General features: G+C 37.0%; 2 protein-coding genes across 2 annotated transcripts; one reads left to right on the top strand and one right to left on the bottom strand.

Moving 5' to 3' along the window:
• Positions 1-1,383: 1,383 nt before the first annotated feature.
• arl6ip6 (ADP-ribosylation factor-like 6 interacting protein 6) lies at positions 1,384-38,465 on the top strand. The gene is made up of 4 exons (XM_056459669.1): positions 1,384-1,757; positions 4,202-4,255; positions 4,333-4,465; positions 34,574-38,465. The coding sequence occupies exons 1-4, from the start codon at positions 1,472-1,474 to the stop codon at positions 34,665-34,667; spliced, it is 567 nt and encodes a 188-aa protein (XP_056315644.1). The 5' UTR covers positions 1,384-1,471; the 3' UTR covers positions 34,668-38,465.
• An 8,807-nt stretch (positions 38,466-47,272) lies between these two features.
• rprmb (reprimo, TP53 dependent G2 arrest mediator candidate b) lies at positions 47,273-48,441 on the bottom strand. The gene has a single exon (XM_056458995.1). The coding sequence runs from the start codon at positions 48,353-48,355 to the stop codon at positions 47,921-47,923; it is 435 nt and encodes a 144-aa protein (XP_056314970.1). The 5' UTR covers positions 48,356-48,441; the 3' UTR covers positions 47,273-47,920.
• Positions 48,442-60,948: the final 12,507 nt, after the last annotated feature.

Below are 60,948 nucleotides of genomic sequence, written 5' to 3'. Positions count from 1 at the left end.
CAATATTTACAAAGTCCTTAAAAATTTAAATTTTTTTTACACTTTTTGCTGTAAACATTTTGTAAAGTGGTAATTAAACAATTTAAGTCACAAAGAAAATTCTGCAAATTAGATAATGATGAAGAAAATTTACATTTGTGAATATAATATTTACCCAATAAAATAAATAAACGTAATTATTTAACTTTGTTGGGAACACAAAATTTGTAAGGTATGAGCCAAGCTTTTTTTCCAATCAATTTTATCTATTAGAGAATTCCAAATAAAATTTTCCCCTCAAAGTGATTCTTTTCTTTGACTGAAACACATTTCTTATATTTGTATTACTACATTTTAGATTGTAAATGCATTTTTCTTCAAACTAAAAACTTTGGTTCTTTTTTAAAAATCACTTAAAATGACAAGTGGTATTTCAATAAATGAGCAAGGCCATTTGGTATGACTAGGCCCACACGGAATCTGCGCGCACAGAAATCCGCAGATTTTTAGCCCATCATTGCGCCTATCTATTTACTTGTATAAATGTGTGCAAATATATTTATTCCGTTTTTAATTTGATTTCAGTAATATTATTGACTAATATGAAAGTGTTTATTTGATTTATTTACAATACAGTTTTTGTAGTTTAGTAGATATATTATATAAGTGACTTGCTTTTTTTACCAAATAAGTGGATCTAATTGGATTTGCATTGTAGACACTAAATAAAAGTTAAAAAGCTATTATTTTTTATTTAACATATTAAGTTTTTAGTTGCAAAACTCCCAAAACAATTCTGCAAAAATCCGCAGATTTTTCAAAAGTCTACACAGAATAATGTCCGCAGATTCTGTCTGGCCCTAGCTATGGCCTATAGTATGAAATTCTTTATGAATAACAGGGAAGTTATATTTAACCATACAATTACCATATGAATAGAAGTTACCTTGTGGATCAAGTAAGTCACGAAGATAATTAATATCCATTCCCTGCCATTCTAATAAAAAATCGATTTATTCTTTACTAAGATGCTTTCTTTGTTCCATACAGTCACTTTGTTCTAAGTAATAATGACAAGCGTTGTTTTTTGTTTAGTGACGTTCGTCACATCCAATTGTACGGTCGTATAGCATGGGTTGTCTATTATGATTGGGCAAGGCGATAATGAAGGCGGTGCTTCACAAACACGGAAGCTCAAACCGCGATGTTTTGAAACTCTTCAACATTCGACAGTTTTCAAATTAGCAAGTATTACGTTTAACAAAAAAACGTATAAAGCAAGTATATTTATCGCTTGACATTATAAAAACAGCTTTACATACACCCTAGAAGTCGAGTGTAATTAATACGAGAAGTGAGGTGAACTAACCAGCGTATTTACTTACAAGTCTGTTTTTCCGTGTTGTCTAGGAAACGGAAACGCGCAAGCTAAAGACGCAGGATGTGACTCGAGCCAACAGTTTCAACTTCAGAAAGTTTACTGCTGGCAAGCATGCAGCTGTCTGCTAGAGATAAAGATGCCCCGTCGTTGGACATTTATTCAGACGACGAGGAGACGATTGCGTTTGCGGAAAGAAGAACTGCGATGGAGGACACAAATGCAGGTTCAAATGTGAGAAGCGAAAACCGCGGGGCAACGCCTCGGCGGCCACCTGTCCGGCAGAGGTACTGGAGGAACACACACCTGTGGCCCGCTCGTATCGGCTCTGTGCTGTGCAGTATAATCTTTGTATCGTTTATCGCAGTGTTGATCGCATTTCTTTACATCATTTTAAAAGGTAAACACAAACATGACGTTATTTGTATAATGCTATGATTATCTTAGAGGAGCAGTTCACACAAACATGAAAGTTCTGTAATCATTTAGTTCACCTTTACTTATTTGGGGATATTCTAAAATGCTTAACATGAAAAAAGCTTAACGTAGCGTAATATACCTAAAAATCAACTAACAAACCCAAATTTCTGTCAAACTTTACTTGTAATAATCCTAACTAACTGAGTCTTAGTTTCATAGATAAAGTGAATAACATCACGTTAAGCGTTTTCTCCCCCTTTAAGTCTAGTAGGAAAAAGCTCAACGTGGCTTAATGCACCTTAACTAGTGGGGGAAATCAAATTTTACTTGTGACAAACACTTTCTGATGTCTAAAGAATAAGCTTTAATTTTAGTGGGTGAAAATGATCAGGTTACATGTCTCTCCATTGAGTCCATTATGAAAGGAAAACGCTTAACATGGCTTAATATACCTCAACAAGTGGGGCACACTAAAAATCTGTAACATTTTACTTGTGATTAACACTAACTACTATCAAAAGATCAAGCCCTGATTCTGTAGATGAAATGAACAATGTCACATTAAGCAGTTCATCCCCATTTAAGTCCATTAAAACAGCTTAATGTGGTTTAACTTAACATCTGGAGACAATGACATTTTTGTATAAATATACTCATAAACACTTTCTGCTGTTAAAACAGGCCCGTAGCCAGGTGGGTTTGGTGGTTTGGGTTTGGAAGACCCGCCCCACACTGACAAAAGTCCAGAATTTGGCCCATACATGAGGTCTTTTGTCTTATTTTGACTGCTATGCCATAAGAAATTGTAAAAAATAACTAATCAAAAAAGGCTTCAAGATGGAGCGGAAAGTTGGCTGTTGCTTCAGTATGTCTTCAGCTAATCAGTGTTATTCAATGCAAACAATTATTTTTCATGAGTCCAACATCTAGCTGTGCAAGAAAACATTCTGACCTCAGTCTTTTTTCGCTACTGGATTGTTTTTAAATAGAGAAAATATTTTACAAATAATTTTTATTCTAAATCTTGGACCTTGGGCCTTGAAACCTTCAATAGATTCTTAGGCCTTCTTTTACCTTCTTGAAACAAAAAATTACCAACATCAAGGTATGAAGCACCAAAAGCGGACATGTAAGAAATTGATTTGAATACTATTCTGGCGATTGTAGTTATCCATATATTTTCAAATGTACTTTTTAAAAAAGAAAAAAGTTCTGCTTTATTTTTATTATAGTTTACATTTTTTTATGCATAAACTGAGGAAAAGTCAAATGTGCTGGCCAGTTTGTTATTTGCCTAATAAATGACAATAGGTTACATTTTAACAAATTCCTATTTTTTTTCCTAATGATAAATGATGTAATAAATTTGTATTTTAAAAATAATAATAAAATTTTTTTTTTATTCCTAATCTTTAAGAAATATATTTGATACATCAAAAAGTGTAGTTATGATGACCGTCCAACGAGCCAATCCAGCTAAAAATAGTGCTTAAAATGTCTCTAAATTGCAGTATTTAAATCTCATAATTAAATAGAATATGAGGTGTATAACTGCAAACAAAAAAAAGTCAATTTTTGGAGAAAAAAACCCCACCCCTTTAACCAGGCTGGCTACGGGCCTGTAAAAGAACAAACTTCTGTTTTAGTGGATCAAGTGAACATTATCACTTAAAGCATTCTCCCTATAGAAGTCCATTATAAGGAAACAGCTTAACATACTTTACTGTCAAACTTGTGATTAACACTAAATATTGTCAAAAGAACAGGCCCTAATTCCACAGATAAGAGAGTTAGGGGGAAACGCTAAAAACAAAATTGTGCACTTTAGCTGGGGAAACAGGGCTCATTCTTTTGCTTGTAGTTAGTGCTAATTACAAGTAAAACTTAAAAGAAATTTGGTTCCCTCCGCCTGTTGTTAAGGTACATTGAGCCACAATAAGCTTTTTCCTTATAATAGACTTCAATGTGGGAGAACATACTTTAATGTGATGTTTTTCACTTAATCTTTGGAATTGGGGCTCGCTCTTTTTACAGTAATTAGGGTTAATTACAAGAAAAGTTTGGCAGAAATTTGGATTCCTCTGGTTGATGTTTAGGTACATTAAGCCATGTTAAGCGTTTTAGAATGTCCCCTTGTTTTTTTCTTCTGTTGAACAACAAAGGAAGATATACCAAATAACGTTTGGGGGGAAACAGCTGTATTGACTTCCATAGTATTTTTTTTGTTCCACCTATGGATGTCAGTGGCTACTTTTTTCCAACTTTCTTCAGAATATCTTGTTTTCTGATCAACAGAAGAAAAAATGTATTAAGGTTAATGGGAAGGACTTTTTGGGGGTATGCTGCTCCTTTAAATTTCCAGCCAGTGCAATGCTATATTTGTTAATGAATGCACAATTTGATTAATAACTCTCTTGTTTATAGATTTAAAAACAGAGAGGATAACCACTGAAGATGGATCAGAAGTGCGACTCCTAGGTTGGTCCAACATGAACCTAAAGTGTTGCTATGTACAATATTAGCTGGATGGTTTCAAACATGGCTTTTTATTGCAGGTTTCTGGAGTATTTTGGTCCTGTCTTCTGTGGCTGGTGTTTTGTGTTGCAGTTTCTCCTGGACTCTAACTTACTTTGACTCCTTTGAGCCAGGAATGTTTCCTCCAACTCCTCTTTCTTCATCCAGATACAAGTGAGCACGTGTTTTTTTTAATTTTTTTTATTTTTTTTATCTTTATGTAAAATTAAATCACCAAACCATATTATCTAAATCAGGTTAGACCATGTCAAATGCTGCCATTCACAATGTCCTTTCACATTTTCTAGATTAAAGGTCTAGATAAAATTTTTATAGGTGTACATTTACACCCACCTCACAATTAGATTCAGATTTCATTCTAAAATGATTCTTTTTTCCAGTTCTTGAATTTATTACTACATTAATAACCACATACAGTTCTTCATTTAATTAAAGAACAAGTTTGCAAATAACAAAAGTAACAAAAATACAGTATTTTAATTTATGTCATGTTACATACCTTTAACAGAATACAAAAATTAAATGATCAAGTATTACACTGAATGAATTTGTGTATTAATTATTAAAAAATGTATTATTTTCGAAGCTATACAAGTTATTAAGTCTGGATCAGCAAGTGATTCCATCATATTTTTTGATTAATATTATTTACTTTGGACTTTGTCTGTCAGTTAACTCGTAAAACACAATTAGAAATTTTTCATGGCTTGAAGAAATGTAACAGCATTGTAATTAATGTTCAGTTTCCTGCACAGATTGATCATTTTGGTTCAGGGAGGCATTGACTTGCATTTGATGAGTCATGAATATTAAAAGTTCTTTAATGTTTACTGTAGAAAAAAGTGCCAGACCTATTTAACTGCATTTAAAACATATATTATCTTGTCTTTATGCATCAATGCAAAATTGTTCAAGCACAGTAAACATTTCAATGCATTATAACATTATATTCCAAAGCTCTACAATTATTATGACATGTTTTAAGAGTGTATATATCATTTTAACATTTTTAGCTATAAGTTGTCACCGTTTCTTTTTTTTAATCTAGCATTTTAAATTAATATAAATGGCAAGTGCTAAAAAAAGATCTCACTCTAGCATCATGATTATAGTAAGTGCAAAAATAAAGAAGTAATATTTAAATTTGTAAAAGCCACTCTGAAAAAGTAAAGTGAGTTAGGAAGGAATTAAGACGCACAGTCTGATGGCAGCAATCTATCCCGTCTATGAGATACCTCAATGTGGTTGATGTTTGATGGCATAAATGTGTTCCATAGATGGCACCTGATGGGCCTGTAGTCATCATTAAATTATTTTCTTGGTTATCTCTCTTGAATTTCCTCTGAATCATTAGATGTGACATTATGGAGACTGAGAGGCTGTTCTGAAACCAAATAGGAGATACCTTTGTGTGTTTAGTCAACAGCTAACTTTACTTTCAAGATTTTTATTATTTACTTTTTCAAAATAATTCCAAATGGATTTTTATGTGAAATATTTTTTGGTGGTGTGTGTTTCCACTACAACGTCAAATCTGCGCTCAGTGCTGCTGGCCACGCTACAGTGCCACTTGCTCTGGGATTTCAAAAATTACAGTTGAGCTGTAGCTGTTATTTGCCTATTTTGGAAAACAGTGTGTTTACACGTTTATCACACGTGCATTGTCACGCGTGCATGAAGTGATCAATGCATAAACACACAGGCATACATTCAATATGTGTAAACTAAGCTTTTGAAGGAATACATTCTCATAGTAGCCTACACGTAAGTGATTTCACCTCAGTATTCCAGTTCCACAGGCACTTGGAAACATACATCAACATCTTGCCTTACCCACTTTTCACAGCTTTTCAAAACCAAAAACTTTTAGGTGGGCTGAGTAGAATTCTGAGTAGAATAAAGGCGTAGTGTATGTTTTGTTTGTTTAGTTTTTTGTCTTCTCTCTGTTGTGCGCCCTGTCCTTCTCCAGGTTCGGTTTCATTGGCTAATTAGGGTCTCATTCTTCATTTTCTTTCGTAATTTTTTTTTTCCAAGTAATTTTCTAGATTTTTTTTCATTATATTTTTTTCATTTTTTTCATTTTTTCAGTTGTTTAACTAACTGCCAACTTTGTTTACTTTTATCAATATTTCTAGAACCTAAATGACCTTTATGAAAGTTAGCTTTTGTTATTTAGATAATGTTAAAGTTCTTGATTTGCTAACTGCCATCATTGTGTTTTATATCTTCTTACTAGAATCTGATTAACTCTCATTAGAGTTGTGTTTGTTAGTTAGCTTATGGAGTGGGCGCCACCTCTGTAGTTTTGTTTTAGTTGCTGTAGTTTATTTAAAGTTATTTATTAGTTTATTTATAACTAAAGTTTTTGGTTTGATTTCTACATTTTTCTAACCACTAGTTAGTTAGTAGTTTGGGGTCTAGGTAGACTGTTTTGTTTTATTTATTTATTTGTCTTGGCAACACACTTGTTATTTGCTTAGGTTACTGATTAATTAAATTCCATTTTTTTCACTAATTGTTTAATGAATGAGGCGGCATGGTGGCTCAGTGATTATCACTGTTATCTCACAGCAAGAAGGTTGCTGGTTCGAGTCCCTGGCTGGGCCAGTTGGCATTTCTGTGTGAAGTTTGCATGTTCGCCTGGGTTCATCTAGGTGTTCGGGTTTCCCCCACAGTCCATAAGACATACAGTATAGGTGAACTGGATAAACTACAGTGTGTGTGTGTGTGTGTGTGCGTGTGTGCGAGCGAGCCTGCGAGAGTGTATGGTTGTTTCCCAGTACTGAGTTATAGCTGGAAGGGCATCTGTTGTGTAAAACATATGCTGGAATAGTTGGCGGTTTGTTCCAATGTGGTGACCCCTGATAAATAAGGAAAATGAATGAATGAATGTTTTATAAATTATTTCTTTTTGTTTTAAATTTCCATCTTTTTCACCATGCACTGGTATGATCTCACGTAAATGTTATGTCTCATTCTTTTTACATCAAGCTCGTAACACCTAAATTAAGGGAAACTCTGGAGGGTCAAACATGAAAAAGTTAGAAATGGGCTTGACTTACCCCATTTTCTCAGGTATGACATGCCTTCTATTCTATAACGAAAAACCTGGAGTTTCCCAGTTTTGACTTAGGGTGTACTCGACATGGCTCAGTTGGCCAGCCCTGGCCTGGTTGAAAGAGGTGTGCCAGAGTGCAGTTCGGTTGGGCTTTAGCACAGTACACTTGTAGTATGAGTGAAAAAAGCATGCCCGAGCGTGAAACTGAAGACCAGATGTCAATTTTAAGGGCCTTTTTCATATGGATTTATTAATCATTTTTACTTTTCAATAAACGTGAGCTGTCATAGTTTATTAAAGATACAAATCCTCTGCTGCCTGACAGCTGCCACCTTCAGCAAACCTCCTAATATGTGCAGCATGATGACATGAACATTTATGAGCGTCGAAAGTGGTGGATCTGTTCAGTAAAAGATTTGACTTTGTGTCACTGCATATCAAACGACTTAAAATAATATAAAACAATATAACTAAAGCAATCCTAATTGTACGGAGTAAGAGCATCGCATCTTCAATGATGTAAGCGTGCTGAAGCATCCTGAATTCTTTACACCTACATGTCTACTCTTTGCACTAAGTTTGTAATTGTTCAAAAGCAACTCCAAAGATTACATTTTTATGACTATTTTTTTTTTTCTTTCTTCAAATTCACACCAATGAATTTGGGAGATTCTTTTTAGAAATTGAATAGAAGTTAAAAAGAGAAACTCCAATTCCACATTAAGATGTGATCATCTGATGACTTCAGGCTAATAGTCTCTAGACTCGCCCATTATCAGGAATGTGAATTCATTTACTGCTGCAGCACCTGTGACATTAATTTCACTGATCATGTAAGAAACATAAATTTTTTTTTTCAATGCCTGATGACTGATTGTCTCTAAAAGAGGCTGTTATTCCCTCAGCTGCCAGTTCTGCTCTGGAGTGTAATACCCAGAGAGAGTAGAAGAGTTATAAGAACATGTTATCAAGGCTGTTACTCTGGCCTGAGGTTATTCACCCGTTTTTCCTATTTTGTTTTTTGCTGTCAGCTGCCTTAGAAGCTTGTCAGCTGGTAAAATAGAAAATTGTTCCCATCTCTTTGTGGTGGTTGGACTCACCCTGGCGAGAGCACAGACTCTGAGGAGAACAGAAAAGCAATTTTCCTGTAATTGCTTTTCATCTTCAGACCTGAATACTTGCACCAAGCGGAACATTCAAAAACTGTCCCAGAATTGGTCCACAGGGATTTTGTGGGGCTCCAGGCCCATCAAATACGTCTAAATGTCCTTTACACCAAATGCTAATGCTTTTGGAGGAGAAAGAGAGGAAGTGGAATTTGCTTGAACTTTTTTATTATTATTATCGCTCTTTCCGAACTCAGACTTTCTGAAATGAGAAATTCTTTATTTGATTTTTGAAGGGTTAGTTCGGACAAAAACGAAAGCTGTCACCATTTACTCAACCTCAAGTCATTATCAAAACCTGAGAGATATCTGACCTTTGAAGGTCAGAAGCAAAACTTTGGCACTTCACAAAGTTTATAAAGACACCATAAAAAATCCATACAAGTTAAATGGTTGTTAAAGGGATAGTTCACCCATAAATGAAAATTAGCTCACAATTTGCCCTCCCTCATTTGGTTTTAAACTTTTATGGCTTTCTTCTGCTGTTGGACACAAAAGAAGAACTTTTGAAAAATGCTGATTGATGGTACCCATTGACTTTCGTAGTAGAAAAAAATACTATGAAAGTCAATGGGAACCATCAACCAGCAGTTTTCAAAATATGAACAGAACAAAAAAGAAAAAAGAAACTCAAATAGGTTTTGAACAAATTAAGGGTTGTTCAACGATTTCATTTTAGGGTGAACTATCCCTTTAAGAAACATCATAACCTCATATAATGAACAGATTTGATTTAGGCTTTTATGCCTAAATAAATATTCTACATGCGTACTTAAAGCACATCTAATATGCTAAACAGTAATGTTTGTTTGGCCTCCTCAAAAAATCTGAGATTTGTTCTTTTGTGTGAAGCTTTCAAAGCGACTCTTGAGAAGAATATTAATTAATTGCCCTATTTCTTTACTAAGCTTTTTCTGACAACAAAGAATCAGTGTAAATATTCAATTTCTCCATTTTCTTTTTTTAAGATGAATGAAAAAGTATAAAGAGTTTGGAATGGCATGACTCCAAATGTTAATAGTAACTATCTGGTAATGGTAACTATGTCCCTGTTTGCTAAATATTTATGAGCTGCTAGCAGGAAGTGTTGAACCACAGAAAGAATGCCACCACCAACTCAGTTAGACCTATATACAGTGCTCAGCATAAATGAGTATACCCCCTTCTGAAATTGAACATTTGTATTTCTTTCTCAGTAAATATAGCTAATAATATTCAGTGCTTTTAGACAAAATTATTTTATTAAACAGTTATAGCCATTAAAATAAGAGTCTGGCCACCTAACATCTATATGACTGGAAAATTCAATTTAATACAAAATTTAAAATACATTTAAATTCATACAAGTTATTGAAAAAAAGGCTAATTGATAGTTTTTTTTTATTAATATCATCAATTTTCTTGTTTATTAAAGCACAGTCCAAATTCTATGTCTGTACTTCTACCCCTTCCCCTTGGCCCTTAAAAGAGTGTGAAGGGGAAGGGCTTCAAAATTCACCTCTAAGAAAGGGGACAGCACTACAACACCTGCACACGTCATCATATGTCATCACGATCTCTTGCTTCTTATGAAATCGATGGTCGCGACTGCTCTAGTTAATCCAGTTGCATTATGTTTTGGTATTTATCTTCAAGAAATCACTGAATGCAGCGATATCATGTTATCAGAACAATATAATGTGGAAATAAGATCTTAACTGTACTGTGTACTTACACAGTGGTCATATTCATCTATGTAAACACATAAAAAACAACATTAACATTATAGGAGACACTGTAAAAAGCTCATTCTCAGCCACTAGACTTTTCTGAGGGTATTTGAGTGTCATCGAGTGACAGAATGTTGTGGGACTACTATACAGCAGTTATTATTAGGGATTTTTCGAAATTTAGCGGCTTTTTTAAAAAAAAGCATGATGGTAAAACATAAACGCCATTATGAATGTATTAAAACATATGCTTATTTGTTGTAAAAATGACAAAAAAATACTAATTTGTGCATCTCCTTACTTCCGTGTGCAGCCATGCTGTCGTTGTAGATGGTTTCATTTCATTCATTTTCTTTTCGGCTTAGTCTTTTTATTAATCAGAGGTCGCTTGAACCACCAACTCATCCAGCACACTGTATGTTTTACGCAGTGGATGCCCTTCTAGCTGCAACCCATCACTGGGAAACACCCATACAAACATTCATTCACACATACACTACGGACAATTTAGTTTATTCAATTCACCTATAGCGCATGTCTTTGGACTTGTGGGGGAAACTGGAGCACCCGGAGGAAACCAACACGAACACTAGGAGAACATGCAAACTCCACACAGAAATGCCAACTGACCCAACTGACTCAAACCAGCAACCTTCTTGCTGTGAGGCAACAGTGCTAACCACTGAGCCATATTGTCGCCTCTTTCTCTCATATAAAACTTTTTTATAAGTTTGGACTCATCACATTAGAATTTTTTTCCATCTATCTTAATGTTCTGTAATTTTTATACATTTTAGGAATATTCTAGTAAAATGCATATTAACTTTTCATAATGTACAAGTTGTGATGCCTGAGTTCACTTCTAAAATTTAAAATGACCTATTTTTGTTGTTTCTTTTTTAAAATTGTCTGAATAAAAAATGGACCATTTATTAATTAGCAGCCATAACACAACACTAACTATCAACTTTTAATATAATAGATCATTTAACATCATTTGAGGTCTCTGAATGTGTTTTTCCATCAATTGCAGGTCATGCTGAACCATTGAAAATTTAAAGTTAGCTGAAATGCGCAAATTTGCACCTTGATTGAAATAGTTTAAATTAATTGTACAGCTGAAATTCTTACAAAGCGTTATCAAGGCAGTAAATATATATTGAGATATCTTTCAGATGAGACGTTAAACCGAGGTCTTGACTCACTGTGGTCATTAAAAATCCCATGGCCATACATGATAAATGTGCTATTTAAATGCACATAACTTGCTTACTAGATCATAGTTATTTAAAAGCTTATGTGACAGCAGGCTTATTCCTCGTGTTTTGTTCTAGTCATTTGACCCAGAAAGTTTTCCACCTAAGAAATATAATTGATATCATTGAAACATACTGACTGCTCACACATCTTTATTTTTTGTTGTATAATGTTTTTTTTTGTGGAAATTTTACACTTGCCACCATGTTACACTACTTGTGTTTCTTGTTATGTAAGTGTTGTTATGCTATATCATCGTCAAATATCAAAAGTCAATCTTTCTTTATTTGTTGTATGCATACCTGCCAACACTCCCGTTTTTCGCGGGGGTCTCCCGTATTTCAGACCCATCTACCACCCATCTTTCGTATTGTTCTGTCTGCCGGAAAACTCCTGGATTCCACCCACCCCCGCTCCTCAGCTTTTTGGTTCAGTCCCCATCTGCACCGAACCCAACGCGCAACCATCTTCATACCTGCTCCACAGTTCGCGCGCACCTTTAGCCCCGTTCTTTACTTCGCGCGCACCCCCGCATAAAATCTCCTGGATTTTATGATCCGAGTGGCAGGTATGATTGTATGAGTAAATTGGTCAATATTGAATAAAAGTGGAAAACATTTGAATGTTTATCACTATTAATGTTTACCCACAAATTTATTTAGTATGAAACTGATTTTATTTTTGACATAAATTCACGCATTGCTTTTGGATGCTGGATCTGTGATTAATAAGAAAATTAATAGACACTGAAGTAAAATAGCGAACATAGGTGCAGTGAGATACAGTACAGAGCATTAGTCAGACTTCCTCAGTGGTTTACTCGTTGCATAAATGATGAAGTGTTAGGAGGGTGTGAGGATATGCTGTTAGCCCATCAGACTGCATTCTCGTGTATTTCCAGTGACCTTAGTACTTCTGACATTTATTACCAAGAGCTTGGTGTACACAGCGTGGGAGGGGGAGACACGTGTATAGCGGGAATGCTGTGACAAGCTGTTGCTGTTTTCTAATTTAATATCCTTTGTAATTACCTCACTTTAGATTTAATTATCCAGTCTTGAGGAGACCAAAGCTTTGAATTTTCAGAGCAAACTGAAATGAACACATACACTCACCGGCCACTTTATAAGACCTTACTAGTACAGGGTTGGACCCCCTTTGCCTTCAGAACTGCCTTAATCCTTTGTGGCATAGATTCAACAAAGTACTGGAAATGTTCCTCAGAGATTTTAGTCAATATTGACATGATCGCATCACACATTTGCTGCAGATTTGTCAGCTGCACATCCTTGATGCAAATCTTCCGTTCCACCATATCCCAAAGGAGCTCTATTAGATTGAGATCTGATGACTGTGGAGGCCATTTGAGTACAATAGACTCATTGTCATGTTCAAGAAACCAGTCTGAGATGATTCGTGCTTTATGACATGGTGCGTTATCCTGCTGGAAGTCGCCAGCAGAAGATGGGTACACTGTGGTCATAAAGGGATGGACCGGTTGGCTGTGGCATTGACGCAATGCTCAGTTGGTTCTAATGGGCCCAAAGTGTGCCAAGAAAATATCCCCCACACCATTACACCACCACCAGCAGTGTGAATCTGTGATGCAAGGCTGGATGGATCCATGCTTTTATGGTGTTGACACCAAATTCTGACCCTACCATCCGAATGTCTCAGCAGAAATCGATACTCATCAGACCAGGCAACATTTTTCCAATCTTTTATTGTCCAAATTTAGCGAGTCTGTGCAAATTGTTTCTTGTTCTTAGCTGACAGAAGTGGCACCCGGTATGGTCTTCTGCTGCTGTAGCCCATCTGCCTCAAGGTTGGACGTGTTGTGCGTTCAGAGATGCTCTTCTGCATACCTTGGTTGAAATGTGTGGTTATTTGAGTTACTGTTGCCTTTCTATCAGCTTGAACCAGTCTGGCCATTCTCCTCTGACATCCGGCATCAACAAGGCATTTGTGCCCACAGAACTGCCGCTCACTGGATATTTTCTCTTTTTCAGACCATTCTCTGTAAACCCTAGAGATGGTTGTGCGTGAAAATCCCAGTAGATCAGCAGTTTCTAAAATACTCAGACCAGCCCATCTGGCACCAACAACCATGCCATGGTCAAAGTCACTTAAATCATCGTTTTTCCCCTTTCCGGTTTCTTGGTTTGAACTACAGCAGATCATCTTGACCATGTTGAAATGCCTAAATGGACTAAGTTGCTGCTATGTGGTTGGCTGATTAGACATTTGCGTTAACGAGCAGTTGGACAGGTGTACCTAATAAAGTGTCTGGTGAGTGTAGTGGAATGTATATTGAATGGTGACCAAAACTAAAATGATCACCAAAAAAATCTAACTTCAGTTATTGTTTATTTGGTTAGGAGTAGGCATGGGCCGGTATAAGATTCTGACGGTATGATAACCTTGGATATATCACATAGAATCACAGTATTGAAATATATTCTTTTTAAACGTCTGGGTAAAAAACAAAACCCTTTTCCCCTTTGTACACAATATGTTTTAATTTGAGTCAGGCTAAATAATTCAAATGAATTATTGACTTCTGCTGCCTTTATTTGTTTCAAAAATACACATTTTTTTTTTTTACAATTTAAAAAGGCATCTTTGGAGATCTTTTCTGCTGGAGATACTGTTGTCCTAAAAAATGCAAATAAAAAAATCTTACTCATACCTTTGAAAACCTTGACTTTTCCAAATCGTGATATACCTTGAACACTGTTATCGTCCCATGCCCAGTTAGGAGCATCTTTGTTTTGTCACGTCTGCTCGAACCAGAAATGATCTTTTATTTCATTATGTTGGCGTACTTCCAACTGAAATGGAATATTGAGTTAGGTGGTTGGGTTTTTGTTTTTGCACTTCATTTTCTAATAGGAAACTTATAGTAAGAGAGGCATGGCTAAGGCAAACAAAAACTAAGGCTGGTCGATATACAAAATGTTCAAATCGTCATATCTAACCCCTGTGAGATCGCCGATACATGATACTATCACATGGGAGCACAGCAGTGATATGTTTACGTACTTGCTCATTTATTTAATAGTTTCTAAATGTATTTAATATCCTTTCAGCTAATTTTATTTAATTTTTTACTTAATAATAATAATAATAATCAAATTGCATTACATTTTATCTGGGAAAATAGTTTAAATCAATGAAAATCGTCAGCGTGATAGCCCTGTGGTTAGTGTGCCGACATATGGTGCGGCAGCAGTCCAGGCATCCTGAGTCCCGGCTCCTGGACCTTTCCCGATCCTACCCCCTCTCTCTTCCACTTCACTTCCTGTCAGCCTACTGTCCTGTCTGATAAAGGCTAAAATGCCAAAAATAAATCTTTTAAAAAAATATTCAATGCAAATCACTGCTCTCTTTTAGCTAAATAGGCTATGAGACTTCAATTATTTCAAACATAAGACACCGTTGCAACAGTGTGGCGCAATCAACTATCTTTGCCTATCGCCAATACACAATACTATTGTCTATCGGCACAACTCTGCTGCCATAAACTCGCACTTTCTTTAATATGTGCAAAAAAAGAGAATGCAAGTCTCATACATTTTTCATTGCCACACAGCTTGTAAATATTCTTTCTAGCCAATTTGTTTGGTATTTGGCAGGAACTTTGGAGATTAAAGGCCAGCACTCATGTAGAATCCACATTTTTACTTTAGCAAATCACTTCGAGTGACAATGGAAGTAATTAATATTCAAAAGCCTGACAGATTATTAGCAGCAATAATTCTTTTTATCTTATATCGTCAGACTGTCAGTTTGATGTATTCATCAAATCAACATAAATAAATGTGTCCTTCCATTATTTTATTATAACAAAGTTTAGAAATTCATTCATTCATTCGTTAATTTATTAATTTGTTTGTTCATTCATTTTCCTTCATCTTAGTCCCTGATTTATCAGGGGTCACCACAGCAGAGAACGAACCACCAGCTACTCTGGCATATGTTTACACAGCAGATGCCCTTCCAGACACAACCCAGTACTGGGAAAAGAAATCTTTCATTTGAAAGAAAATAGATGTCACACCTTTATAGTCGAGTTAATTTAGGCCCCATCCCAATTCTATTTTTGTACTCTACCCCTTTCCCTTGGCCCTTGAAACAGAGTGTGAAGGGGAAGAGCTTCTAAATTTACCCCTAAGAAATGGGACAGCACCACAATACCTGCACATGTCATCATATGTTTTAGCAGTCTTTTACCTCATATGAGATTGATTATCATGACTGCTGTAGTTATTCCAGTCGCGTTATTTTTTGGTATTTATCTTTAGGAAATCACTGAAGGCATATATCGTGTTATCATAACGATGTAATGTGGCAATAAGATCGCAACTGTACTGTGCATTTACACCATGGCCATATTCATCTATGTAAACACACAAACGCAACATTAACATTATAGCAGACACTGTAAAAAAGTCATTCCCAGCCACTAGACTTTTCTGAGGGTATTCAAGAGTCGTCAAGTTACAGAATGTTGTGGAACTGCTGAATTATTATAAGAGATTATAGATCGTTTTTTTTTTTTTTTAGTTTTTTTTAACCATGACGGTAAAACACAAACGCCGTTATGAATGTATTAAAACATATGTTTGTTTGTTGTAAAAATGACAGAAATACAAATTTCTGCATTTCCTGACTTCTGTGTGCAGCCATGCTGCTGTTGTAGATGGTGTATTCTGGGAAATATTCGTTCCCCTTGGTTTTGAGTGTGGTCCTGAAAAATCTCTGTTTCAAGCGGTATCTAGCTCTTCCCCTTAGCCCTACGCCTTCAAGCTAAAAAGAATTGGGACACACCTACCCCTACTCGTGAACGCGCAAAACGAGGGTCAGGGGTAAGGGGAAGAGCTAAGGGGTAGAATTGGGATTGGGCCTTACAGTACTAATGATAACATTATGAATTATAAAAGGAGAAAAAAGGAATTAAATGATTACATTCAAAATAAAATAATCAAAATCAAGGGAAAGTGTTCAATTATTCAAGGTTTCAATTTTAGGTCGGATCATCCAGTCCTACGTCAAACTGACATCAACAGAAAAAGTATCACCACTCCAATCAGTGAAGCAAACGGTTCGACTTTGAACTTTAGAGATTTGTAATTTTTCACCTAAAGAATAACAATGATTTCTAGCAAAATAAACATTGTCAATTTTTATTTCACATGGACTTTAAACACAAAAGAATATATCTGGAAGAATGTTGGAACCCGGTAGCCACTGTCATCCATAGTTGGGGCGAAAAAGGTCAATAGCGCTGTTCACACAGGCGAGGACGTTATGGAATTTTTCCAGAAAAGGCAATTCACACATCCATTCCAAAATACCGGTAAATTCTGACATCATTAAGTGGAAATGACCTCTAAACGGCAGGGCTTGTATTTGTAAACATTTGACTACATTACAAACTCTGTGGATGGATCAGTGTTGTAAACAACTTTGATGAAAGCATAAAGAAAAATTTTCGCATGTTGAGATGTTCATAATATGTGTGTGTGCTGGCGCTCACCAGCTGCTTTACGTGCCAACGCGTCGGAGCTTGAAGGTAAACAAACAACGGCTTATCATAAGCATTTTAGCGACAATTATTTACACAGTTGGCATTAAGAAGGAACATAGAAATTTTATCCGAATAACATCTAGGAGCTAAATGTGTCTGGGTCTGGGAAATCATTTACAGGCTTTTATTCTCACCAACCGCGCGAACTTGAGTGTTCTGATTGGCTAAATTAGACGTCTTACGTCAGCGCGTTCTAGACTTGAACGCACTCTTTCCGGCAATCTTCCTTCTGCGTTCACACAGTGCAGAATTCCGGCAAATTACCAGTAATGTTACAACCTCTCTTTCCGGAAAATAGCCGGAATGAATTTACCGGTATTTTCAAAAAAGGCCGGTTCACACATACAGACTGGTCTGTATGTGTGAAAGGGGCTAATGGATACAAGTTTCCAACTTTCTTCAAAATATCTTTTGTATTCAACTAAAAGAAACCTCTTTGGAACCACTTGAGGCTGAGTAAATGGTGAGAATTTTCCCTTTTGGCTATACTATCCCATTAAAATTGTTTTCCAACTCCAGTGTCTTCATGCTAGATGGCACCCCTGTGCTTCTCATTCATCAGAGGTGGTTAAAGGACAGGGAGCCCCGTTTGAAGCCAACTCAAACGTGTCTTCACTGCTAACTTTGAGCTTGCAAATGAGTTTAAGGCTGTGTTCCAATTTATGAATCTATACGCCACTTTCTGATTGGCTGTTCAGGAGGAACATTATTGATTGTGTCTGGAGGCTTGGCGATAAAACCCAGGGTCACTCCATTGGCGAGCAAGTTGGTTATCTAATCACGCAGCGGTGCTCCGGTGTCTGTCCTAAACCCAACTTACACAGAACGCAAACAGGCTATCGACCAGCTAGCTGCCGAATGGGGGTGGTATTGACTGACCCCCACAGAAGTGTGACTGGGTCTGCTTGTTCCTTCACGCTTGCATAGCTCCAGTTCCCCACCACAACACAGCAGTGGTCGACACACACACCCTGTCCTATTGGCGTTCTCCATTTCGCTTCTCACAGTATGTCGCAGCGCTGCTCTAGCAATTAGCCTTTCGCATTATCCTCAAATGACTCTGATGCTTATAGAAGCTTTCCTTCTTTCTTTCCAGATATGCACACACACACACACACACACACACACACACACACACACACACACATTAGTGTAATGCACCCATTACTTTGTTTCCATAGAAACCCAACCTTTCAATCATCGAGTGCATATGGTCACAGTCGGTTCTTTGCGGCTCTGTCTTCAGCAGATAAGCTTAACATTATCTACTTCCGTCCTAGGTGAGGTTCAGGGAGCGAACGCCACAACAATTGATTTGCTGAATTAACTGGCTAATAGAAATTAGTTTAGTCTCTTTCGTTGCTTTGGGTTTTTTAGTCGTGCCATTCCCTGATTAGATCTCAAGTCTGTAAATTATCTGAACGGATGGCCTTAATTATAATCTATTCTCAAACGGTTTTGCTATAGATGTGGTGGGAAATGGCTGGCTCACTAATGTTCTGCATCAAGGCTGCTGTCTCACTGAAGTGTATCATTAAGTTGGTTGTGTCTTTGGGATAGATGAACCTTTAACAGACACAAACTGATACAGCTCTATCAGAGTGTGTGATATGCCTGGTTGAGACTTATCTGCTGCAATTGAATGAGCCTTCATGTGTCATGGCTATTTAGTTCTGTTATTTAGAAAAAAATTAGAGCATGGTGTTTTGGCGGATTTTTGTCCAATTTTTAAAAACTTCCAATTTAATAACATAATTTTGAAAACACACACATACAGAGCTCATAATTAAAAGGATAGTTTAATTAATCTTTATTTATATAGCGCTTTTACAATGTAGATGGTGTCAAAGCAGCTTAACATAGAAGATCTAATAATTTAAAACTGTGTCAGTCCAGTTTTCAGAGTTGAAGTTCATTTTAGTTCAGTTTAGTGTGGTTTAATTTTCACAGCTGAAAGTCCAAACACTGAAGAGCATCTATGCGCAGCTCAAGAAGTCCCAAACCATGCAACCAGCGGGTGTTCAGGCTGGGCCACGGGGTTCACCCAAACATGAAAATTGGCTGTGTGTGTGTGTGTGTGTGTGCGCGTGTGCGTCCGTGCGTATCACGATAGTCATGCACGATAATTTTTTTCATATCAGTCGATATCAATAATTATCACGATCAATGTTAAATCTTTATATCTATCAATTTTATAGGATTTTCAGCATGCCAATTAAGCTCTGGCGGTATCCAAATTTTGATACCATCAAACCACCTGCCTATTTTACCTCGGTATCTGGTATTACCGTGCATAATAAAAAAAATTATGATGTAAGGCGCAGACAGCGTTACCAAACTGTTGGCTTTTATCTAATGACGAGTTCAGACTGCATGATTTTCAAAGTAGTCGTGTCACAGATGTTTTCACACTGCATGACTATCTGGGCTAGCGTTTTGTTTACGCTGCAAGATGGATCGGCAACAGGGGCTTTCACATTGCATGACTTAACAATAGGAAGAATTGACGACAACTTTGTCCAAACTACGTCTCACAGTCAAAAACACGTAGTATATATTTTGTTATTAACTACATAACGAGAAAGAAGCCTTTAATGGGGTAGAAAATGTTCATATTTGCTCACCTGGGTTTGAAGGGAATTAGCAATTTCTCCTCAACTTTCTTTTTTAACTTTCTGTATGAAACGTTAAACAGACATGGGTGCTCCTGACAAATATCCCTCAACCTCCCGCTGGCCTGCAGATTTACACGCACAAGGGAATGCTGCTCTCTCATTGGCTGTAGGCGATCGCCGATGTTATTTTCAGTCAAAACTCATTTCACACGACATGATTTGAATCGCTGACAGCTCCAGATATTTAACATGCCAAATAACTCACGGGCATCGGCGACTCATCTGTGATTCTCTCAGATCCCGTCTTTGATAGTTCATAATGTGTGCTTGTCACTCACATGCATGAGCACCGATTTGCCTGTGATTTCAGGCATTTGTCGGCGATTTCTCAAAAGCTTTAGTCGAGTCAAAATCGGGGCTAAAATCATGCAGTCTGAGCTAGGCATAAACTATTCAGAAACTGAATACCGTATATGCGACCTTAGGTTCGGGGTCACCTGTTTGCCTTGTTCATATTAGAGATCTGTGCGGAACGCTCTCTCTCTTATTCATTCACACACACACACACACACACACACACACACACACACACACACACACACACATACACATACACATACACATACACATACACATACACATACACATACACATACACACACACACACACACACACACACACACACACACACACACACACACACACAGAGACAGCACCAGGCGACGTACAGCATATCTCTCTCTCTCTTTCTCTCTCTCTCTCTCTCTCTCTCTCTCTCTCTCTCTCTCTCATTCACAAACACGCGCACACACAAACACACATATAGAGCACCAAGCAACTCACAGCATCACGCTCTCTCTCATTCAGGAGCGATATTGTTAGACCGCGCGCCTGCTCCCATTCAAATTACACTAGAGTTAAGCCTGGTTTATACTTCTGCATCAAGCGCATGCGTATGCTACGACGGGGCCTACGCGTGGATGCATAGCCCTTGCCGTGGCTGTCGGCATCGCTGACGCGCACCTCTCAAAAAATTGTTTACAAGTGTGGAGTCCCAAGAATAAGCTCCGGATGGAAAGTTTTGTTTCGTGTTTACCTCATGGTTAAAGTTGTTGCACGTCCGCCGGTTCCTGCCTCTAAATGACTGAGATTGAATCACTTGTACATTAAGGAAGCGTTCAGAAAAACAAAAGACCAGCGAAAAAACTCGACACAGAGGAACATAAACACCGCACTGCCAACTTGCATTTCGGAAGTGTTATTGCAGAGCAACAAAAACAGCGTGCAGAAGTATAAGGGCATAGCTACGCGTATTGCATGCGCTGTGGGTCACGTCGATCACTTGATGCAGAAGTATAAACAAGCATTTACCGACGTATTTACAATGTCTCCCTTCTCGTTCGGTCGAAACCAGAAATACTGCCAAACTGCAGAGGTTGTGTTCTTTTTCAAGACCAGGGGCCTCAACGATGCGTACGCACAAAACTTTGCTTACGCCAGATTTGACGCTCACGTTTGGATTTACTAACGATTAAATGAACGTGAGAATGTGCGTTGGTTCACGCCAACTTCATGTCTGGCGTACGTGAATTTCTTGGGTGTGTTTGTTTTATTTCCATTGGCGACTCCTAGAGGCAATTGTTAATTTGCACAATACACAGTATCTTTGAGCCATGCAATGGCAGCTGTTTGGGACGGGATCATCCTCATGTCTAGCAGATTTATAAGGTTTCCATACCATGCAGTTGACCAGCCAAACATTAAAGCACAATTTGCAGCGATCGCCGGTTTTCCCAATGTAATCGGAGCGATCGACTGCACGCACATTGCAATAAAGGCGCCATCTGAAGACGAATTTGGATGAATAATATGAGACGCTCAAATGCGCTTAACATAATACATACACTTATTAATGATTCCTACTTGTCTTCCTCGTGATGAAGAGTAGGCAAAATCTAATATGTAGTGGGGGGAAAAAAGAAGAATGAGTTCATCAGACGCTGGGTTTGAACCGAGTCCATGATCGAACGTGTCAAAACATGTTGTCATGTGCTTTACGAGCTACGCCACTCACGCTGCTATAGATCCTGGAAAAATTGTACACCTTTACATCAGTCCATTTCTTTTTAAATTCACTCAGTGCGATGTTCAGACCCAACTGCATTAACCGCGTCAGCTAAACTGTCCCACTCTATTTTTTTCTTTTGTTATTAATTCCGGAGGACAAACTTGCAAATAACACAGTTTTTCTCCGGTCTATCTCCGATAGGAGCACTTCCAATTCACATTCTGTTCAAAGTTTCTCTTTTTGCTTGCTTTTGCCATTGCTTTTTCGTTTGGTTTTGCCAAAGTAGAGTCATTAGCGTATTCATACAGGGGAGGAGGCATGGAGGGGTTTTGCGTTCGTGCGTGTGCACTCAGTTTCACGTTAATTTGAATGTACAAAGTGAATATGCATGAGATTCCGCGTACGCAGTGTTTCATACATCTGAATTTTTTACTGCGTACGCACATTTACAGCTTTGTGCGTTCGCAATGTTTTAGTATGATTTCAATGCAAGTCTTTGTACATGAAGCCCTAGGTCACTTGGTGCGCGACTCGCCATCTTACCTCACCTCTCTCTCTCTCCTCCACACTGTCCTGTGATGACAATCACGCATACGGATATTTAGGCATTAAATAAATAATATTTATTATTTAATACTTGTCTCCTATTTATGTGCATTGTTTTTTATGACGGTATAACGATATTGAAACTGACACCGTTGCTATTTTTCGTCCACGCATTAAATCATCAAGTGTGTGCAGTTTACCTTACTTGTGGACCCACCCTCTTGACATCGCATCCTGCGGGATGCATAAAAAACCTGTTTTGCGCAGATCTCAGTTATATCTGGTTTTTTAATATTACCTCACAGACTGGCACGAATAGGCCTATGCAGACTCTCATTTTATAAATCACACATCATGGCGAGAGATGCGGGGAACCTCTCCATTCACTCAACAGGTTTTTAAGCTCTCTCATCCTTCAGACCGAGTTTATTCTTCCGAAGTACCTATAAAATATTATCAGTGCTGCAAATAGCTTGTAAAGACTGTCCAGCTCATGCTGTTCAAACCGCGCTTCGTTAATGAATTAAAATGAAACCGTGAAAACAGTTTGATGGATTGTTTTGACACTAAAGCATTTACTATAGCAGACTTGTTTTAAAGCGCTTCACCTCAGATTTTTCGTTCTTCTTGTACATTAGAATTAAGTTTATTATTATTTGATTATACAAAACAAAATTCGTTGCAAAAAGAAACATTTTCAAAGAATTATATATAAAGTGTTCGTGCCCGCATTAAACAACTGCGGGTGGATGATGCTTCTCTCTGTGGAAAATAAGGATTTAATTAATGATCCACTGCTGTAGTAATCATCTGTCTTATTGGCTGCATTTTTAATATGTCATTATTTTAAAGATTATGTCTTGAGCATCTGATTTCTCCTCTGTGATTTTGTCCTTCATAAAGGCTGGTTCTTTTACCATCGATGAGGGACAATATGTATTAAAAATTCCAAAAACATATCTTAATATTAAAAAGGATACATAAGCTTAACAACAAAATATCCTATCAATGTCGTTACAAATGCCCTTTAATAATGCAGCTTGTAGTTTACAGCAAGCATCAAGTGTTCATTGAGATTGGGTTGTCTGTCATATCTTTTGTCTGTCTTTTCGGGGGTTTTTCTCATAAGGCACGGCTTTTGAAAATAATGACATGAAACTCTGTGGGGTAGTTGCACTGGTTTACCAACACTTGTTTGGGTCTGTGATTTCTTAGCATCTTCATAAGGGTGGTATTATTTTAAATGATGAAACAGGTTTGTGGTGTTGCCTGCTTTTGATGAAATGAGTCGTCTGCGCAGTTTGCAGTGCACGTTGCTCTGTTTTGTGTCAGATTGCAAAAAACTAAGAAGCTCCAAACTACTGAAGTGTAGTGATTGTGACTGTCACATTTTTTACCTCATTTTTTCTTACTCCTCCAAGTGCAACTAACACTGTATGGCTGTACACTTGTACTGCGTGCGGCATCCGGAAGGGCAGGCTGCAAAATGCCTGCGCAGCGTTACAAAAATTATCAAATAATTATCGAACTGTCATTATCGTGTATAATTATTCTCAAAGGAGAATTTTGCTTTATTACTCCAAAATAAATAATCCAATATCAGTGCCCGAAAGGTCCGCCCCTTTCGCTACATGAGCAAAGCAGCGGCCGTTGAGTGCGTGAAGTGTCCAACATTCCACACTTTATTTTAACGGTTGAATAAGTGCACCATCCAGTTATTTAAAGTGCACTTATTCTTTTTAGAATTTCAGTGTGAAAGCACTACTTACACTATTTATACTACAAAATGGAATGCGATTTTTGATGCACCTTATGCAAAATATTCACTTGTCCCAGAAAAGCATTAAAGGCATGAGCAAGTAGAAAAAAATGTCTTTGTCCAATTGGACAAATAACTTAAAAATAGTGATGTTACATTTGTGATCAAATCGTTGTTTTTAATTGAGTCTTGGAGTTTGAGATGTTAAGGAGCATGTGATTTGTTGAATGTAGTGAAAGAAAACACCCTTTACTGACCGAGTCACTGTTTTGAGTCTGAACGAGACTAATCATTAACATTAATAACGTGAGATGTGTCTGCTTCAGTGGCACTTTGTCATTGACACTACAGGATGTGCAAATGACACTCAAAAAGAAAGCATCCTCGCCAAAGAGATGAATGTTTTACTGTAAATAAAAGGATTTGATTGTAAAATGAATCAATTATTGTTAATTTAATAGAATCATTTACTGATTAAATGCAATGCCTAATATAATGTAGTGTACATGCTGCCATTTGTGTGCATCCATGAGCAATAAATGAAAAATTGAAGGTCTAAGTAATTTTCAATGCAGCTTCAAATGTTTACAATCCCAGCCAAGGAATAAGGGTCTAATCTAGCTATAATATCTTTCATTTTATAACAACTCAATCATTTGTTGCCCCCTCTACTATCTCTCCTGCAAGTCCAGCACTGCATGACTGAGGTGCCGGTGCCACAATTTAGCTTTCTGCCAGATTTGCTTTTTGGCGTTTCAACTAGGTCCTGAACTAGACCTAAGAGAGGCGGGACAAGTATGCCAAATATGCTTTTACTAGCTACAACTTCTGTTCAAGCTTGACTAAATGTGACATGCACACAAAATTGTACACTAACTGACAAAAGTCTTGTCTTGTCGATCCCAGTTGTAAGAGCAACAAATAATAACTTGACATCTAGTTGATCATTTGGGAAAAGTGGCAGAAGGTAGATTTTTTTTTTTTTTTTTTTTTTGCAGTGGTAGAAGGGTTTTTTTTCACATCAAAGTTCACATCAAAGAAAGTCAAGGTGCTCCATGATTAGCCAGCCCTGTGACCGGATATGAACATTATTGAGCATGTCTGGTGTAAGATGGAGGAAGAGGCATTGAAGATGAATCCAAAGAATCTTGATGAACTCTGGGAGTTCTGTAAGAACTTTTTCTTTGCCATTCCAGATGACTTTATTAATAAGCTATTTGAGTCATTGCAGAGATGTTTGGATGCAGTCGCCCAAGCTCATGAGAGTCATACACAATGTTAATTCTTTTTCCACTGCACCATGACTTTATATTCTATACTGTACATTATTTATGTTAAGTGACAAGACTTTTGTCTACGCAAAGTCAGACCTTACTGTCCTAATTAAATAATTAAAAATCAAGGCATGATCTTTTGTCAGGTAGTGTATATACTGTTATACTCTACAGATAAACTACAGTAGTACAGCAGTAACATCTGAAGTGGATCAAAAAAGTATTTTCAAAATTGTTCCAAGACAAGAATGGGTGTTCTATATTTTTAGAACAACTTTGATGAAAGTGGATTCCACTTCAAATGTTGACTACTGCAGTATATATACTATATTTTGTGTTTCTGCAATAATTATTTTATAATTGTATTATTCTTAACTTGTTTGGTTTATTTATATATTCATTTTTATGTTTTATTAACTTTGGGCAAAAAAAATGACTAGTTTACGTTTCTGAAGGACACACACATACATACAGTTGATAAATGCAGAGTGTGAGTGACAATTAGTGGTTATTTTTACAACACTTGAATAGTTTACATCAGCTCAAATAATATTCATTCATTAATTTTCCTTTGGTTTAGTCCTTCTTTTTTTAATCAGGGGTTGCCACAGCAGAATGAACCTCCAACTTATCCAGCAAATGTTTTAATCCAGCTGCAACCCAGTACTGGAAAACCCCCATACACTCATATTCTCTCACACACACACACTCATAAACTACGGCTTATTTAGTTCAGCCAGTTTACCTATAGCGCATGTCTTTGGACTGTAGGGTAAACGGGAACCTACGCGAACACGGGGAGATGCAAACTCCACACAGAAACGCCAACTGACCCAGGCGTCAGTTTTTGAACCAGCGACCTTTTTGCTGTGAGGCGAGAGTGCTAACCACTGAGCCACAGTGCCACCTCTCAGATAATATACATTTAATTATTACTGAATCTATTTAAAGACAGTGGCATACAGAAGTAGGGTTGCACGGTTTACCGTTACTTCGGTAGCACCAAGATACTATGGCTCCAAAGATACTGGCGTTGTCACCGTAGTTTGTAAACAGTAGTATTGCCATTAACGGTTCTACAATATGTTGCATGTGGAAAAGTCAGTAAAATGCTTAAACGTTTGTGTCAGCAAATAATCAAGACCACTTTATTTTACTTTCATTTTAACTATTTGCACACGAGTTGTAGTTTGCTACAGTCATGACAGATCATATGGCTTGACCTATTATTATTTATTTATTTATTTTATTAATATTATTGCAATAACAACAAAAGAGTCACAGTATACACAAAAAAGCAGAGAACTTCTGTACAAATAATACATTTTTAATAAAAAGGGAATTAAATTGAAATATTATGAAATATAAAATATTGTATATCTGACAATTTGCTTTATTTCGTAGATTTGAGTTATGAATTAATAGTATTGCGATACTACTTGGTATCGTGATATTTTAGCTGGTATAGTATTGTAGCCTGAAATCATTGTATCGTGACAACCCTATACTGAAGTATGTATTCAAAAAGCAAAATATACCAAAGTATACCAAACCATTTTTTTTGTGTACTGCTACATCCCAACTTAAACGGTTTTATTTTATCATGAATCATTTAATCATAAAATGATTACATATTTATGGATTCTTTGACATTATGCAGCCTGAACTAACATTGCCTCATCATGAAATTTTTAAAAGGCACACTGCAGGGGTCCTTGTTGTTCTCAAAAGTTTTTCAAATATTAATACACAGTGAAGCAATTTCGTTAGAGTAACTATAATAATAAAAATATGATGTCATTGTCTAGCTTTTCGCAGTAGTGGTGCACGACTGTACTTCTGATCCTGCCACTTTAAAAGCATCTTCAGATCGGCCATTAAAGAGGACTCATGGGAGTGGTTGACATGGGACATCTGGATGCCTCATAATGGGTCTTTTATGGGCCTCTGCACTTACTAAAACAGAGTAATGGCCAGCTGATATAATCAATATGCTTGTCCATATTCTATACATGGTCTTTTGTTTGTTCCGTGTGCTTTTCAACTTCCTGCATTAGCGTCACACACCTCTCTTGGGAGCAACAGATTGATTGAGAACGAAAGAAAGTGGAAGTACATCATGTAGCTGTGCACTTAATCAGATAAATAATTGAGATTATTATCACAGCTGCCAGGCTTACAAGTGTTTAGATTACAGCATCTCGTTTAGGCCTGTCATTTTGCATCAGACTTTTCTGTTTACATTGTGTTTTTTTGTATTTTACACTCACTAGCCACTTTATTAGGTACACCTTACTTGTACTGGTTTGGAGCCACTTTCGCCTTCAGAACTACCTTAATCCTTCATGGCATAGATTCAACAAGGTACTGGAAATATTCCTCAGCGGTTTTGGTCCATATTGACATGATAGCATTACACATTTGCTGCAGATTTGTCAGCTGCACATACATGATGCGAATCTCCTGTTCCACCACATCTCAAAGGTGCTCTATTGGATTGAGTTCTAGTGACTGTGGAGGCCATTTGAGTTCAGTGAACTAAATGTCATGTTCAAGAAACCAGTCTGAGATGATGTGCGCTTTGACATGGCGTATTATCCTGCTGGAACTAGCCTCTGGTCATAAAGGGATGGACATGGTCAGCAACAGTACTTGGGTACCACAGCGTTGACATGATGCTCAATTGGTACAAATGGACCCAAAGTGTGCCAAGAAAATATCCCCCACACCATTACACCACCACCACCAGCCTGAACTGTTCATACAAGGCAGGATGGATCCATGCCTTCATGTTGTTGACGCCAAATTCTGACCCTACCATCCAATATGTAGCAGCAGAAATCGAGACTCATCAGACCAAGCAACGTTTTTCCAAACTTTTATTTTCCAATTTTGGTGAGCCCGTGCGAATTGTAGCCTCAGTTTCCACCTTAAGCTTGGACATGTTGTGCATTCAGAGATGCTCTTCTGCATACCTCCGTTTTAACGAGTGGTTATTTGAGTTACTGTTGCCTTTGTATCAGCTCGAACCAGTCTGGCCATTGTCATCTGACCTCTGGCATTAACAAGGAATTTGCGCCCACAGAACTGCCGCTCACTGGATACTTTCTCTTTTTCGGACCATTCTCTGTAAAACCTAGAGACGGTTGTGCGTGAAAATCCCAGTAGATCAGCAGTTTCAGAAATACTCAGACCAGCCCATCTGGCACCAACATGCCATGTTCAAAGTCACTTAAATCACCTTTCTTCCCCATTCTGATGCTCAGTTTGAACTGCAGCAGATCGTCTTGACCATGTCTATATGCATAAATGCATTGAGTTCCTGCCGTGCGATTGGCTGATTAGGAATTTGCGTTGAAGAGCAGTTGGGCAGATTTACCTAATAAAGTGAATGAGTGTAACTATTCACACATTCGTTATGAGCATGGATGCAGCGTTTTCAAAATTAATTGCTTTAGAGCTAAAATGGAAGCCATTTATTTGTGCATGGCAGCAACCATTAACACTCCCATTATGATCAACGAGGCATAGACGCAGTGTAAATAAAAGATTCCTCACAGTGTAAACTGCTGATTATAATGAAGTAATTATATTGAAGGTTTTGTGGGAATCCAGACCTCGATAATGGCTCTGAACTAAAGACTTGGAATAGATTTATGCCCTGATTTGCAGGCTGGTTTATTCAGCCCTGCAGTAAGTCAGAGTTATAGTCTGCAGAGTTTGACAGATTTTACACACAATCTTGGAGTGTATGATGAGATTCTATCCAGTCTAATGATATCAATGGTTTTTGATTATATTGTTTGGTTTTTATATTAATTTGTTGTCTTTGGAATCTTTGGTAATTTTTGGTCGTTATAAAAAAAAAAAAAAATTTGCTGCCTTTTTTTAGTTGAATCAAATGAGCTTTTCTAGCAGGGCTGCACAAAATATCGATTCAACATCAATATCACAATGTGCGAATCTGCAAAAGTCACATTGCAAGATCTGCAATGTCAAGTTGGGGTTATAATAACCAGCCACCACAGTGATTTGTGTAGTTTTCTGAATTTCTGTGCCTCGATAGTGTTAGATTTCACAGAAAACAATAAAAACGATTCATTTAATTTGCGTCTTCATTGTAATTTGCTTTGTTGTAATGTGCTTCTAATTTGTTTATTATATTTAATGCAGATAGTCACATACAAATTAATCTCAATCAATCTAAATTTAAGATTTTTGAAATTATATCGCAAAATAAATCGCAGACAAAAAAAACATACTGCAATGTCAGTTTTTTCCAATATCGTGCAGTCCTATTTTCTAGTAATCTCAAATTTCGTCAAGCAAACAGACTCATGATATTAAGGTAAACTTTGTATAACTTTAAAAAAATTTGTTAAAGTTAAAGCAACATAAAAATATTTGTTGACTTGACATTTTGTCATTACATTTTTTAGTGTAGGTGCAGACTCAGCAATATTTTGCATGCAAAAAAAAGTGCATTGTCCAATATTGTTGACTTGTATGAAGCTTACACAGTATATACTTTGGACACATTTACTGTACATGTACTGCTTCAATTTCAACTTTTTTACCTTAAATGTAGCACAAAGTGGATAATGACACTCAAGTGTGTAAATAGGAACACAAACATGGATTGCAATATTCTCAGATCTGTTTCAGGCTTCATTCATATGTGGAAATAACCAGTATGGTGGTGGTTGTTTGTGTTTTGTTTTTTCAAACGTCCATGTTAACAGATTAGATCACTCACACTACCGTGATCATGTCCACCACAGAATCTATTTTTGCTGCACTGCTCACACTAAATATAAGTCACACTGCATCTAATGATCACATGAATTCACTTTAAAAAGATACAGTAATTTAGGTGAAGAATACAGTCGCAATATGACATATATTACTGAGAAAATGAAATTAATAAAAATACACAGAAATACATTATTCTGAGGATTTCCTTTTTGTCTAAATTTCAAAGGACTGTTTAAATGATTGAAACTTGAGGTATATCTTAATATACATTTATTCTGTGATCTACATGATTCCAGAATTGCTTCTATTAGTATTCAAAAACAAAAACTTCAATGAAACTAACAAATTACATCAAGTTAACTGTGAAGCATTTGACTGAAATGGCACACTAACCATATGGTACTGTAAAATCAGAGACAACAGCCTACTGTAATAACTTCATTAAAATGTCTCTGATACTATTGGAGATTTTTTTTTAGAAAAGTAATACATTTTACTGTAAATACATGACTTATTAATGACAGGGGTTTATAATGATCTGAAAACGACATAAAACTATTAAGATACGTCAGTGAATCATAGGCTATATTTAATAAATCTAATCTTTAAAACTTTCTAACATGTTGGGGGCGTTCACATATCGCCTCTTTTGCACACACAAATTATTCCAAATGGAGGCGCAGAGTGACGTGCTCGCGAATTCCAGGCAATTCAATTCAACATTATTTGTATAGCGCTTTTACAATGTAGATTGTGTCAAAGCAGCTTCACATAAAAGATCATAGGAAATTGAAACAGTGTAGTTCACTTTTCAAAGTTTAAGTTCGGTTCAGTTTAGCTGAGTTCAGTGTGGTTTAATAATCACTACTGAGGGTTCAAACACTGAAGAGCAAATCCATCGATGCGCAGCTCTACAGATCCCGAATCATGCCACTAGCTTGAGACTCGTCTGTCCCTGGAGCGTCACAGGAATCAGTCTCATGCTCTCCACTCCTCCATGACCACCACAGTAGCTGCTCAGGATACGGCCTGGTTCAGGATATGGAAACCTTGGGATCATCTCGTCGCTGGTCTTGGATCGAATCAGTGGCGCTGCATGGTCTAAGGGTCTTGGGATGAGTGTCCCCAGGTGGAAATAGAGAATAAAGAGAATAATTAGCGTAGCTGCTGTTCATAATGAATATAAACGAGATGAAGAAACCTGTGTGGAGCACATTCATGTATCATACCGCTAAGTGATGCACTGAGTGTATGCTTTACTAAAGAGATAGGTCGTTAGTTTAGAACTGCGAGAGTGTGTCTGGGCCTCGGGCGTTATCAGGAAGGCTATTCCAGAGTTTAGGAGCCATAAATGAGAAGGCTCGATCTCCTTTGCTCAACTTTGCTAGACTCCTTTGCTCGACTTTTGCTAAGGCAGACACCTTTAGAATGTTTATTGAAAGTGTAGAAGAAAGGGTTGCGCCTCGCACTTTCCACATGCTTTTAGACACGATAAGTGAATGGCCTTCCTATAGTCTGTTTTTTGTTACTGTTAAGGTGAATAGCTATAGACATTTGCTTTAAAGCAAACCTCGGCGGCTGACACAAAATAAGCTAATTCACGGGGCGTGTAAACATTTAAGAGAATAAAGTGATGAAACTACTGTGACAACTTGAAATGTTTTTTGTTTTTAACCGAGAACCATAACAAAATATGAAAATTAAATATGAAACCTTACCCATGCAAGGGTGTCTTCTGTCACCAAACAGTCAACAGCTGGTCAACCGTTGAAATTTAAATTTTAACCCAAGTTGTTATGGAAGCAATCCAATAAACCCTCGGTTTAACCCAACATAGCGGCTCAATATTTTTAACCTTTCTATTGTTTAAAATTATTAACCTAATGTTTTTTTTGTGTGTGTGTGTGTGTGTGTGTGTAAATATCTGTGTATTTTAGGGACATTTTGTCTTGAAAATATTAACTTAAAGGCTCCCACTATACCTATTTTTTACTTGAATCTTACCTAAAATGTCTTAAAACATTTAGGGCTGATCTAATTTTTTTTGTAGGATTACTCTTCTAATTAAACAAACATTTGCATGGAACATCAATTTTCTTTGTTGTTTTGTAATTTCAATTATTAAAAAAAATTGTTTCTGTCTCTACATTCTGGCCAACTTACATCAGTTATTAAAAGGCATAACAATCTTTAAAGCACTGATAGAAAATCATGTCACTTTCTTCAAGTGATTTTATTTCCATTGGTTGGAAACTCTGGAGGACATTGAGGCTTGTCATTATTCTTATAATAATAATTTGTACAAAAATGTGTAGAATAAAACACCAATAGTTCATTATTCATTATTCGCAGCATACCCATCACTGGGAAACATCCATACACACTCATTCACACACACACTTATACACTACGGTAAATTTTTGCATATCCAATTCACCTGTACCACATCTTTGGACTTGTGGGGGAAACCGGAGCACCCAGAGGAAACCCATGCAAACACAGGGAGAACATGCAAACTCCACACAGAAATGCCAACTGACCCAACCGAGGCTCGAACCAGTGACCTTCTTGCTGTGATGCGAACGTGCTACCCACTGTGATTTGATTTAGCATCTTGAGCTAAAGTACAATGTAGTGGAAAATGTCAACTCTGTTATTGTGGTCTCTGTTGTGCTTTAAAAATAAGTTAAACAACAATTAGTAAAATAATTAAATTTTCCCTATCACATTTTCCATTATTTTACATTAATAAGGGATTCAGTTTACTGAAATGTATGCATTTGCTGTATATCATTCCAATTTACGGGAAAAATGAATGGAATATGCTTGAAATGCACCCGGAGGAATGAGTGTTATGTTATATACATATATGGTATGTATGGGGCAGTGGAATCATCATAGCATAGCAGAGCACTCTGTCCGGAATAAATCAAAGCACTTGACATACAGTTCCCCGGGCAAGAACACCTTTAAAGGTGACATAATGAGCGCAAATCGTCTGTATTTGTAGTACACAAACCATGGTTCAGCTGTACGTGACGAATGTGTGAAAGCACAAAAATCATGCTGCTGCTTCTCTGTATACACAAAGCTTCTGCGCTGCTTACGCTCTGCTTGTGCACCAGTGTTAAACAGAAGTAAGTGAACATATATTCCCTTGCCAATACAAAGTCATACCTCACTGAAAAAGCAATGGTGGCTAATGTCTCCAACTCTATTGGACATCAGCCACAATAAATATCTCTTTAATGGCAACCCTTGCTACATTTGGGGTGTCATATTTTGTTACACATTAGGGATAGTTCACCCCAAAATTGAAATGTTGTTATTATTTCTCAACTTCATTTTGTTCCAAACCCCTGAGACATTCATTCCTTCATTCATTCATCTTCGGAACACATCTTAAAATATTTTGGATGAAATCCGAGAGCTCTCTGACCCTCCATAGACAACAAGAGATTTTCAAAGTCCAGAAAAAGTCCAGGTCTTTATATCTACCTTGAGTTGTTTTGCCAAGTGTATAAAGTGCATAAGTTAGATATGGATCAGCTTTTTAAAAAGATGTAAAAATCTGATCTAGTCAACATGTTGGAATATAATAGCATCAGAAACTTTCAATGTCAAGAAAGGAACCAAAAACATCCTCAAAACAGTCCATGTCCCTTCAGTGGTTCAATCGGAATGCTATAGTATGAAGCTACTGTTATAGTATGAAGCTAATTGCAAAGAAGGCAATGCAAATGTGAAAACAGAGGCGGATTACTGTCCCACGGTCGAACGATTCAAAATACGCAATACGTTTGCTTAGAACGTACAGATTTGTCTCATTCGCGTCTTCTGCATTTGAGGATCGGATATCAGAGCGCTTCAATAATAACGCACATGTTATAAATATGAGCTCAAAAGTTTCGTTATTTCAAATATAGATGCACGGCGAGCTCTCTGGAGAAAGTGAAATTGTTTGCACTTTTAAACGGGCTTGTAAAACAACAGGACACAGCAGATTTTGTTCTTCTTGGCTTTGTGGCTGTTCATCGTTTTTTTGAGCTCGGGTCGATCATGGCTTGTTATTATATGTATATATTATTACAGTGTAATGTCTCAGCTCTGTATTTAAAAATGGCGCTCCCTTTCTTTTTATTCTCCTGCTTCTGCTAGTGACGTATCTCTGTCAACCAATTGTGTTCAGCTGTGCGTCTTGCTCCACCTTTTGGTACCCTTTTTTGTGCTAGGTACCCTTTGACATTGGAAACAAACATAAAAGCGTACCGTACCACTCAGTGAAAACGGGCCAAAAGTGGTACGGTACTTTTTCACAGTGGAAACGAACATAAAAGCTTACCGAACTGTGCCAAAATTTACTGTGCTACTCAGTGGAAATGGGCTAAAATTTTACTAAGTTACAAATACAGCAAGGACGATAATTAACAGCAGTGGACTAACGTCATGTTTGTGTTTTGCAGAAAAATGACCGGACACTCTTTCCACATGGGCTACAGTATGGCTATACTCAACGGCATAGTGGCTGGACTCACTCTTATATGGTATCTCATCTGATGCACATCCTCCGACACCTCGACTGCCATTCAACACGCAGTCATAAGAAGATGATTTAATGGCAGAAGGAAGTGTCAAATAGTTTTACGAATAAAACTACAGATAAAACTGAAAAAAAAAATCAACACAAAGTATGGAATACTAGCTTAAACATTTATTACATTTAAATTTTGTGGTTGTTTAGATACAGAATAAAACTACATAATGTTTTGTTTTTTGAGATAATTTATAATATTTTTTTTATATATATGCTTATTTGACAAAATCAGTAAACGCACAGTGACTTTCTTAATGGACTACATTTCGGAGAAAAAACATTAGCGATGTCAGGGTCTCTTTATTAGCCACTTATTTTCTCTTCTAAAAGGCTTTTATTGCAGAATCCTCTTTTTACCATCACAAAAGCAGTGTGTTAAATCTGCTTTCTGCCCTTTTGAATGCTATTCATTGTCAGTCTGACAGCATACGAATGATGTTTAAGTCTTTCTAAAAAAAAATTGGATTAGCATTGTAGAAGCTACTCTTAGCAAAAGACTAAAGTCCCCTTGCATTCGTGCTTTATTAAAACTCAACGTCGCTGCTCTATTGATCGTTTTAATGGGGGAAATCATTAATACAATAGCTGTTTTGGGCTTGATGAAGAGTGACCGTGTTTAAGAGCTTTGTTGAGAGCCTGAGAGAAGGTCAGAGAGTGTAGAAGTGTGGATTTAATTTATGACTTTAATTATTTGATGCAGACTCTGCCAGGCCATGATTATTATTTTTTTTTCTTCATTAGATTAGCAGGCCCTGTAGCGACTCATTTCAGCTAGCTCTAATGCACTGGGCCTTCTAGTGTATATGGATTATTAATGTACTGCCACTTCTCTATGTGTTTGTGGTGTTTATTTGTATCTGTGGCAACAAGGTCCGATTATTTGTTTTCTTTTACAAGACATTTCCATCTCCATTATTAGCACCTTTTAAAAACAAAATAGAGAAATTGATTTCTTTGTGGAGATTTTAGCATTTTCAGAATTTGTTCAACTCAAACCTGTCAACATTGTAGGGTATTTTAACCCTTGTGCATCCTTAAGGAGATTTTTGTCTTTTTCGTTTTATTTTTTGCTGTTAAAGGGATAGTGCAGCTAAAATTGACAATTCTGACATCATTTGTAGAGGCCATGGTCTTTAGCCTCCTTGTTAGAGCAACCGACTCCCATGCGGAAAGTCGCCGGGTTCGATCCCAGCTCGGAGTGGGTTGGGTGGTATAGAATCAGAAAGAGCTTTATTGCCAGGTATGTTCACACATACGAGGAATTTGTTTTCGTGACAGAGCTTCTACAGTGCAACAGAATTACAGAGACAGGACAAAAACAGATAATAAATATATTTTAAAAATAGAAGTAAGTATTCAATGCAAATATACAAATTGACAAGAGTATGTACAGGTATATTACTATATACAACGTTATATGTGCAGCTGTTATGTGCAAATTGGCATGTAAAGTGTGTTGTTAAATAAGTGTATATGTCTATAAAAGTGTATAGCAAGTAGTGATGTTGGTTCCACAATTAATATCATCTAGTGTTCATGAGATGGATTGCCTGAGGAAAGAAACTGTTTCTGTGTCGGGCTGTTCTGGTGCACAGTGCTCTGTAGTGTCAGCCAGAAGGTAAAAGTTCAAAGAGGCAGTGTACTGGGTGTGAGGGGTCCAGAGTGATTTTGGCAGCCCTTTTGCTCGCTCTGGATAAGTACAGTTCTTGGGGAGTAGGGAGGGTTGTACTGTGCTGTACTGTAGCTGAGCTAAACCATACATTTATTGATGTGCAGATGACTGATTCAATGACGGAGGTGTAGAACTGTTTTAGCAGCTCCTTTGGGACATTGAACTTCCTCAACTGATGAAGAAAGTACTGCCTTTGTTGAGCTTTTTTGATAATGGAATCGATGTGAGTGTCCCACTTCAGGTCCTGAGACCCCACTGCTACCACTATCCTGTCCATGATGCTCAGTGGGGGGAGAGCAGGGGGGTTCTCCTGAAGTCTACTATCATCTCCACTGTTTTGAGCATGTTGAGCTCCAGGTTTTTGTGACTGCACCAGACAACCAACTCCTCAACCTCCTGTCTGTAAGCAGACTCGTCACCGTCCTGAATGAGGCCAATAAATGTGGTGTCGTCTGCAAACTTCAAGAACTTCAAGAGTCTTTTGAACTGCAGTCAATCGTGTACAAAGAGAAGAGCAGTGGGGAGAGGACACACCCCTGGGGGGCGCCAGTCCTGATTGTGCGGGTACTGGATGAGTATTTTCCCAGCTTCACCAGCTGCTGCCTGTCCGTTAGGAAGCTGTTGATCCACTAACAGACAGAGGTGGGCACAGAGAGCTGAGTGAATTTGGGCAGGAGAATTTTTGGGATGATAGTGTTAAAAGCCAAGCTGAAGCCAACAAACAAGATCCTGACATAGGTCCCTGGTCTGTCTAGGTGTTGACTGCATCATCCACAGACCTGTTTGCTCTGTAGGTAAATTGAAGAGGACTGGCGGTGTTACATTAGTGCCATGACCCGAATAGGAGTGAGGTTTGGGGGGGGTGACCTCACTCCTCTGACCTCTAAAGATGCTCTAGCTACAGCCGCTAGAGGCCATGGCCTTTAGCATCCCCCCCTCCCCCACCCCTTGGTAAAGCAACCGACTACCATGTGGAAAGTCACCGTTTCGATCCCAGCTGTGGTTTAGGACTGGCGGGGTTACATTGGTGTCGTGACGTTTAGGGGGGCAGGTAAACCTCACTCCTCTGACCTCTAAAGATGCTCTTGCGACAGTCGCTAGTGACCATGATCTTTAGCTTCCTTATTAGAGCAACCGACTCCCATGCGTAAATCCGCCGGTTCGATCCCAGCTTGGAGCGGGTTGGGTGGGAAAGGACTGGTGAAGTTACATTGGTGCCGTGACCCCGGATGGGAGTGAGGTTTAGCGGGGTGAGTGTAATGGGGGCCAGTTAGTGAAGTGCTGTGCTGGTAAACCTCACTCCTCTGACCTCTAAAGTTGCTTTAGTAACAGTTGCAAGAGGCCATTGTCTTTAGACTCCTTGTTAGAGCAACTGACTTCCATGCGGAAGGTCGCTGGTTCGATCCCAGCTCGGAGCGGGTTGAGTGGAATAGGACCGGGGGATTACATTGGTGCCGTGACCCAGATGGGAGTGAGGTTTAGCAAAGTGAGTGTAGCGGAGACCAGTTAGTGAAGTGCTGTGCAGATAAACCTCACTCCTCTGACCTCTAATGATGCTCTCGTGACAGACGCTAGAAGCCATGGTCTTTAGCCTCCTTGTTAGAGCAACTGACTCCCACAAAGTAAGTCGCCAGTTTGATCCTCAGCACTTTTTTGACATTTTTAGTGCTCCTATGTAACTTTTTAAATTGACACAAAATGGAGATATCTGCGTGCGGGATCACACTCTGCATGTGTTTGTGTTCTTCAGCCTTGCTTTTTTAGTTTTTGCTTTGACTTTGTGAAAGTGTCTCTCTTAATGCTGTTTCTGTTGAGGTGAAGGTCTGTCTGAGATAAACTCTCATGTGCTTTCATTTGTGCAGTGCAACTGTCAGACAATATTCAGTGCTGCCTGAAAACATCTGATTTAGAGGTTGAATGGTTTGCTTGCTTGCTTTTCCTTTCCATTTAAATAATCAGGGATGAAAAAACAACACTGGATTATTCATCTTCTACTCAAGATGTGTAATGTTGCATTAATACCACAAGTAATGTTTTCAGAATGTATTTACTTGTTTTTTTAATAAAAAGTTTCTGTATTAATGCATTATTTTCATTGTTTCATTCTAGCATTCTTTTACTCCTGCATTATTTTATATAAAATGAAAAAAAAAGCCTCCACATGTGGTTGCGCGTGTTTTGCAGTTTGAGCGTGTTTTAAAGATCTCAGTTGAAGCCTCAGGGCTGCGGTTCAGAATGCAGAGAGCAGACGTGAGTGTGAGTGCCAGTCGATATGAAAGCATTTGCTATGATGCCTTTTTACTTGTCACCCTCAAGGCCAGTTTTATGAAAGGGCAGCGAGACATGTAATCATTCAGCAGAATAAAATATTAAGCCCACGCCTTTCTATGTGTCTGACAAATTGACATCTTATCTGTCAAAGGCTTGTGTTGTGTGTGTGTATAGAAGAATGAAACGCTGAAAATACACAATAGACTTGCAGTTCACAAAATAAGTGTATGAAACTGAATCTCTGGGTTTCAACTCATGGAACTGCATGTCATCGCAAATTATATCTGTCGTTACTGATTCACGCATAAATGATGTCAAATGAGTCAAATGGATGAATTTGTGTACACTTTAAAAGGGAAAGTTCACCCAAAAAGCTAACCCAGGCCAAAAGTACTGACTTTGTTCCTGTAATTTTAAAAACACAAATTTTACGCTATAAAGGGACTAAGCCGAAAAGAAAATTAATTAATGAATGAATTTTACGCTAACGTTTAAGCATGTTTTTAAAAGGCCAATTTACACCACACCGATGAATGCCAACAAACAAGTCTGTAGGATCAGTGTGTTACCTCTGACACCATCTGTTGTCATTGGTTAGAGCTTATTTTTACATTCAATTGACATTTGTTGGATCATGGAATGTCTGTAGCTATGTTTCCTTTCAAAAATGCGAATTAACTTAATGTGCAAAAATCACAAGAAAGTGTCAGTTTAGTGGCTAATTCGTACTAGTTCAGTCGTACGAAATTGTATGATTTTAAAAAGGAGGCATGGCAACAAACCCCACCCCTAAACCTAACCGCCATTGGGTGATGAGCAAATCGTACTAAATTATACAAATTAGGTCAAACGAATTCATACGAATGAGCGACCAAATCAAAAATTTACAAACTGCTGTGAGATTGTGTTGGAATATTTCATAAAAGACATGCGAATAAAGCAGCGATTCCATCCAACGAGTCAAAGAGAACAAAATTGTCACTTCCTAATTAACGAGCGCCAAATATCAACAGTAAAAATGGAATTTGCTGCAGTAGGAGAACCTGCGTGAATCTTTTACTTATTTAATAAATACACGCACATTTTTATCAACACATGATCTCGCATAAAATCACGTAACTTTTTTCTTAATGCGCATACTGCAATTTGTTTGGTGTTTCCATCATAGTTTATGCGCATCTTTCCCCATATAAAAAGATTATCCTACTCAGTTATGCGCATACATTTTTTAATGCGCATTTTCAGAATTTATGCACATCTTGGCGTTTCCATCAAGTGTGCCACACGCCTGCTTTTGAGTGATATTCCCGGCCGTTAGATCGCCCCCTGGGGGCTGGCTGCAGTACAAGTCATAGAGCCCACCTCCTCCATGTTAATGAACGAGACTTGAGCTGAAATAAAAAAATTTTTTTACACTTGCAGTATAATTTCCCGAAAGATGGTTTTGGTCAATTAAGGCATTGGTTATGCTGATATAGGTGCAGATCTTCATTTTTGTAAAGAGTATGTTTTTAGCCAGTAATATAATGCTATAAAAACTGGGCGTGTCATCGTTGTTGACAGTTGTGATTGGCAGTTTCTCTACACAGACCGTTGGAGCTTCGGGGGGTGATTGAAGTTTTATTATTCAATTTCTGTGTTATTTTACAATGATAAAGTGAAGTTTCAAAAACTAATTTCGAGAGGAGCATGTGATATGATTGAGCATGACTGGCTGCTCATCTGTGTTCAGTAATTATCCAATGAGAGTGTTCCAAGCTTACTATAAATGGATCATTTTCTCCCTACTGCTCTATCTTCATTTTGGATGAATCCCCCATTCCACCCCATCTCCTCCTTTTCTAAGGGGGAGCTCTCGAGACCTACATGATCTTGCATCCCCTTATATGCTTATATATATATATATATATATATATATATATATATATATATATATATATATATATATATATATATATATATATATATATATATATACATATATATATATATATATATATATATATATATATATATATATATATATATATATATATATATATACATACATATATACATATATACATATATACAATTATATATATACATATATACATTTATTTTCATCACCAATTATCATAGTAGAACAGTTTCTCAAGTGGTTTGTGATGCATTTTGAAAACAGGAGATGAGCCCCTGGTCTAATGCGCCACCTGGCTTGAGAAACCCGTTCTTTTAGACTTACTTTTAGTCATTATTTGGGTAGGACACATATTCTAAATGCCTACGGCAGAATTCAAATGAGCCATTTTAATCTAGATTAATTCCAAGATTACAGTGAGATTAAGATAGATTAAAAAAATTAATCTATGCCCACCACTAATATATATATATATATATATGTATATATGTATATATGTATATATGTATATATGTATATATATATATGTATATATATATATATGTGTATATATATATATATATATATATATATATATATATATATATATATATATATATATATTAATATATTAATATATATTTTAAGTATAATGCTGGTCACATTCATTGGCTATTCTATATCGAAAAGAAAGTATAAATTATTAATTACTATTTTTTAATTTTACCTTTTAGAAATTACAAAATAACAAAAATGTTCTTTGTAAACCCCATTTTTGTTTTCATTCCTGTAGCAAAATCCCCAAAATGCCTTTTATGAATATTTTCCAAAACATTTTATTTATTTAAGAGATAAAATTCATATTTTTCTTTCTTGCATAATTATCAATGTTATTAATATTAATATAATCTATGAGGAAAAATAAAACCATTTTCTTGATGATATTTCAAATGATGCAATGTATCATGTTGTCTTTTAATTTCCCATCATTCATCTTGCTTTGCATAGGTGACAAATCCATGCCACATATTAAACCAGCAGATGCTCCTGCAAGTTTGAGTTTGCGAATCCATCAAGGCAGTTAATGGGCCAGCTCCGTGTTTGGCCTTTTCCCCTTCACTTGCTGCTTTCCATCTGTCTTTCTTTACCCACTGATCTGGCGACGGCATTAGACCTGACTTTTGAATGTTTTCGTCTTAGTCGTCTCTTGCTTTGCGTCATGAACTCCCCCATCATCACAAAACCAAACCAAACAGAGAAAGAGAGAGAGAGAGAGAGAGAGAGAGAGAGAGAGCATGTTTTTACAGTCAACAATAGCCTAGATTTGGGCCTGCTTTTGGCTTTGTGTTGGATGGGGTTGGACAAGCTGAATGAAAACAGAGATAATGTGTTGTTGCTTGGATACTGGCTAGAATGAGATAAAAATATCTGATGTTAGCATTAGTCTGATTCCACATGAGAAAGAGCTCTGTGGAATCGATTTTTGGAATCTGTTTTAGGCTGTATTTATTACTTTGCTTTATGAAGAATCAAACTTTTATTTACAGAACATTTATGCCTGCAATAGCACACAATTTAAAAATAAAGGCTCTTTTTTGTAAGTCTGAAATTCCATGGAGGTCCTCGTTTTGGTTATTATAAGAAATGTTCTCTAAAATGGTATTTTTAGGAAACTCAATATTGCTTTATATGAAGCTTCTTTCTGCTTCCTTCTCAAAAATAAAAGGATAATTCCAATTTTTATCTTCAATTTTTTTTCTTGTAATTTCAAGGGTTTGAGTTTACATTTCAAGAAATACTTTGTGTGTACAATTGTGAACTTATGTCTCACAGCTTTTTTTTTCACATGTTTGAGTTGAAAAATGTAAATATATCCCACAATTCAAAGAAATTAAGTTTGCGAGATGTGTATTTATTTATTTCACAAATATCAAGTTTACAGCATTCAAAAAAAGTGATTTTTGCTGCTCTTTCAAACTACTTATTTAAAATGAGCCGAAACATACAATTTTTGACATTTGTTTTGGGACAACATAATTGTTTTATGTTCAATCCACTTAAATTTGTTAGCTTAAAATAGTTAATTTAATTGATTTGTGTTGGGACAACATGAATGAATTGTGTGGAACTCAAATGCTCAGTTTTGGTGAGCCTGTGCAAATTGTAGCCTCAGTTTCCTGTTCTTAGCTGACAGGAGTGGCACCTGGTGTGGTCTTCTGCTGCTGTAGCCCATCCGCCTCAAGGTTGGACGTGTTGTGCGTTCAGAGAAGCTCTTCTGCATGTGCTGCTCTTCTAACAATAAATATTTGAGTTACTTTTGCCTTTCTATCAGCTTGAACCAGTCTGGCCATTCTCTGACCTCTGGCATCAACAAGGCATTTGCGCCCACAGAACTGCCGCTCACTGATAGTTTCTCTTTTTCGGACCAAACTCTGAGATGGTTGTGCGTGAAAATCCCAGTAGATCAGCAATTTCTGAAATACTCAGACCAGCCCATCAACCACATTCAAAGTCACTTATCAGCTTTCTTCCCCATTCTGATGCTCGGTTTGAACTGCAGCAGTTCATCTTGACCATGTCTACATGCCTAAATGCATTGAGTTGCTGCCATATGATTGGCTGATTAGAAATTTGCATTAATGAGCAGTTGGACAGGTGTACCTAATAAAGTGGCCGGTGAGTGTATGTAAACCTGCAATTCTAACTTTTTCATACAGTTGTGATTTTGTATGTCTCAATTTTGAGGTACAAAGTAACTGAGAAATAAACTCAAAATTGTGTAAACGGTTGTATTTACAAGGTATGGGCTCAAACTTTTAATTGTGAGAATTAAACTAATGAATGAGGGGCAAAGGGGGGAGAGTCTTTTCCACTGAATTGGGTTAAGTCTTATTTAACCTTGTTTATTTATTTATTCTATCGTGTGGTGGAAAACAGCTTCAGTAAGCATTCAATGAAAATGAGGTCAAAACCCCTTAATTTTTAGGAGTATATTTAGAAGACGTTGAGCACACATTTTTCTACTGTTCTGCAAATGTCTTTCTGTTCCCACATATGGACACTCTTTAAATACACTGCACAAACTCAGACAGGAAGAGTTTGTCAACTGAAGACACTTTTGAGTGTAGTTGATGTGATCTCTGAGTTCTGTAAAAGCTCAGGAAAGTCAAATGCTGGCCCATTTCATTTTTCACGTTCTGCTGTTTATCGTTTGCGCAGCTGTTTTGCTGCACCGATGTGTGTAGTGGGGTGAAAAAAATGTCTAAGGTATACAAACACTGCTCTGGACGCACAAGGTTAAGGTAATGGGGGTGATCTGTACCACTTAACAGAAGTATGCCACGGAGGTCAACCGAACGTCATCTTAGTTTTAGTTGAGTCAATTATTACCTATTTTTTTATAGATATGAAGTTTTAAAATGAGGAAAAAATGTCAAGAATATTACAGTGTAAAGGGTGACCCAGCCTTGGCTTGGTCTGTTGGCATTTCTGTGTGGAGTTTGCATGTTCTTCCAGTGTCTGCGTGGGTTTCCTCCGGGTGCTCTGGTTTCACCCACAGTACAAATGCATGCGCTAATTGAATAAAGTAAATTGGCCGGAGTAAATGAGTGTGTATGGATGTTTCCCAGTACTGGGTTGCAGCTGGAAGGGCACCCGCTGTGTAAAACATATACTGAATAAGTTGGCGGTTCATTCCAATGTGGCAACCCTTGATGAATAAAAAGACTAAGCCAAAGGAAAATGAATGAATTGCAGTGTAAAGCAGAATTAATATTTAAGATTCCTAATCTGTTTTTATCATTAATAAATGTACTGTCGTGTATAGTTTGTAAACCTAAAGTATTACGTTTGCTGTTTGTTCAAACTCTTTATCTAAAATAAGCTGAAACGACACAGTTCTTGAGTTTTTTTGCGGAGGAACTTGATTGTTTTATGTTTAATTCATTTACATTTTTTTTAAATTGCTTTTTCAAATTGATTTTGGTACTGTGGACCACTCAGTCCTCCTGTCTCGCTTGGCCCATCAGGTTGGCCTATAGGGGCCTGTGTTAGATTGGTTCACATCTTATTTAACTGGTCGTAGTTCCTCAGTTATGGTTGGTAACATCACTTCTCCTTCTGCTCCATTGACTTCTGGTGTTCCACAAGGTTTAATTTTAAGCCCTGTTTTATTTACATTATACATGCTGCCGTTAGGGTCAATCCTGATAAATCATAATGTCTGCTTTTCATCTGTCTGCTGACGATGTTCAAATCTATCTCCCTGTTGCTTCAGAGTCTTCAGGTACACTAAAATCTCTGCACGGATGTTTAGTTGACATCAAACTTTGGCTGTCACAGAACTTTCTTTCTCTGAAAAGACAAAACAAAACAGAATGTATTGTGTTTTGCAACTTTAACCTGCCTAATGAGTTACCCTCAATTTATATTAGCTTTTCCCCACATTTAACCATGTATTAAAAAATTTGGGAGTGAATTTGGACAGTAGTTTAAAATTTGATAGACAGGTAAATTCCGTGATCAAGGCTTGCTTATGATTGAACACAGCTGGTAACGCATTACCTCCACATATTGCATCAGATGAACACTGACACACTATAAATTACCAGAGCTTTGTGCTCCAGTCATCTCCGTTTTGAAGAATCCCCCCTTCCACCCCTACTCCTCCCCTTCTCCAATAGGGTGGCACGGTGGCCCAGTGGGTAGCACTGTTGCCTCACAGCAAGAACGCTGCTGGTTTGGCCCTCTCCGGACCGGTTGGCGTTCTATGCAGAGTTTGCATGTCCTCCCCGTGTTCCATGTGGGTTTTCCCCGGGTTCTCCGGTTTCCTCACCGTTCAAAGACATGCACCATAGGTAAATTGACTACTTCAAATAGCATCCTAAGGCAACTATTAGTCAGATATATCTCCAGGAGTTCACTGCAGGGGAGTTCTCAAGACCCACCTGAGCTCAAACTCTCCTCTCGCCCTCCAAATGGGAGGGAGCCCCTGGCTCAAGGATGTTCTGAGCTCAGGGCTCTCTCCCGGGAAAGCATGCCAAACACGGTTTATTATCAATCATTAGCTAAGTGTGAACTCTTGAATTTCAGCTCTTATCTGGATTATTGCAATGCACTTTATGTTGGAATTAACCAAACCTTACCTCATTGGTTACAACTGGTGCAAAATGCTGCTGCTCGCATGCTGACGAATAGTCGCAAACGTGAGCACATCACACCTGTTCTTTACTCTCTTCATTGGCTCCCGGTTAAGTTCAGAATTGATTTTAAACTACACAATCAGAAAAAAAAGGTTACCACCCCTGTGACAGGTTTTGTACCTTTATTTCTGGGTGTACTTTTGTTTGTTTTTAATGCAGTTAATGGTCTTGCACCTTCATATTTATGTGAGATTTTAAAGGTTCATAAACTGAACAGGGTCCTATGATCAGCAGGTCAGTTGTTGCTGGAGGTCCCCAGATCCAGGTATCAACAATGGGGTAGGGGTGTCAAAATTATTTGTTTCTTCGGTGCACCGCGATGCAGACGCGGACAATTCTGTATCGGTTCAGTAATAATCACAACCGGTTATAGTTTACTATGGCGAGGGAGGCAAGCGCGAGTATTTACAAAGCTCCAACTAGTAAAAACGCAGAAACTGTGCACAATTTCACTGTGTGTGTGTTTGCTGGACAGTCTTTCACTGACACTTACAGTAAAAGCCCCTATTTCACTGCGATTGAGAGAATGAAAGTAAACTCTATTTCTCTCTCTCACTGTGGCTCATTTGACCGGCTGCGTGACTTTTTCTCTCCCCTCGGCTGTTACAGTGATACTTCTGGATGCAGACACGAGTGCGTGAGTTTTCTCCACCGCGTCTATCATGGATCAGCTGTGATCGCCGCTGCAGTGTTGCCAGATGTAGCTGACTGATTCCAGCCCAAAAACCATTCAAAACCCGCCAAAATGCCTATCCAAAACCGCCCAACACTGCGCCGCTGCAGTTTATCAGTGTCACTCATTGGTGAACCGCACCTGTGAAGTAAAATATAAAATTGTGTATGGAAAGCATCATCAATGCACCTTGATGCACCGAGATATCGAATTGAACCGAATCGATGGCATGATAATTGTAACCGAACCGAACCGTGAGACCAGTATAGGTTCACACCTCTACAATGGGGTGATCGTTCATTTTCAGTGGCAGGTCTAAAACTGTGGAATACCCTCCCTTTAGATCTTCGCATCATCACAGATGTGGCACTGTTTAAAGCAAAACTTAAAAAACCTATTTATTTAGACTTGCTTTTGATATTCGTTAGTACAAAATGCTGTTTTATTGACACTTGTGTTCTTACCATTTTATGTGTTTTAATGTTTAATTTAGATTTTAATACTGTAAAGCACTTTGGGCAGCCTCCTGGTTGTAAAAAGGTGCTGTATAAAAAAGTTTCATTGATTGATTGATTAAAATTTGTAAAAACTAAGAGCTAGCTAAATTCCTTCATGTTGTCCCAACACAAATCGATTGTGTGGAATCCGTTATTTTACAGTGTAGTTAATAAAAGAAAGTAATTGAAAACATGTTCAGTCGTGGACTTTGAACCCTGTGGTATGTTATTTCATATATGTGTGATGAACTGCTGTTGATTTAATTCTGATTTCTGCAAACAGTTTGCCAAAGGCTAAAAACATAACTATATTACTTCATATTCCCATTTCAGTCTGATAATGACATTTACATGAAAGAAATGATGTAACAATGCTTTAGATATTTTATACTGGCCTTTTATATAATTAGAAGACAAAAAAAACAGTTTTGAAGTCACAGTGACATGAAAATCTATTACATTTTTTCAATTTCAAATGACATCACTGTAATAAAGTTCAACAGGGCATCTATCATTCAACATGATACAGAATTTCCGCATAACATGCTATCAAATTACTATTAAACATTTGCAAAGTACAAGTCGGACAGTATACTTGTATATAAAGCTTTCCAAATGTAATGTATCACAAAATAGACTTTAATGGCCTATTTTAAATATCAATTGCTTTTGTATACAGTATAAAAGTATGTCTTGATTTATTTCAACTTTAAATGCATGACTCATAATGCATGCAACGTTTACCCACATAAATCTTAACAGTTTGTTCCACTAGCATTAATCATGTACGATAATTAGTCATGGTCCACAGAGTGCGCGAAACAGTCCATGAAACATTTTCCTCTTCTATATTTCATATTAATTATCAGTCAACAGGTCTCTCGCAGCGCACTCCAAACTGTACTTTTCTCATCAGCTGCCCTTTTACAAACAAACAAACAAACACTAAGTCATAAAGGTAACGTGCGAGTTTCTTCGTTTGTGGAGGACGGAGTTTTCACACATCACCAACACTTTTACGCACTAATACGATCCCACGATGACCGCTTCCACGTCCTTTGACGGTCTTCTGTCTGTAACCAGAAAGTTGATCATTCCTTCGGACTTAATGAGCAAGTTGCAACCTAAAAAGAAGATGCCGAAGACGACGGTGAGCGCCAGGACGCACATGACCGCGATCTGCACCGTGCGCATGATGAAGACGCTGCGCTCGTCCAGCGCCGCGGACACAAACCCGCTGTCCGTCACCACCGATGACACGTTACAGCACGACAAAAAGCTCGTGTTGGAGAAAAGAGCGCTGTCTGTGTCGTTGAAAGCCGTTGAATTCATGCTGAACTGCTGCTCTCCGGTGTCCTCTGGAAGAGAGGAGCAGGTGCGTGTAGTTTTCCAAGTTTCTCTCAGATCATGGAAGTCCCGAGAGCGAAGAATATCCTGACAGAATGAATGGTTGAACATGCAGTGGTTGGACTCACAGCTGTGGTGGAGGTGACTAGGGGCTCTAGTCTGCAGAGGACAGGGGGGTTTGACTCCTCAGAGTTCAGCCGCGGCCGCTGGGCTTTGCGTTCACGTTGCGCCCCCTTTGACGCAAACCGAAAACGATGCAGGCCGGGAACAGCGACAAGATACAAACTAATTACAAAGTTAACCATTATTTTTAAAGTACTTTAAATTAGATTTTAAAAAATATTTAAACTTCGATTGTAATGTAAAAAGGAGTATTTAAAGTGTGTATTCTGCAGAGAAACACGTTCAAATATTAATTTTAAAGGGTAAGTTCACCAATAAATGAAAATTTACTCTATTTTCTCACCCTCAAGTGCTTTCATGATAGGTTTCAATGGGACTTTTTTTATCCAGAAATTTCTGAGTGTAATTTTTTTGTACCTCTAGTGTGAAACAGATTTATGAATTGACTGTGAAGTATAAAACATTCAATACATAATTGGATTAAAGGGATAGTAAAAATTAAAATGTACTCACTATTTACTCTCCCTCAAATGGTTCCAAACCTTTCTGAGTTTCTTTATTCTGCTAAACATTAATGAAGATATTTTGAATAAAGCTAAAAAAAACATCTGACTTTCATAGTAGGAAACACAAATATTATGGAAGTCAATGGTTACAGGTTTCCAACATTTTTCAAAACATATTCTTTTGTGTTTAACAGAATAAAGAAAGAGTTTTGAACTAAAGGTAAGTAAATGATGACAGAATTTTCATTTTGGTGAACTATCCCTTTAATGTCAAATGACGTGACACAAGTGAATAGTCAAGAAATAATTAAGTGTTTTTAGCAACTTTTTCAACAAATGATGCTAAATAGCACCTAAAGTGGTTCACTGGCTCGTAATCATAAAGGAATCACTTTAAATTTCTTTAAAGGTACCTTTTAGACCCATATAACACTCAAAGCTGCTTTTTAAAAATAATTAAAATGAGTTAAAACAAAACAGTTCTTAAGTTGTTTTTGGGACAACCTGATTGTATTATGTTGAATCCACTTAAAATTGTAAAAACAATTAAGTTAATTTCATCGATTTGTGTGGGGACAACATAAAGGAATTGTGTGGAACCCAGCATTTTTTACAGTAAAGGTTTTAGATCTGTTTTGAATCCCTGTTATGCTTTCATGAGTTCAAAATGTTTTGTGTGGCCCTGGAATATTGTCCTATAGGAAATAAACTGTTTTATAATCCTTTTCCCAGCTAATCTATAGAGACTATGAGATAGTAAGATAACCTTTAAAAAACTATACAGAGGCTTAACTGCTTCTTTGTGTGCAAGGCAGTGGTGCTATACAAATAGCACATTGACTACCCCAAAATAACTGCTAAAGAACTATACTGGGAATAACAGGTTATTTATATGGTATTTGTGCTATCTTAAAGTATTAAAATATTTGAGATGAAATCAGAGAGTACTTTCATCCTTCAAAGACAGTACTGGTCAGATGTTAAAAGTCAAAAGAAACCAATAACACTGTCCAAACATTTAATGTGACTTCAGGGGTTCAAATATAATCATACAAAGCATCAATGTCTTCCACGTCTTCCAAGTCAGAATTATTAGCCCCCCTAAATTATTATCCCCCCTGTTTATTTTTTTCCCCAATTTTTGTTAAACGGAGAGATGATGTTCTCAGCACCTTTCTAAACATAATAGTTTTAATAACTCATCTCTAATAACTGATTTCTTTTATCTTTGCCATGATGACAGTGAATAATATTTTACTAGATATTTTCAAGACACTTCTATACAGCCTAAAGTGACATCTAAAGGCTTAACTAGGTTAATTAGGTTAACTAGGCAGGTTAGGGTAATTAGGCAGGTTATTGTATAATGATGGTTTGTTCTGTTGACTATCGAAAAAATATAGCTTAAAGGGACTAATAATTTTGACCTTAAAATGGGTTTTAAAAAATTAAAAACTGCTTTTATTCTTGCCAAAATAAAATAAATAAGACTTTCTCCAGAAGAAAAAATATTATCAGACATACTGTGAAAATTTCCTTGCTCTGTTGAACATCATTTGTGAAATATTTAAAAAAGAAACAAATATTCAAAGGGGGCTAATAATTCTGACTTCAACAGTATATTTATTACTGAAATTAAGACCCTTGTGTGTTGCACTGCTGACTTTAATAGCAATATATCGTACTGCCAAGTCATATTTACAGTTTCATATGATTACAGTTGAGCCACTGAAGTCACATGGAATGTTTGGACAATGTTTTTGGTTCCTTTTGTGGACCATTGCTGTCAACAGAGGATAAAAGAGCTCTCAGATTTCATCTAAAATATCTTAATTTGCTTTCTGAAGATGAACGGAGGTCCCAGAGGATTGGAATGACATGAGGGTGAGTAATTAATAACAGAATTTTTATTTTTTGGATTAATTGCAGTTATTTAATATAAGTGTAGGGCGTCACAGTGGCGCAGTGGGTAGCACAATCACCTCACAGTAAAAAGGTCACTGGTTCGAGCTTCGGCTGGGCCAGTTGGCATTTCTGTGTGGAGTTTGCATGTTCTCCCTGTGTTCGTGTGGGTTTCCTCCGGGTGCTCCAAAGACATGTGGCATAGGTGAATTGGGTAAGCTAAATTGTCCGTATAGTGTGTGTGTGTGAATGAGTGTGTGTGGATGTTTCCCAGTGGTGGGTTGCGGCTGGAAGGGCATCCGCTGCGTAAAACATATGCTGGATAACTTGGCAGTTCATTGTGTTGTGGCAACCCCTGATTAATAAAGGGATTAAGCCGAAAAGAAAATGAATTAATAAATAATATAAGTGTGGTTGCTGCAATTCCTTATATAGCCACAAGGGGAGACAAACCAAAATACAGAGGCACCGTTCACTTTCAGATTTGCAAAAGTAAGAGACTGCATTTCTAAATTGTGTTTGTAGGGTCTCTCTACTAATAACTACAGTTTGAAAACTTTACCATAAATGCCAACAACTTGTTGAATTAAAAAGCATGGCAAAGCCCCATTTAAAAATGTGATATATGGCAATATATGCAAATGACATATTTATAACTGCATTTTTAATCAGCATTACAAATAGTCAAATATGCATTGAAACACATTAACTGTAATTTAATATAGAGAAAATGTTTTATATTGGGCCATATATTAGACTTCTGTATGGGCCCCAAAAATACTTCAAAATGTATTTCTTAGACAATTAATAACCAGCCAAATTTCATAATTATGACTGCCCTAGGTGTAATTAGTACACTATTAGTATAGTACTGTAGTATTTTATTCACCATTTTTAACTATTCAAAAGAACTAACACTTATATATACTCTTTAGACCCCACCTATTGACTTGTGTCCTCTGTAATAGACCTTATGTTTTCATGAATTTTCTTTGAATTTTTTGAGCTACTCTGTCAAGTCCTATTGTACTGTGCAGAGGACATCCTTGGCTTTCTAGTGATTTGTCATTTGATTGGCTGGCATGCTAGGAACCACTTCTTACGCTGCATACAAACAAGCACATTTTATGGGAAGGGTGGAGGCATGTAAAATTGAGCTTTTTAATTTTTTTTTACTATTATTACATATATATTTGTTTATTAAAATGTCAGGAACAATACATTTAGCTTTCAAAGCTGTTGTTTGTGATTCAAAATATCATCCTTTTTTAAATGTGAACTACAGTGGACACCAGGACCATCTTAATGTAATTAGTGACTGCATGTTGCAGGATGCAGAGAGGATTCTTTATTAGATAGTTGAGGGAGACTCTGACTTAGAGTCTGACAATCAGACAATTAGAGAATGACAATCAGTTTAAATCGTTTTTATGTTGAGTTTGTTTTGGATTAATATAATATTTTTTTCTTTTTTTGGCTCTCTTTCAGACTAAACTGTTCCAGGAATTTCAATACAAAAGGAAAAAATAGCTTTTGTTTAGTTTTTTTTTTACATTAATCTTGGATTAATATCCCTTTACAGCCATATCCTGTACAGTTTTGTTGTCTGAATTTGGCTGTCGTTTTGAACTAAAATGCTCCTGTGGTCCACTACAGTGGACATGCTGTAAAATGAAAAATAAAAACAAATGTAAAAACTCTAAATTGTAGAATTTTTGTTTAACCCAAAGGATGTAGGAAATCACAAAAAAAAGACTTTTTTTCTTTGGGTCTCAGGATATATATTTGTGTATTGCATTTTAGCAATGCTTTTGGTTAATTCTTCACTGTATGGTTAAATTTGTTAACATTATATAAGATATATACAAGAGTTATGGTTAGGTTATAGGTTTTGAGAAAGTCCTTATTATTACCCAGTTTACAAGCAAAATAGGACTATAAAATAAAGTGCTTGCAAACTTTGTTAATTGTTAGTTCATCATAATGTACAACCCCAAATCAGAAAAAGTGGGAACACTATTGAAAACGCAAAGTAGTGATTTCTACATTTACTTTGACTTGTATTTCATTGCAGACAATTCATTCATTCATTTATTCATTTATTGTCCTTCGGCTTAGTCCCTTTATTCATCAGGGGTCGCCACAGCGGAATAAATCGCCAACTTATCCAGCATATGTTTTACGCAGCGTATGCTACAACCCAGCACTGGGAAACACCCACACACTCACATTCACAAACATACACTAAGGGCAATTTAGCTTATGTCTTTGGACTGTGGGGGAAACCGGAGCACCCGGAGGAAACCCACATGAACATGGGGAGAACATGCAAACAACACAGAAATGTCAACTGACCCAGCCGGGGCTAGAACCTGTGACCTTCTTGATGTGAGGCAAAAGTGCTAACCACTGAGCCACCATGCCACCCACAGACAATACAACAAACATCATTTAATTTGTTCCTCATTATTTTTATTATTTTTTTTTTAAGTTGGAACAGTAAAGCATTTACCATTTTGTAATGTTGCCATTCCTTTTCACGATGCATAAAAGACATAGAGACTGAAGACACAAAGTGATGAAGTGTTTCCGGTGTAATTTTGTTCCATTCTTCCTGCAAACAAGTCTTAAGGTGGGCAACAGTACGGGATCTTCGTTGTCACATTTTGCACTTCAAAATGCACCACACATTCTCTATTGGAGACAGGTCGGTTCTGCAGGCAGGCCAGTCAAGTACCTGTATCCTTTTCCTCTGCAGCCAGGACTTTGTAATGTGTGCAGAATGTTGTTTTGCATTGTCTTGTTGAAATATACATAGGCATTCCTGGAAAAGAAGGCAGCATATTGTGCTCCAAAATCTCTTTGTACATTTCAGCATGAATGATGCCATCACAGCAGTGCAAGTTGCCTTTGGCACATACTATGACAGACCCTGGCTTTTGGACTTGTTGCTGGTTACAGTCTGGATGATCCATTCTTTTTTGTTCCGGAGCACACAAGGTCTATTTCTACCCAAAAAATACCTAAAATACTGATTCATCTGACCCCAGTACATGTTTCCACTGTGGGATGGTCCATCCCAGATGCCTCCAAACCCAGAGAAGGCAACAGCGCTTCTGGACACTGTTAACATAGGGCTTCCTTTTGGCACAGTACAGTTTTAACTAGCATTTGTGAATGTAACTAAGTATTGTGGTACTTGACAAAGCTTTGCCAAAGTAGTCCTGAGCCCATGTGGTGATTTCGCTTATAGATGAATGACGATTGTTGATGCAGTGCCGCCTGAGGGATCGGAGATCATAGTTGATCAGCTTAGGCTTTCGCCCTTGTCCATTACGCACTGAAGTTCCTCCAGATTCCTTGAATCTTTTAATTATGTCATGCACTGTTGAAGGTAAAATATCCAAATGTCTTTCTATCATTCTTTGAGGAATATTGTTTTTAAACATTTCAATAATTTTCTTACGTATTTGTTGGCAAATGGCGATCCTCTGCCCATCTTCACTCCTAAAGGACTAGACCTGCTTTTGCACTAAATCATAATTACAATCACATGTTGACATCACCTCTTTCAAATCACATCATTATTTAACCAATTTACCTGATTACTAGCCCTAAATTGCTCCTGTCCCAACTTTTTTGAAATGTGTTGCAAGAACTAAAATTGGAATATGTTTATTTTCAAAAATATTTATTGTTTGATGTTTGTTGTACTGTCTGCAATGAGATACAAGCCAAAGTAAATTTAGACTTGTAAATTTACAGGTCAAAGTTGTACTTAAATAATATTGTCAAGTCACATTTTTACCCTTGCTAGTAGTTTTTTAAATGACTCGTTACAAAGTAACCATTTACTGTAGACTAGCTATAACATTTAACAAGTACAAAGAGCAGTTAATGACTAGTAGTGGGATCATATATGTTGCTAGTAATAATTGGGAGTATAAGTTTTGTAATGCTGTCTCATTAATAAATTAAATACTACTATAGTCAAGCTGTATACTATAGAAAAAGATATTAATAAAGTACAGTAACAATATACAATAAAGGTCCGTGTGTTAACATTGATTTACTACAATAATTTACCAATGAATAATACTTCCAATGGATTTATTGACTTAGTAAAATGTTAATTTATGAATACATCTTTTTTATTATTATGTTAATTAGTGCACGGTGAACTAATGTGAAAAACAGTGAAAGGTTGCATTTTTATTAATTAAGCATTAACAAATATTTACAAATGTAAAAAAAAAAAAAAAAAAAAAAAAATATATATATATATATATATATATATATATATATATATATATATATATATAAATTATTTCATATTTTTAATTTTAGATAATACATTACGTTACTTAATGCATCTCTAACTGGCCAGGGAAACTTAAACCAATAAATAAATAATTTTCACTAATGGATTACATTCAGGTAATTAAAAAAGCAGTAGTAGCACAAAGTAAATGTTAATGAGGTGAATTAGGAAAACCAATTGCACATGAAATGTCTTTTTGCTCTATGGCATTAAATATGCTCATTATTTTTAATTAAAAGTGTGTTTTTGCACACAATAACCGAAGGCTAATTAGTGAACTAAACTGAGCTTGCTTTGTGTGTTTGCAGTCTGCAGTCACGCATGCAGCAGAGGGCAGAGTTGCTCCTAAAATGTGTCTAAATCAAGGTGGACCTCTGCTGTCACTGTCATGTGAGCATGTAATGTGGTGTGTTTAAATTATGACCTCCTTGTTAAGCACGCAAACTCCATTTCATATATTTTATTACAATAATCAATCCCAAAAGTTAACGCTTGCATGTAACCACCATTCCGTGAGTCACATCTGAGTTTAACTTCAAGATGGAGATCCATAATTAATGAAAGCACACAACAACAACAAAAACCCTCAGGACTGAAGAGTGCGCATGTAAACATATGGATGTAGAACAGGAGGATTGCCATGGAAATATATGGGAGCGCTAGTTCCGTTCAGCATTACAGATAATCTTTTTAATTTACTTCTGTTGACACACTCTCACAGGAGAAAAATTTACATGTCGTCCATCTATAGAGCCAGATCAGTCTCAAAAATAATACATTTACGAAAAAAAAAACTAATACATGGCAGCACAATTCACATTTACAAAATCCAATTTGTACATTCAAAACGATTTGTAAATTTACTAGTAAAATTATGAATATTCTTACCAAATAAATTGGATTTGGTAAAACTTTCTCCAAGACTATTTGTTTCTGTTAGTTTAATTAATCAGTGGAAAAATGCATTTAGTTTTTCCATTAATGGGTTCATTTTGACCTGCAACGGAGTTCATTGCTGTTTCTAAATCATGTTGCACTGTGTCTGTTAGATCAGCAGATCGCATTCACAACACTGGAGTAGAGAGGGTTATCACCTGCTCTTCACACACAAAGTAGGCCTACCTGAAACTTAAATGAGAAAAGGCTCAATAATACATTGGACAGATCCTCAACACACTGATTTCTCCCCTTTGTGATGCTGTTTCAAGGCTGATTTATACTCCTGCGTCAAGCGCACACGTATGCTACGGCGCAGCCTACGTGTGGACGCATAGCCCCTCGCCGTCGCTGACCTCTCAAAAAATGTACTGCGTATGCATAGCTCTGTGATTGTTCGACTTGGTAGCGCTGACGAGTGTGGGCGGAGGTGAGAGCCGCGCGAGCGTGATGCAGGGTGTTTACAAGTGTGAAGTCCCGTGAAGGAGCTCCGGATGGAGACTGCTGTTTTGTGTTTACCATATGATTAAAGTTGTTGCACGTCCGCCGGTTCCCGCCTCAAAATGAGCGAATTTGAGCCACTTGTACAGCGTTCAAAAAAAAAAAAACACCAGCGAAGGAACTCGACACAGAGAAACATAGACAGCTACTGCCAGCTAGCGTTTCGGAAGTGTATTGCAGAGCAACAGAAACAGGGCGCAGAAGTATAAACGCACGTCTACGTGCAAGGTTTGCGCCATAGGTCACGCCGATCACTTGACGCAGACGTATAAACCAGGCTTTACAAGTGTCCGCAGATACCGGAGGGCTGCGCGCTGTGTCTCAGTGATGCAAGTGCTTCATTCAGGCACCGGCTGCGCAGACCCGACATGCGGCACTCCATAAGATTATCCTTACAAAAAGTTTATGTTCTCACATCCTTCCGACTGAGTTTATTATTACGAGGGGAATACTTTAAGTGGTGCAAAAAAGTTTGTAAAGCCTGGCTCATTGTGGCCAGAGTAGTTGATTAAATTAATAAACGTGAAATTGACGGCCCGGCACATATGGATTGTCATTAACAGAAAATTATTTAGCCTAATATAGGCTACTCTGAAACGGAATATTTCACTGTCATTTTATTAATGTTAATATTTTTTTTTAACAGACCTGTTGGTCAGTTTGTGCGCTAAAGCATTTAAGCAGACCTTGTTTTGAACTTCACCTCGAATATTCTTGTTTATTTTGTGGATAACTGGCTAACAAAAAAATACATTAAAATAACCAACAAATTATACCAAACGAAATTAGTTTTAAAAAGTAAATTTTTCAGACAAAAAATTAATTTTCAGACATGCTTTCAGTTTCTCAATCTTACTCGTGGCAAGTTTAGGTGACGGAATGTTTATTAAGTAAAACTGGCCTCAGTTTAGTAGTCTACGTCAACCCTGCAGGAAAATATCAGGCTTTGCTAAAAGGCAGGTTATTTTACCAACGATTAGTGTCAATAGTGGTAGCCTATTACAGTTTTCAAAGAAAAATCTTATTATTAAAAAAGGAAACATAAGCTGGACCACAACAGATCATATCAATGTCATAGGAAATACTCAAATAATGGATTTCAAGGATCATTTTTTTTTGTGAGATTGTGCCGTTTGTCATATAATGTAGGCCATAGGTCTGTTATTTTTACTAAAGAAGAAATATAATTTGAGTTTATCACCAGAACTAAAGAAACTGTATTATGTATTAAAAAAAAAAAACGGCACAGTATCGGGATCGGATCTCAGAATACTCAGAATTTTGGTATCGGGATCGGATCGGTTTCAAAAAAACAGTATCGGTGCATCCCTAGGATTTGTGTATTTATGAATCGTGTTTTGAATTTACGAATTGGATTTGTGTATTTATGAATCGGGTTTTGAATTTACGGATTGGATTTGTGCATTTATGAATCGTGTTTTGAATTTACGATTTGGATTTTGGATTAATGAATCGTGTTTTAAATTTACGAATTGAATTTGCATATTTATGAATCGTGTTTTGAATTTACAAATTGGATTTGCATATTTATGAATTGTGTTTTGAATTTACGAATTGACATTGTGTATTTATGAATCGTGTTTTGAATTTATGAACTGGATTTGTGTATTTATGAAACGTGTTTTGAATTTACGAATTGGATTTGTTTATTTAAGAAATTTGTTTTGAATTTACGAATTGGATTTGTGTATTTATGAATCGTGTTTTGAATTTATGAACTGGATTTGTGTATTTATGAAACGTGTTTTGAATTTATGAATTGGATTTGTGTATTTAAGAAATTTGTTTTGAATTTACGAATTGGATTTGTGTATTTATGAATCGTGTTTTGAATTTATGAACTGGATTTGTGTATTTATGAAACGTGTTTTGAATTTACGAATTGGATTTGTGTATTTATGAATCGTGTTTTGAATTTACGAATTGGATTCGTGTATTTACGAATTGTGTTTGAACTTACCAATTAGATTTTGTAAATGAGAATTGTGTTGTGGATGTATGAATCATATTTTGTAAGTGTATTATTTTTGAGACTGACCTTCCTCCACATCCACCTGCTCCTATATAACTGCAATAGTATTCTGCTTTGAAAAATCAGCACATCTTAGTCATGTATTTGATGCTCAGGGTTAAATGTGTCTTGAACAAGCACTTAACAGCATCAAAGCTTTGGATATCGGGCATATAATAAGTCCTAAAAGCCCCTTTTGTGAAGCGTTCAGCAGTGGGAGGAAGAATCGATCATGGAGGGTGCTTGGATCCTCTCAAAACCTGGCCTTTTAATCAACAGGCCGCTAAACGGGATCTGTGCAATGCAAACAACATCCCGTAATGTGGCTCCTGGAGCGAGTCCATCATATATGGAGCTTTCCAGTTGCACTCTTATTATTATCTTATTATTATTATTATTTTTTTAACATGTCCTTTCTGTCCCGTATCACCCTCTCCATGTGTATATGAATCATCAGACCCATCCAGAAGAGAAAAAGAAAGAGAGATGTGCTCTCAGGACATAGAGCTATTCCTGTCTGGGTGTTTCTGTGCACATTGAAATGTGCTCTCTCTCTTCAAATGCGTTCACTATGCTGCTCTTCCTCAGTGGTGGAGGTAAAGAGGGAAAAAGAGAGAGAGAGAAGGATGGAGTGTGGGTGGCTATGGGTAGAACAAGCTACAGATGGAGGAGTACAGAAATTTGTCATATGGAGAGATTCAGGAGGCATCTGAAATGATCTCAAGGAAAAAAGCAAAGCAAAATGTGTGTTTTGAGCTCAGCTTAATGCTGATGTTGATCAGGTTGACGGTAAAATATGTTAAAATGTCTGTGATGCATGACTCATCTGGCAATGTCGTTTGGGTTTGCACGTTAATGTGATGAAATCTCTTCGTATTATGTGTAAAAGCTACAGAAATCCACATAATGAGAGATTCAGGAGAGCTGGGAATTGGAAAAGTGCCGCAGGGAGAAAAGCTGTCAAAGACTAATTGTGACATTATAGAAGCTGTGGTCATTTCAGATGCCTGATTTGAACTTCTGCTCAATCAGCATAACGATAATGACTTATCAAACATTAGGATTCTGCATTGAGAAGAATTCTGCTTAAAATAGCGCATACAGTGGTGGGAAAAACTGTTTGCCCCTTACTGATTTATTATTTGTTTGTATGTTTGTCACACATTAATGTTTCAGATCATCAAACAAATTTAAATAATAGTCAAAGATGACAAAAGTAAACACATTACGCAGTTCTTAAATAAAGCTTTTTATCAATAAGGAAAAACAAAATCCAAAACTACATAGCCTAGTGGGGAAAAAGTGTTTGCCATCTCTGTTATAACATAACTTAACACTGGTTTATCACACCGGGGTTCAATTTCTCTAGCCACGCACTGGCCTGATTACTGCCACACCTGTTCCCAATCAAAAAAAACACTTAAATAGGACCTGCCTGACAAAATGAAGTAGACCAAAATATCCTACCAGATCTACCAGTCTGGTTATAAAGCCATTTCTAAAGCTTTGGGACTGCAGCAAACCACAGTGAGAGCCATTATCTACAAATTGCAAAAACATGGAACAGTAGAGATGTAACCCATGACACACAAATGTATTGTACGTTTTTTTTTTCAATGGACCAGCAAGTTCAGAAGTCTAAATTCCTCCAAAGAAAGAGATGATATGACAACAGTGAAGGACTCTGAGGTAAGGTCAGAATAATAAAATATTGCATCGTAACAATTCCACAGAAATATAAAATAAAAACAAAATAAAAAAATAAAACAAGTTCTAGGTTTTTACACGCTTATATTATGACCTCAAACTTATTTGCACTCTCTAATAACACTTCTCTTAACTCACAGGGTTTTATGGCAGTATCACTGATAAGGTAAGTTAATATTATGTTATTTTTATGTTATTCTATTTGTTAAGAGCTAATATTATATTTTGGTTACTATTATAAACAATACTATAATACTAATATACTACTAATAATACTATACTAAAGGTTTGTAAGTGCTAGTTAATAATGTAATATTAAAACTGTTTTATCATTCAACATGTAATCAATTTTTCCCTTCTTAAAGCAATTTGCTTTTTTCCATAAAACTTCAAAATGGCAGAGAATGAACACTCCAATGAAAACAACCAGCCAAACAAAATTACTCCAAGAGTGAAGTGACAAATCATCCAAGAGGTCACAAAAGATCCCACAACAACATCCAAAGACATGCAGGCCTCACTTAGCTTAGTTAAGGTGAGTGTTCATGACTCCACCATAAGAAAGACTGGGCAAAAATGGTCCGCATGGCAAAGTTCATTCATTCATTTTCTTTTCGGCTTAGTCCCTTTATTAATCTGAGGTCGCCACAGCGGAATGAACCGCCAATTTATCCAG

Source organism: Danio aesculapii, chromosome 6, assembly GCF_903798145.1.
Source record: "Danio aesculapii chromosome 6, fDanAes4.1, whole genome shotgun sequence".
In the NCBI taxonomy this organism is placed as follows: Eukaryota; Metazoa; Chordata; class Actinopteri; order Cypriniformes; family Danionidae; genus Danio; species Danio aesculapii.
The sequence above is the reverse complement of the archived record's forward strand: the minus strand, read 5'-3'. Positions and strand labels throughout refer to the sequence as shown.

Bases quoted from the DNA above. Each gene is read 5' to 3' on its own strand.
- arl6ip6 (XM_056459669.1), top strand. From the start codon at position 1,472: ATGCAGCTGTCTGCTAGAGATAAAGATGCCCCGTCGTTGGACATTTAT. The intron at 1,758-4,201 runs GTAAACACAAAC...TCTTGTTTATAG, and splicing joins TCTTTACATCATTTTAAAAG to ATTTAAAAACAGAGAGGATA. The intron at 4,256-4,332 runs GTTGGTCCAACA...TTTTTATTGCAG, and splicing joins ATCAGAAGTGCGACTCCTAG to GTTTCTGGAGTATTTTGGTC.
- rprmb (XM_056458995.1), bottom strand. From the start codon at position 48,355: ATGTTCAACCATTCATTCTGTCAGGATATTCTTCGCTCTCGGGACTTC.